The sequence below is a fragment of the Hibiscus syriacus genome, unplaced genomic scaffold (assembly GCF_006381635.1).
Source record: "Hibiscus syriacus cultivar Baekdansim isolate YM2019G1 unplaced genomic scaffold, ASM638163v2 tig00110319_pilon, whole genome shotgun sequence".
NCBI classification, from domain to species: Eukaryota; Viridiplantae; Streptophyta; class Magnoliopsida; order Malvales; family Malvaceae; genus Hibiscus; species Hibiscus syriacus.
This window is the reverse complement of record NW_024062678.1, coordinates 2,489,365-2,558,814: the sequence shown is the minus strand read 5'-3', so window position 1 is coordinate 2,558,814 and position 69,450 is coordinate 2,489,365. Positions and strand designations below refer to the sequence as shown.

General features: G+C 32.1%; 1 protein-coding gene and 2 pseudogenes across 2 annotated transcripts; 2 read left to right on the top strand and 1 right to left on the bottom strand.

Annotated features, from left to right (window-relative positions):
* Positions 1-27,974: 27,974 nt before the first annotated feature.
* Positions 27,975-31,392, top strand: LOC120117360 (annotated as a pseudogene).
* On the bottom strand, positions 30,058-33,869 carry LOC120117361 (reticulon-like protein B4). Of its 2 annotated transcripts, XR_005515618.1 has the most exons (6): positions 33,601-33,869; positions 32,926-33,106; positions 32,691-32,832; positions 32,428-32,497; positions 32,084-32,338; positions 30,058-30,068 (listed from the first exon to the last, which is right to left on the bottom strand). XR_005515618.1 is itself a non-coding variant. In XM_039137644.1 (5 exons), the coding sequence occupies exons 1-5, from the start codon at positions 33,785-33,787 to the stop codon at positions 32,169-32,171; spliced, it is 750 nt and encodes a 249-aa protein (XP_038993575.1). In that variant the 5' UTR covers positions 33,788-33,869; the 3' UTR covers positions 31,860-32,168. The 2 variants fall into 2 exon arrangements, 1 of the variants encoding a protein (XP_038993575.1); XM_039137644.1 differs by lacking the exon at positions 30,058-30,068 and having other exon boundaries at positions 31,860-32,338.
* Positions 33,870-41,055: 7,186 nt separating this feature from the next.
* On the top strand, positions 41,056-52,346 carry LOC120117213 (annotated as a pseudogene).
* Positions 52,347-69,450: the final 17,104 nt, after the last annotated feature.

Genomic DNA, 69,450 nt, shown 5'->3' with positions numbered 1-69,450 from the left:
GTGAACATTTAAAGTTATAATTTAGAGTTATATTTGAATAAATATTAAAAAAAAAAATTACTCTTAGAACATTTTATTGTTAAACTTTGAAAGGGAAAAAAAGTTTAATGGATAAGTTATGGTTAAATATATACATTAATAGGTTTAGTTTGGGTAGATCATTCAGTTACCTACATTTCGACTTGAGTTCATTTTAATTTTAGATTAAATATTTGAATTTATGATTTTCGTCAGAGTGGAGTTTTAGGTTTGAACCTTAAAAATATAAAGTAAATATAACAAAAGTTTGCGTAAACTACTTGAATGACCACTTAATTATGGGATTAGTGTCGATATGATCACCGTTTTTTTAATTTTATCAATATGATCACATAACTATTTAAAATGATTTCAACTAAATCCTAAACCCTAAAAATTATAATATTTTCAGTTACAACTACAAATATTATATTGTGATGGTTTTAAGATTTACAATCGAAAAAATCATACAATTTATAATAATTTTTATTACAACTATTACAAAAAATAATATCTTCGGTTTAACCTAAAATATTACTAAATATAACTTAAAAAATAATGCTTTTAATAATATTTTTTATTGCATGTGATTTATATCATTTTTTAATCCAACATTAACAAGTTATTTTTTACTCTTCCTTTCATCTCTGCTCCAAGTAAAAATAATTTTAATATACACCCAACAGGGTCATGAACTCACTCATTTCCAATTTAAAGGACAAGAAGATTCATGCCATTCCAAACGCATGCTGTACTTTTAAAGCTGTCTTTTTTTATCATCATATTAATATCTGTTGTCATTGCCAAAGTAGGTTAAATTATGTTCAGACAACAACCTGAAAGTGCGGTTGAGGACCGAAAAGGATATCTGCAAACATTGGTTAAGATTATATTTAATATATTGAACTTTAAATTAAGTCTTTTATTAAATATTTTTAAATTAATTATTTATATCCAACCTATTAATCAATTAATCCATATCATATTTTATAGAGATCCATTAGAGGGTGAACCTTCCAATCCAATTTACTTAATCCACAAACACCAATATTTAAACTCCTGACATCACTTAAAAAATTTAACATCTTATCCACAAGACCAACAATGTTGGTAAATTTTATTAGGTATTATTTTATATTTTCCCAACAAGCAAAGTACAATTAGATCTAATATGAATATATGTTCCAAGCAAAGTGCTTTGTTTCATGTGCACAGATAATGAAATAATGGATTCAGTCTGTACTTTCAATTTCGATTTCAGACAAAGCCTGAAACCCTGTCTAGTTATGAATCTAAAACCTTTTTAAGAACCAAAATTCATGCGTTGTTGCAAGCCATGTGGTAAAAGGAGATTAAGATTAAGGGTAAACTTCTTATTTAGTCATCCAATTATTTATGCAATTATGTTTTAATCATCTAACTATTTATTTTTAAAATTATGCTTAATATTATGTTTTAGTTTTATTTTAGTTATCATTCGTTTAAAAAATTAATAATGATGCTGACATGTTATTATAAGATGTTGTTATGTCATCATTGAAAATAAAAATACAACGTTAACGGTTCTATTAATTTTTAAACGACGTGTAATCAAAATAAAATCAAAACATAACATTAGATGTGATTTTGAAAAAAGAATAATTAAATGAAAAAAATAAAATTATTCGAATAATTAAGTGATTAAATATGTAATTATCTTAAGATAAATTAAACTAAGCTTTATGAACTATTAATTTCATGCACTAAAAATATGCAAATGGAAAGGCTTGAACAAAAAGATATTGCATTTATGGGAATTGGGAGAGGCTGACGATTCAACAATAGATTTGTACCTTTGATGGAGCATAGTATTGCCTTGTATAATCAGAAAACCCTAGCCATGATTGTAGGTTTCGAGGAACTTTTTAGGGATTCTATTGCAGTTTACTACCCATCTTTTCAAGTTTTGCCTTTAAAATATTAAATTGATGTCTCTATAGTGAATCTATAGTCTATATATCTGACCCTAAACCCAAACCTATGCTTTATGTCGAATGGAAACATCAAATTATGAACTAATGGATATGAATATGCACCCGAATAGACCTAATCGCAACTCATGCCTTTCTTTCGCTTTTGGTTTCAATCTGACAGAGCTGGCTTGCTTCTTACTTACGGGCGTGTTTTTTAGGACCGGATCGGTTAGTGAATCGATCATGTTATCGGTTCACTGGTTCAACGGTTGAATTGGTCTGACCAGTTGGAAGAACCGGACGACGTCATAATTATTTAAAAAATTAAATAAAAATACCAAAAATATTTAATAAAAAATAATTTTTTATATCACAAGTCATATTTAAAGCAAGTCATAACATATATAAGTTAAAAACCATAAAATCAAGTGAAACAAAATGATTCAAATTAACTACAACATAATATTTAAGGTAAAACATATTAAATAATAAATACAATTATATATCTATAATTAAAAAATAAATTTGGGGTTAAAAAAATCATAACAAAATGATATTGTTTGGTTTAATTTTTTTAAAAAACAATACTACATGGCTAAGAAACATAGAAGAGCATCCCAAAAGTCTAAAGAGTAAAAATATGAGAACAAAACAATCTCACATTACTAAGAAACATAGAAGCGCATCACAACTAACTTCTATAAATAATAGAGGTAATTTGGCATTCAAAATCATGGAGCCTTTTGGTGAGCATTGAGTGAAATATTCTTTCACTTCAATCAAGTCGAGCTTCTATTTTTTTTTGAGTTCAAGCCTTTTTGAGTTCAAGTTTCAATATTATATTTTGAGTTTTAGTTGAACTTGATAATTTTTAGCTTGTGAATTTGAGTTGAGTTGAGCTTACTTTTAAAGTTTTCAAGTTCGAGTCGAGCTCAGCAATACTCAAGTTCGACTTAGCTCGTTTAACAAACGACGTTGTTTGGTTTAATTTTTTTAAAAAAAAACAAAAATCCCGGTTTTTTCCGGTTTTCAGCCGGTCCGGTCCGAACGGTTCAGCGGTTCTGACCGGTTTACTAATAACGGTTCAACCGGTTTAAATTGAACCGAACTAAACAATAATTCCCGGTTGAACCGGCCGATCTAGTCCGATTTTCAAAACAGAACTTACTGGACGATCAATTTTCACCCCCACAAATTAAGATAATAATTATATTTTGAAGATATCTTTTAAAAATAATATTTTCATCCACGACTTATTTTAAGTATCATATTTTTTGTAATGATTATAATTTCACGATTAAGTTTCTAATAATTTCACTTGTTTTATGAGAGTCTATTTCAATAACTGTAACATTTTGTTCAAATCATCTTACAAATAATCATCTTCGTTGTAGGTCTCACGTCAATTATCCTATAACCGAGATATATATACTACAAGAAAAAACTGAAAGAGAGAGTTCTCTCCGCTCTCTCCTCTTTCTTCACCCATCTTTCCCTTCATATTTTCATCCCTAAACATAGAACATCAGTGGCCAACAATGTTAAAGCATCGATTATAATTAATTTTCTATTCAAATAAAAAAATAATCCGTCAGCAATTGATAAGACCAAATTATTTTCATCAATAATAATCTTTTTGTCATGTTTCACCTTCATGGATACATATGAAGTTAATAGCTTATAATTGATAAAAATCTGCAAGAAAATAGCAAAGACGAGTACAGCAAATCAAATTCCAATTAACATTATGAATTCAAAATAATATAGGGAAAAAAGTAGGGTTTATGGCATGCCAGGGCAGTGATGGGTTTTCACATATTCAAAATACAGCCTGGGAGAGGGTTCTACAAGTACAATAGGGTAGGGGTGTATTCGGTTCGGTTTTTTCGGTTTTTTACAAAAATTGAATCGAACCGAAATAAACGATTTTTCAAAATTTAAACCGAAATTGAATGGTTAAAAAATCGAAAAAACCGAAATCAGTTTTTTCGGTTCGATTTATCAGTTTTTCAATGAAAAAATCACTTGAAACTATAATTTTTTTTTTAAAAAAATTGTCTATTCGGTTTAATATGGAATAAATGGGTTTGATATGAAAAACCCGAACCAAATCGAATCAAAAGAATTGAGACTTTAAATTAAACCGTATAATATCAAACTAACCGTTTTATTCGATTCATATCGATTTTTCGATTTTTTCGATTTCATTGCTCAACCTACATAGGTATAAACAACAAAATGAAAAGGAAAATAATATATGTCTGCTCTATTTTTTTGTGGGTTCATAATAAAGCATAGTGTCTCCTCTTGTTTTGTTTATATCATCATCATTATTATTTAAATGAAATTATACTTTTTGATCGTGCAATTCACTTTCTTTTATAGCTTATATAAAGCAACAGCCCTCTCCTTGCAGATCCATAGATGCTTGAGCTTGCTAGTGTGATTAGCGATTGAGACGTAAAAGCAAACTCCAAAGGAAAAAAATGGAGGCTCTCCCTCGTTCGAGTTCAATCCTCTTTCCTCTTGAACAGTCGTTTTCACTATCGTTTATTCCCCTTTTGTTTCCCTAAACTGATCTTTCCTCTATTGCTTCTGATAATCTTTAGGACCTAGCTGACTTGTTTGGTTTATTTTTCTAGGGTTACATGGAGGCATCGACCATTTTAATTCATAAATCTGTGTGCAATTAAACTGGGTGTTATGGGTTTTGTTTGATGATGTAGTAGGTAAGAGAGCTTTCTTCAGTCCACTCATGGGTGGCGGTGGGATTTAATTATCTGCCGACTCATTCATCCAAATACTGAGTTAGAAGGGATTTGCAGAAAGATACTCAGTAAATGAGTGGATGATGCGGGAGACAAATTGAATCCTCAACTCCCTGTGCTTGGACTGAAGGGAGCTCCCTCTTCTCTTATTTTATCTATCTCAAGCTTTTTATCTACACTACACTGAATGTTATATCCATGGAAGTTCAAAGTGTTTCATCTGTCTCAAGTTTTAGGGATTATTGTGAGAAGCTGCAGGTACAGATTCTTGTGAAAAGCTCCATAAAAACGCAACGCATGGCTGGAGAAATTCTGCAAATCTCACGCTCTACGACAAAACCTTCTTGGGTCTTGCCCTACAACTGCAACAAGTTCCTAGACACTGTCCCCAGATTCATGTATAATTACCCATGTATCCCTTGAGTTGTTTTCAATTTGACCCTAGATTTGTACAACTGCTAAAAATTTCTACTCCGTTAATTTCACTTCACTTAGCTATTTTTTCGGTCATATGGAAAATGAAAACGGAGATATCTCCTTGTCCATGAAACCCTATTTTTAACACGAAAAAGACGAAGTGGGGTTTACTTCTTTTAACTTCTTTCCTCATGGTGAGGGCCAGTGACTGCAATTGCCGCACTGCTCTGCCATCGCTCTTGTCCTTTCCCTCACAGAAGAAACAACAATCCCACCGGAGATGGTTGATACAAAGTTTGGCTTAGCTCCGTCATCCCTAATTTTATTTCCGATAAATTACATATTTAGTCACTCAACTATTATTTTAATTTCGTTTTAATAGTTTATTTGTTTTACTATAATTTATGTTACATTTTAATTATTTTTTAATTGAAATATAAGATTAACTACACATTTAGTATTTAAATTACAATTTTTGTTTCATTTTGTTATCTAATTTTGTTTTATTCATAATCATACCTAATGTTTTGTTTAGATTTTCATTTTAGTATATATCATTAAAATTTAACACTTATATTGACATTTTATTATAAACTAATATCATGCCATCATTGAAAAATAAATACTATGTTAGTAATTTATTAAATTTTAATAGTAGTATCTTATGGTGATGTATTAATATTATTATTATTGTTTTAACTACATACGATTAAAATAAAATTTAAATATAATCTTTTGACAAATAATAATTAAATAATAAAAAATATAACTGCAATCATAATTAGATGATTAAATATATAATTTCTCTTTATTTTATTTTTGTCTATTGTTTACCTTTGGAAAGCTATACCAAATAGAGATGGGAGGTTTATCTCTGAGTGGATGTGTTATTGAAGGATTCCGCCAGCAGCCATGATTGAACATTGCACAATCTTTAACAAACATAAGTGCCGTAGTATTCTTGTCATTATTGTCTCATTGTTATAGTTTGATGGAATTAGAATCTTCCACGTGCCCCTCCCCTACTGGTTGATTTCTTGAGAACAAGAATAAAAATATTTTAGGAAGTACGTATTAATATAAGACTAAGAAACGGCGTGTCCGGAAATTTAATAAAATACAAAGTCGGTTAAGCGCTATAAAAATGTTGACCTAATAATAACATGAAATCTTAAAAAAATTGTAACTGAAAAACTTTGGTTATCGGTAGGTATTAATATATATATAAAAGTATCGATACATGAGTTCATGAGTAGACAAGAGGTTGGAACTTAAATAAATCGGTGAAAATTTAACATTTGAGGTATGTTGGACCGGGAAAAGATGTGAGATTGTATCGGTACTGATGTACAAGTATCAATATGTGTAGTAGCATATAAGAAACTTAAGAAAATCAATATTGCTCGACCGGAAATGTTGATTTACACATAATATATTATAGTTTGGTATTGATACTATTTTTTAACACATGTAGACAAGTATCCATACAAGTGTTGATTTACAAGTAAGAAGTATCGATACCATGCACACAAGTATCGATATATATAGTAAAATTTAAGAAAGTGAAGAAAACCGATTAAAATTAGACAATATCAGTTTATCGAGACCAGAAATGTTGACTTAAACTCTATATGTTATAGTTTGGTATCGATACATTTTTAAGTATATGTATAAAAGTATCGCTACTTTAGTAATTTAAAAGAATTGTAATAAAAATAGCTCGAAAGTATCAATATCTTACATACATATATCGATACATGACAATATAGCAGGTTGAAATTTGAAAAAACCGGTTGCAATTTGACAAAACGGTTACGAATTTGACAAACGGTTGAAATTTAACCAAACTGGTAGGAATTTGACAATATCGATTAAGCAGCTACGGAATTGTTGACGTTAACATAATATGTTATAGTTTGGTATCGATACTTTTGTAAGTATATGTATAAAAGTATCGATACTTTAGTAATTTAAAAGAATTGAAAAAAGAAAAAGAAAAACGGCTCGAAAGTATCGATACCTTGCACAAAAGTATTGATATTTGGGGAATAGTATCGATTAAATATAATTAATATAACTGGTTAAATATTTTGAAGGCATAACAGAGAATTTGAAGGGGCATGCGTTTATGCGAAATATAAGGCATTACATAAACACTCGTAGTTTTTGAAATCGAAGCGTTTTGGTTGTTGCGAAATAGAAGAGGCGTTTTTGAAATCATAGTTTTTTGTTATAGCGAAACGAAATCAGAATCAAATTGAAAGGTATGTTGTCAAATTGCAACCAGTTTTGTCAAATTTTAACTTGTATTCATCGGTATATTCCTTCAAAGTTACATAATTATTTATGATTTTCTCTTACTAATTGTGTTTCATTATTTTTTGTTAGTTCAAATGTTGTGATAAATGCGGAGATGTTGGTTGGAAGGAACTAGTTAATACATGTTGTGTTTGTAACATCAAATGCCATTTGTAAGATTCTTTTCTTATTAACTTCCACAATTTTCATGGTAACATTGATTAATTCTAACTTTCATTATTTCTTTCCTACATGAAACGTCAGATATAACATGTCCATCATAATTTTGAGGCATAAGCTGGAAGATTGGATATATGAAGAATGCCTTTTGGATACCATTTCATCCAGCTAATGTAGATATGATAACCGTAAACCGAAACCGTCTAAGAGACGCACAAGATTATGTAAATGTAATATACATTTGCAACAAGCAAGCAAACAATAAATGTATATGTTGAAAACATTTTGATATTTCGATATAACAAACTAAGTTAAATGAATTTTAAGATTTTCCAAAATGATTTTCTAAGTATATTCGATATAATTATTCGAATATCAAAACATTACTCAAAATATTTCAAAAATCATTTTAATCCTTACTTAAGTGTAAAATTAAGTTTTAATCTTAAAACAATTTCAAAATAATCTTTCAAAGTATTTCGAACCATTTCAAAACCAAAAATTCCAGATTGCTCAGAGGGAACCGATTCCCCCCAAGGGGGTACCGATTCCCCCCTGAATGGTTTGGCTCCGAGATTTCCAGAATGCTCGAGGGAACTGATTCCGCCATAGGGGATACCGATTCCCCCCTGTTCAACGGTCGAAATATTTGAATTTTACACTTAGGGAACCGATTCCCTATGATGAGGAACCGATTCCCCCCACGCTCCAAGCTGTTTTATTAATTGTTTTCACACTAAAACGGCTATATTTTCTTCATTAATTATCCCCAACGTTCAGAAGTGATTCAAGGTGTATTTAAACAAGTTCTGAAGCCCTTGATCAACAAGAAATCATAGAGAAACAAGAGAGAAAGCATCAAACACCAAGTTTGTGCAAATCAAGCCAATTTTCCTTTCAATATTCATTTTGCTTTCAAGAACACCATTTGTGCTCATTTGTAATTATCTTTGAGTGTTCTTTTCTTGTTCTAGAATTGTGCAAACATCTTACCTTGTGAGGTTTTCCTTGTAAGTTTGCAAATTTGTAATCTTCTCTTTGGGAAAAGAGTGTTCTCAAGAATTGGGGTATATTCTTGAGGGTGTTCTTTGGCCTCAAAAGAAAGAACAAATTAGTGAATTTGTTCGAAAATCCTTAGTGTGGATAGCTAAGGTAGTGGATGTAGACTTTGATTGAGAAAGTCGAACCACTCTAAATCGCTGTGCAAATCTTTTCAATTTTTACAAAAGCTTCCACCAAATTTTTAATTGCCAATTCACCCCCTCTTGGCTAATTTCGTCAATCGATTAACTCAACAATTGGCATCAGAGCCTAACTCATTTGAAGGTTTAATCGCCTCTTGAGTCGATTCGGGAAGAGTTATATCGATTATCAAAGTCATCAATGGCCTCCGCTTCAAACTTCGACTCCGGTCTCGATTCGATGCCCGTCAACAAGCCTCCTTTCTTTAATGGAGCTAACTATGCCTATTGGAAGAATATAATGATGTATTCATTCAAGCAAGTGACATGGAGCATGGAATGCTGTAGAAGAAGGATACATCAAACCTCTCACTCATCCAAGGTTATGGAGTGAATGAGAGACAAGAATGTTCCAGCTCAACTCCAAAGCCATCCATATCATTTTTTGTGCTCTTGGACCAGATGAATACGGAAGAGTTTCAACGTGTACAACCGCTAAAGAAATATGGGACAAACTTCAAGTCACTCATGAAGGTACCGATGAGGTAAAGAAATCTAAAATTAGTATTCTAACGCATAGCTATGAAAATTGCAGGATGAAACCAAATGAAGATATCAAAGCTATGACAGATAGATTTTTAACGATTGTCAATGGTCTCAAATCATATGGAGAGATCATTTCAAATGAAAAGCTTGTGAGGAAGTTAGTCTACTCCTTCCCAAAATCGTGGCAATCAAAGAAGACGGCAATCATCGAGTCTAAGGACTTAACGTCCTTAACTCTTGAAGAGCTAATTGGGTCACTCCTCACTCATGAAATGATGCTCGAAGATGAAGTGGACCTCGACAAAATTGACTAGACACCAAAGGAGAAGGAGAAGAAGAAAAACATTGGAGTTGCTCTCAAATCCACAAAAGATTAGAGTGATTCGAATAACGATGACGATTACGAGGAAATGGCATTGTTTGCCAAACGGTTCAGAAAAATGATGAGACCTTATCGAGGAAGAAAATTCAAACGAAATGAAGGCCTCAAAAATGAACCGAAAGAGAAGGACCCAATCATTTGCTACGAATACAAAAAAGCCAGGGCATGTTAAATATGATTGCCCACAATTGAAGAAAAAGGGTCAATCAAAGAATAAGCACAAGGCTCATGTGGCTACATGGAGTGATGAAGAAAGTTCCGATGAAGAGGAACAAGAAGTAGCTAACTTGTGCTTGATGGCATTTGGGGAAGATTCTAAGGTAACCTCTAACTCATCCGATTTTGATGATTTATCCAATGATGAGTTATTAGAGGAATATAATGGGTTGGCTTCGGATTATGAGAAATTATTTTTAAAATATAAAAATGATGTTTCAAAATTGAAAAATGAAAACAAACTCATATCCAAAACCAACAACGATCTTGAAAGTAAAATCAAAGACTTACAAATCAAACTAGAAGAGTTTGAAAAGAAAAATTTAGATTCGCGAAATTTACTTTCAAAGATCAATGATGATCGTCAAAAGAAAATTGATGATCTTAAAACTTCTTTTGATAAAGTTGGAACAAAACATTTTGAAAAAGGTGGAAATTCAAAATCCAACTTTGTTAGAAAAAGTTTTAGAAACTACAATCATAGAGGTCCCCAAATAACCTCTAATGGAAAAATCGTTAGAAGTATGTGGGTTCCTAAAGAACTCATTACTACTAAAGATAAAAATATCCTACACAAATGGATACCTAAGGGGACTAGGATTTTGGAAACTAATGAATATGGACCCAAAAGAATTTGGGTACCAAAAATAAAAAATTAATCTATGTTTGTAGGGAAAGGAGCATTGCTACAAGGCACGGGAAACAAATTCAAATTCATGGTACCTTGATAGTGGATGCTCAAGACATATGACCGGAGACAAAAGCCGGTTCATTGAGCTTAACGCCAAAAAGGAGGAGAAGTACTTTTGGAGATAATTCAAAAGGTCACATTGAAGGTATTGGTACAATAGGTAATACCTCTTCCATACAAATTAAGAATGTTTTATATGTGAATGGATTAAAGCATAATCTATTGAGTATTAGTCAATTATGCGATAAAGGATTCAATGTCTTATTTGAAATTAATGGTTGTAAAGTCATTGACATTGCATCTAATCGGATTATGCTTGTTGGTCATAGAATAGGGAACATTTACATGGTGCATTTAGATTCTTTTGATATGACTAATTTATGCCTAGTTGCTAAAGATGAACATGATAGTTGGTTATGGCATAGGAGACTAGGACATGCTAGTATGAGTGTTTTGCAATGGCTAATTCAAGGTGATTTAGTTCGAGGGTTGCCTAAGCTTAAATTTGATAATGATAAAATCTGTGATGCTTGTGCTAAAGGAAAACAAAAGCGTGTTTCTTTTAAATCCATTAATGACGTATCAACTAGTAGAGTATTACAATTAATCCATGTAGATCTTTTTGGGCCAACTAGGAATACTAGCTTGGGTGGAAAACAATATGCATTTGTCTTGGTAGATGACTATTAGATATACTTGGGTTCTATTTTTAAGTACTAAGATGAAGCATTAGAACAGTTCATCACATTTTCAAAAATAATCCAAAATGAAAAGGGTTACTCTATAACTAGTGTTAGAGTGATCATGGCACTGAATTTGAAAATCTTGGATTTATTGAATTTTGTAATTCTAATGGTATTAGTCATAATTTTTCAGCACCTAGAACCCCTCAACAAAATGGAGTTGTTGAGAGGAAAAATCAAACTTTAGAAGAAATGGTTAGAACCATGCTTTGTGAAAATAATTTGCCAAAATATATTTGGGCGGAAGCCACAAATACCGCTTGTTATGTTGTAAATCGAGTAATGATTAGGCTAATTTTAAAGAAAACTCCATATGAAATTTTTAAAAATAAAAAGCCTAACATTAGTTATTTTCATCCTTTTGGATGTAAATATTTTGTTTTAAACAACGGTAAAGAAAACCTTGGCAAATTTGATGCTAAAAGTGATGAAGGAATTTTTCTGGGTTATTCCTTAAATTCTAAAGCCTATCGTGTATTTAATAAAAGAACTTTAGTTATAGAAGAGTCTATACATGTTGTTTTCGATGATAATCCCCTTCCGAGGAAGGATTCTTGTGTGAATGATGATGTAGGTGTTATAAATACAAATGACGTTAGACATGAAGTTGGAGAACCATCATCAAAGGAAGAAACGAAAAATGAGGAAACTCATGATCCTCTTGAGAATCCAACCATTGAAGAAAGGGAAGTATCTTATCTAAGAGAGTACAATTATGTCAAGGATGATGAAATTATAGGTGATCCATCAAAAGGGGTAACAACTCAATCTTCTCTTAGAAATATTTGTAATTATGTTGCATTTATCTCATGCATAGAGCCTAAGAATATTAAAGAAGCATTAAATGATGAACATTGATTATGGCTATGCAAGAAGAGTTAAATCAATTTGAGAGAAGTAAAGTATGGACATTAGTTGAAAGGCCTAGTAATAAATCTACTGTAGGTACTAGATGGGTATTTAGGAATAAGCTTGATGAGAGTGGTAATATAGTGAGAAACAAGGCTAGACTTGTTGCTCAAGGGTATACTCAAGAAGCGGGCATAGACTATGATGAAACATACGCTCCCGTAGCTAGGATGGAAGCAATTAGAATGTTATTAGCATTTGCATGTTTTCATGAATTTAAATTATATCAAATGGATGTTAAAAGTGCATTTTTAAATGGTTTTATAAAATAAGAAGTGTATGTGGAACAACCTCCAGGTTTTGAAGATTCAAAATTTCCAGATCATGTTCTTAAATTGACAAAAGCTCTTTATGGTTTAAAATAAGCTCCTAGAGCTTGGTATGAAAGATTGTCAAATTTTTTAATTGAAAAAGATTTTTCAAAAGGAAAGGTTGACACTACATTGTTTTTAAAGCATAAAGGTAAAGATTTATTAGTAGTTCAAATTTATGTTGATGATATAATATTTGGTTCTACTAATGATGTTCTTTGCCAAGAATTTTCTAAGCTAATGCAAAGTGAGTTTGAGATGAGCATGATGGGGGAGCTCTCATTTTTCTTGGGACTCCAAATCAAGCAAAGAAAAGATGGCATCTTCATTAATCAAGCTAAGTACGTCAAAGATATGCTCAAGAAGTTTGGACTGGAAAATGGGAAACCTCATGACACTCCAATGAGCTCTTCAACAAAGCTTGACTTAGATGAAGGAGGTAAATGTGTAGATGTTAAATTATATAGGTCAATGATTGGCTCTTTGCTTTATCTAACTGCAAGTAGACCAGACATTATGTTTAGTGTTTGCTTATGTGCTAGATTTCAATCATGTCCTAAGGAATCACATTTACTAGCTGTTAAGAGAATCTTTAGATACCTTAAGGACACTCCTAGTTTAGGACTTTGGTATCCTAGAGACTCTAGCTTTAGCTTGCATGCCTTTTCTGATGCGGATTATTGAGGATGAAAATTAGATAGGAAAAGCATCTCCGGTACTTGTCAATTCCTTGGAAATATGCTGATTTCTTGGTTTTCAAAGAAGCAAAATTGTGTTGCATTATCTACCACTGAAGCGTAATACATTTCAGCCGGTAGTTATTGTGCACAAGTTTTAAGGATGAAACAACAACTTTTTGATTATGGAATTGAAGTAGGTACCATTCCTATCAAGTGTGACAATACTAGTGCTATTTGTCTCACTAAAAATCCCATCCAACACTCTAGAACTAAGCACATTGAAATAAGACATCACTTCATTAGAGACCATGTCACTAAGGAAGATGTAGTTCTAGAATATGTTGATACTTTGCATCAATTAGCGGATATCTTTACAAAACCCTTAGACAAGGAAAGATTTTGGACACTTAGGAGAGAATTAGGTTTGACCAACCTATCTTACTTAGTGTTTAGAAATATTTTTTAACACTTTTAATAAATACTGAAAATGCTCATAATAGTAATTTTTTTATTGCATTCATTGCTATTAGTTAGGGGGAGTTTATGATTCTTGATGAAAAATTAATTTTATGTTCAAATATCAATTAAAGATTAATTTAATTGTTTGAACATAATTATTTTTCAATATATGAGTTGCCAATACGACTAGAGAAAATTAATTTAGCATTTTGGGTGTTTAAAATCGGATTTTAGCATTTTGGTGCAGAGGGAATCGATCCCCCCATGAGGGAACCGATTCACCCTTTGAATGGGAACCATTCCCCCCCCACAGGGGAATCGATACCCCCTGGGGTTCTGTTAAAATTGGACAGAACCCTTCAAAACACGCAAAAACCCTCCATTTTCTTCCTTGCTGACCAAACTCTCTCCCTATCTCCTTTCTTACCTCAAATCAACGATATTAATCGGAATTCGCTTCAAATATCATCTTCTAAACCTGTTAGAGTCATTAAAATCGTGTAAACAACATCTAAATCCCCTCAATCTTCATCTTTCAAGGTAAATTTTTTCTAAACTCTCTATTTCATTGTTTTTGAACATAGGATTAGTTTTAATTAGTTCTAGGTTGAAATAGTGACCGGGCATTGATTGTTTAGTGATTAGAAACTAGATGTTACAACTAATTTCATCAAAAACACAAGAATTTTCCAATTTTTTTTTTTAAATTTTCGAAAAAAAAATGTTAATTTTCAAATTATTGTGTTTTGATTAAATTATGTTGTTGTTATGAAAACTATACATATATTGTTTCTCAAAACCATATTTTTCAAAAGTTTTTCAAAAACTTTGCCCATTAGGATTGATTTAGAGAACCTTGAAATATTGAGGACTCAATTGAGTTTTGGGATTAATTAAATTGCATACATTTGTTTTTAAAATGCAGGTTATCCAATCAATTCCGATTTCCTTCACCATGTCTAATCCTAAACGTGCTAGGTCTTCATCTAGTCGTTCTAGTCGTCAACCAAATCCACCTCCAAATCATCCTCCTATTCCTCAAAATCCTATTCCAAATCTTGATCCTAACTTGACTATCCAAAATTCTTGTTTCAATCAACCGGGTCCTAAAGATTATCGTTATTGGTTTTACCAATATTTTGACTCGTATAAGATTAGGGAAGAACGTATCCCATCTCTTCAAGCTATGGTTGCTATTAACTTTAAATATCTCCCTATCTTGCATGAATGGAAATTTGATAAACTTTTCGAACTTGAACCCGTTGTCTATCATCAACTTGTTCGTATCTTCTACTGTAATGCCGTTTGTATCAAAAATCGTGACAAGACCAAAACCATAGGAGTACGTTCCTACCTCCTAGGTCATATTTCCATCTTGATCCGGATTACATAGCCAATGCCTTAGGCTTGGATAATGAAGGTTTATCAAATGAAAAACAAGTTTTAGGCTCACGATATAAACGGAATGATAGTGCAAGTGTTCTAGATCTTCATGAGCATTTTTTTCATCTCATGATCACTTGGTGGTTTCAACCATCCGGGGGTCGTTATTCTACTCTTAGAGCTTTAGACCTATGGTGGTTGCATTGTTTTGAACACAACATAAAAATAAACCTTTCCGAGATTATCTTTGCTGAGATCGTTGAAACCGTTAACCTAGTGCCAAATAAAACTCTGTTCTTCACTAGTTTACGGTTGTATCCTTAGTAATCTCTTTTCTAAAGCTGAGCTTCGAGTTGGTCTAGATGCCGCTTTTCCTCTTAAGAAACAAATCAATCTTCTTTCTTTAACAAGAGCAGGATGGGTCAAAAATAAAGAAACCGGTGAATGGGTTCGATCTTCTGCAACTACTCCGGGAGCTAGTTCTTCACAAGCTCCACCCGAAGCTGACGAAGATCTCGAGCAATTAATGCGAGACATCGATGAAGCTGAAGATGAACCTGAGCAGCCCGAAGAGCAAGTACAACAATCGACTCAAATGCCTCCATATTTTCAATCTTTTATGCAGACATTTGATTACCGATATGCGACCATGATTCGCGCTTTAATTCTATAGAGTCCCATTTATCCACAATGGGAGCTCAACAATTAGAATTCTTAGGGAAATGCGTGCAAATAATGAAGCAACCAACGCACGTATTAATGACCTCACTAACGAAATGGCCGCTATGCGAGCTCGTTTTCCTCCTCCTGATCCGGATATGTGATTAAATGTTTTACTTTCCAAACTTATTGTTTTAACATTTTGAATATTTTGGAATGTTTGAATTTGTGGATTGTGAATTTGTTTGTATTTATGGATGGTGTGAACTTATATGTTTGGTGTGATTTATTCATTATTGCATCATTTACATCATTATTAGCAATATGACCAATTTTACCATATCACATTATTTGATATTGATTATGGAACTAATGGCTAACGGTTCTCTTGATTGTGATCTTAGCAGCTTATGCATACATATACCTAATCACTGACTACATATTTTCACGCTTATTTGAATCTTTTTGATTTAACAAAAAGGGGAGAAGTGTGTTTTAAGTGTGTTTTAAAATGATAAATGGGAGAAGTGTTAAAGTAAGGGGGAGTAATTTCAAAACTTGATTTCAAATCTTAAATTACTAAAATGTTTTGTTATATTCAAAAGGGGAGATTGTTGAAAACATTTGATATTTCGATATAACAACTAAGTTAAATGAATTTTAAGATTTTCCAAATGATTTTCTAAGTATATTCGATATAATTATTCGAATATCAAAACATTACTCAAAATATTTCAAAAATCATTTTTAATCCTTACTTAAGTGTAAAATTAAGTTTTAATCTTAAAACAATTTCAAAATAATCTTTCAAAGTATTTCGAACCATTTCAAAGCCAAAAATTCAGATTGCTCAGAGGGAACCGATTCCCCCCTGAATGGTTTGGCTCCGAGATTTCCAGAATGCTCGGAGGGAACCGATTCCGCCATAGGGGGTACCGATTCCCCCCTGTTCAACGGTCGAAATATTTGAATTTTACACTTAGGGAACCGATTCCCTATGATGAGGAACCGATTCCCCCCACGCTCCAAACTGTTTTATTAATTGTTTTCACACTAAAACGACTATATTATCTTCATTAATTATCCCCAACGTTCAGAAGTGATTCAAGGTGTATTTAAACAAGTTCTGAAGCCCTTGATCAACAAGAAATCATAGAGAAACAAGAGAGAAAGCATCAAACACCAAGTTTGTGCAAATCAAGCCAATTTTCCTTTCAATATTCATTTTGCTTTCAAGAACACCATTTGTGCTCATTTGTAATTATCTTTGAGTGTTCTTTTCTTGTTCTAGAATTGTGAAAATTGTGCAAACATCTTACCTTGTAAGGTTTTCCTTGTAAGTTTGCAAATTTGTAATCTTCTATTTGGGAAAAGAGTGTTCTCAAGAATTGGGGTATATTCTTGAGGGTGTTGTAAGGTTATCTCTTTGGCCTCAAAAGAAAGAACAAATTAGTGAATTTGTTGGAAAATCCTTAGTGTGGATAGCTAAGGTAGTGGACGCAGACTTTGATTGAGAAAGTCGAACCACTCTAAATCGCTGTGCAAATCTTTTCAATTTTCTGCAAAAGCTTCCACCGAATTTTTAATTGCCAATTCACCCCCCTCTTGGCTAATTCCGTCGATCGATTAACTCAACAGTATATCAAACATTTTAATATAAAAGTTCATGCTTATGTTGCATCCTTTCACTCTTTATAGTCAGTGGGCTCATCAGATGTTAAGTTTAGTTTATCAATTTGTTGTTCTTTCTCTTATTTTCTTCTATAAACAAACAAATCTAATGCTGCAAGTTCCGCTTCTATATTTCTATATGCATCTTCTACTAACCTTTGATTTGAACTGCAACTACCTATATCCACTTTAACATATTCAACAAATAATTCAATAGCACTTACCGAATTTGCTATGTATGTCTCAATCATTTTACGAATTGATGCATTATTGTGCAAATAACCCATTATTATTGAATCTTCTTCAATCGAACCCCTTGGGAACCTATAGCTCAGTGACGACAATTTCATATTTCCCCTACACCAACCTTGTTTGACACTTGATTAATCAAATTTAGCAGTTTAATTTCTTCTTCAAATGAAATTTGGAAAGATTTCGTCTCACAATACATAATTGTTGAGATTATTTCCATTTAGAACTTTTTTTGTGGCCTCACAATACAATTCGACTTTAATATTTCTCTCCATAATACAATATGTGACTTATATAGTAAAGATTGATTCCATTATAAAATGTGACTTTCCGACTTTTCTTTTATTCTCGTGACTCAGCAACTTTGAACTGTATTGCATGTAATTCTTTCACTGTTTTTTGGCTGTTAATACATGTTACTTGAACAATGGGAAATAATCATGCACCTCAACCTGCATACATATACATATTTAACAATTTGGAAATAAAGTATTGGTTCTATTCATGAAAGTATCAAAACATGTTTGACATTTTACTATGTCACAAAATTGCCAACACAAGTACGATACCCCTACTTTAAGTATTGATATTTTAAGTTTGAGGATTATTAAAATATTGATACTATTTATTAAAGTATCGATATGTTTACGACAGTTTCCTATGTTACAAAATTTTCCTGACATAGTATTGATACACATACTCCAAGTATCAATATTATTAATTTCGAAACAAAATTTGCATAGTTTCGATATTTATACTTATTCTAAAAGTATCGATACTTTTCGACGATATGTTTACGACAGTTTCCTATGTTACAAAATTTTCCTGACATAGTATTGATACACATACTCCAAGTATCAATATTATTAATTTCGAAACAAAATTTGCATAGTTTCGATATTTATACTTATTCTAAAAGTATCGATACTTTTCCGACAATAAGCAATGTCCAAATATTGCCCTGAAAAAGTATCCATAATTGTTGGGATTTTCGAAGCTCAAATTGATCAACTGAAAATGTACGAGGGGGTCAATTAGCAAAAATTGTTTAGGGAGTAAGGAGAAAGAAAATAATAGACAATTTATAATGGTTCGACTTCTTAACTAAGTCTACCTCCACTACTTTAGCTCATCGCTAAGGATTTTCTAACAAATCCATTAATTTGTTCTTTCTTTTTCAATGACAAAGAGATAACCTTTACAAAACTCCCTAGCTTTTCACTTGGCTAAACTAGAACCAATCCCTTTTACAAAACCTAAAAAGAAGTAACCAATAAAACCTCTTAAAGGTATGGTGTTTCAAAATAAATCTCACAAAAACACAATATTTACAAGAGAAAGTAAAATAAGAATGAAAAAAATCTTCTCTTGTTTGATTGCTTAGATAGGTGTTCTAACCCTTTTCAAGTGTCTTAAACTTGTATTTATATGTTGTAATGTATTTGTGGTTGTTTCTAGCTATTGGGGATGGTTTGGAGTCATTGGGGATATTTTCTCTACAAAATAAAACTGCGTACAGAGGGTATCGGTACTCCTATAGAGAGTATTGATACTACCTTTGTCATTTTTAAATAAAACTAGTCATTACTAGCCGTTGGGTCTGACGGTATCGATACAAAACCTATGGTATCGATACTACTATGTAAAGTAGTATCGATACCCCTTTAGGTATCGATACCATTTTTGCATTCTGGAATTTGAGCAATGCTGGTAGTATCGCTATTATCTAGTGAGTATCGATACTTCCCTTACCTTTGGTATCGGTACCATATGAACATTATCAATATTGTTCATGAGGTATCGATACTGTAAGAACAATATCGATACTTCTTGTCCAGAAAAACATTTTGTGCTCAATTCCAAGTTAAATGGACTTTGAATTATTTTTGAAAACTTTGAATAAATTCATTTCAAGTCTAAAAATATTTAGCCATAATTTTTTATATCAAAATATAGTTCAACAATCTCCCCCTTTTTGATATAACAAAACATTTGAAAAATTGTTTTTGGCGAAACTCCCCCTTAATAAAATATTTAATGAAAATATATTAATTGTTGGATAATTTTAAGCTCCCCTTTTTAATTGAGAAATTGAATTTTTCAAACCCATTCTTCTCTCCTTTTTGGTATATAAAAAATAATTCAATTTAAAGTTAAAAAATAACAATGGAGATTAAGTGGTAAATTTGACATATTTCTTTTTGAAAAATCAAAGGTTCCCCCTCAAAAAGTGCATTCCAAACAAAAATTTAACTTTAAAAGCTTGACACTTAAACAAAATTGAATTTCAACAAAGAATAACAAATATGTTAGTAGCACATGAAATTCAATATATCCAAGTCTAAAATAATTTATGCAATTCCAATTATTGAAATTAAGTGCATATGAATAAAGTTATCAAAAAATGTTATGTAATTGAAAAATTGATATCAATTGTTAGATAGATATCATTTGAAATAAGCCACATGCATAAACATTTAAATTTAGGTCAAAAATTAAAACTTGTAAAATCAAAGCATTTGAAAAATTAATATCAATTGTTAGAGAGATAACATTTGCATTTAAAACCAATTTTGACCAAAATTCATTATGATGAACTAATAATTAAGAAAAATCATTAAAACTTTAAAATGTTCATCATAACACACTTTTCAACATACATGAGATGAAAAAAAATGCATAATCATTTAAGATCAAAACTCATGCATGCCTAAAACTAAATGAGCAACCAAATAATCAAGACTACTTAATCATTTGAGTTAGAAGTTACCATTGAATCTTCTTGGATGGTCATGAGGCATAGGTTGACTACTTCATCTTCATCATTGGAGTTATTATCATCACTCCAACCACTACAAATGCCCTTTTCTTGCTTGATCCCTTCTTTTTTAAGAGGGGACAATCATACTTGACATGCTCTGTTCTTTGACAATTGAACCACACTGGGGGAATCTTCTTCTTACTCAATTCATGCTTCACTTCCTTAGAAGTCATGAATCTCTTGAATCTTTTGAAGAGCTTGGTTATCTCTTCATCATCATCATCGTCTTCATCCACCTCTTCATTTGAATCTTGATTGCTCTCATTGGTGGATTTGAGGGCAATGTCTACCTCATTCTTCTACTTGTTTTGCTTCTCTTCATCTTCTTCCTCTTCATTCACTATCAACTCATGAGTGAGAAGAGAACCAATTAGCTCATCGAGAGTGAGACTTTAGATTCTTAGCCTCAATGATTGTCGTCTTCTTAGATTGTCAAGACTTTAGAAGAGTAATCATCTTCCTTATAAGCTTCTCATTAGGGATTACTTATCCAAATCCCTTGATACCGTTGACAATCACGGAAAATCTATTTGTCATAGCTTTGATGGCTTCATTGGGTTTCATCTTAAAATTCTCGTAGCTATGGTTGAGAAGACTTATCTTGATTTCCCTCACTTCATCAGTTCCTTCATGAGTGACTTGGAGCTTGTCCCATATCTCCTTGGCATTGAAACAAGAAGAGACTCTTTCATATTCATATGAGTCTAATGTATAAAAAAGGATGTGCATAACCTTAGCATTAAGTTAGAACTTCTTCTTCTCTCCATCACTCCAATCATCCTCTTCTAGGATCGTCCCAAGGTAGTTAAACCTTCTAATAAGTCAAGCTCTGATACCAATTATTAGGATTTTCGAAGCTCAAACTGATCAACCAAAAATGTATGAGGGGGTGAATTAGCAAAAATTGTTTAGGGAGTACAAAAAATTGTGCACAATAATTTATAGTGGTTCGACTTCTCAACTAAGTCTACCTCCACTACCTTAGCTCATCACTAAGAATTTTTCAAAAATCCACTAATTTATTCTTTTTTTTAAGGACAAAGAGATAACATTTACAAAACTCCCTAGCTTTTCACTTGGCTAAACTAGAACCAATCCCCTTTACAAAAGGTAAAAAGAAGTAAACAATAAAACCTCTTAAAAGTAGGGTGTTTACAAAATAAAGCTCATAAAATCATAATATTTACAAGAGGAAGTAAAATAAGAATGAAAAAATTCTCTTGTGTTTGATTGCATGGATAGGTGTTCTAACCCTTTTTCAAGTGTCTTAAACTTGTATTTATATGTTGGAATGTGTTTGTGGTCGTTTCTAGCCGTTGGGGATGATTTGGAGTCGTTGGGGATATTTTCTCTGCAAAATAAAACTGCCCAATATAGAGGGTACCGGTACTCCTATAGAGAGTATTGGTACTATCTTTGTTATTTTTAAATAAAACTAGCCTTTACTAGTCATTGGGCCTGACGATATCGATACTAAGCCTATGGTATCAATATTACTATGTAAAGTAGTATTAATACCTCTTTGGGTATCATATTGCATTATGGAATTTGAGCAATGCTAGTAATATCAAACTACATAGTGAGTATCGATACTTTCTTTACCTTTGGTATCGGTACCATATGAACAATATATATGTTATTCATTAGTATCGATATTGTAAAAACAATATCGATACTTCTTATCCAGAAAAGCATTTTGTGCTAAAATTCCAAGTTAAATGTACTTTGAATTATGTTTAAAAACTTTAAATAAATTCAATTAAGTCTAAAAACATTTTTCCATAAATTGTTATATCAAAACATAGTTAAACAATAATTACTCTAAAAGTATCGATACATTCTTGCATGACAGTTAAAACAAAATAGGTGCTACCTATTACTCAAACAAGCTACCGGTTTGTTTAAAGGTATAATAATAATGTAACCGGTAAAATATGTTCAACTTAACTGGTTAAAATAAAATAGGTGCTACCTATTACGTTAAACTAGCTACCGGTTTGTTTAAAGGTATAATATTAATGTAAACAATAAAATATTTACAACTTACCCGTTTATGTTGAGTTAATCGATTGACGGAATCGGCCAAGAGGGGGGTGAATTGGCAATTAAAATTTTGTGGAAGCTTTTGCAGAAAATTAAAAGTAATTGCACAACGATTTAGAGTGGTTCGACTTTATCAATCAAAGTCTACGTCCACTACCTTAGCTATCCACACTAAGGATTTTCCAACAAATTCACTAATTTGTTCTTTCTTTTGAGGCCAAATAGATAACCTTACAACTAACTCAAGAATATACCTCAATTCTTGAGAACACTCTTTTCTCAAAGAGAAGATTACAAATTTGCAAACTCACAAGAAAAACCTCACAAGGCAAATATGTTTGCACAATTCTAGAACAAAGGAAGAACACTCAAGAATAAATACAATTGAGCACAATAAGTGTTCTTGAAAGCAAAATGAATATTGAATGAAAAATAGGTTTGAAATGCTCAAACTTGAGGTTTGATGCTTTCGCTTTTGATTCTCTCTTGATTCTAGTTGCTTGATGTTTCTTGTTATTGATCAATGGCTTCTAAGCTTGTTTAAATACACCTTGAATCACTTCTGAACGTTGGGGATGATTAGTGGAGTCAATAGAGCTGTTTAAGTGTGAAAACAATTAATTAAAGCAGTTGGGAGCGTCAGTGCATCGATGCATACCATGGTGCATCGGTGCATCAGTGTAAAATTCAAATATTTTGACCGTTGGACCCTTAGTGCATCGGTGCACTAAGAGTGCATCGATGCATCAAGTGCATTCGATGTTTCAAAATAGCCAGAGTGCATCGATGCATGACTGGTGCATCGATGCATCAATTGCATTCGATGTTTTTATAACATCCTCGGTGCATTGGTGCATGGTATGTGCATCGATGCATGAAATGCATTCGATGTTCAATTTAATTCATGGTGCATCGATGCATGAATTGGTGCATCGGTGCATCACTCTGAAAAATTGATTTTAGTTCAAAATACTTTGTGAAAATTGTTTCAAAAATATATTAAGTATAAAACACAATTTTACACATTTAGTAAGGTTTGAAATTGATCTTAAAAGACTTGGAGTAATAATTTGATATTCGAGTAAGTAAATCGAATATACTTTTAGAAAATCATTTGTAAAATCTTAAAATTCATTTAACTTAATTTGTTATATCGAAACATCAAAATGTTTTCAACAGTTTAAAATAAAATATGTGCTACATATTACGTTAAACTAGCTACTGGTTTATTTAAAGGTATAATAATAATGTAAGCGGTAAAATATTTACAACTTAATCGGTTAAAATAAAATAGGTGCTACATATTACGCTAAACTAGCTACCGATTTGTTTAAAGGTATAATAGCAATGTAACGGTAAAATATTTACAAATTAACCGGTTAAAATAAGATAAGCGTTATCTATTACGTTAAACTAGCTATTGGTTTGTTTAAAAGTATAATAATAATGTAAGCGGTAAAATATGTACAATTTAACAGGTTAAAATAAAATAAGCGTTACATATTACGTTAAACTAGTAACCGATTTGTTTAAAGGTATAATATTAATATAAACTGTAAAATATTTACAACTTAATATGTTAAAATAAAATATGTGCTACCTATTACGTTAAACTAGCTACCGATATGTTTAAAGGTATAATATTAATGTAAACGGTAAAATAAAAGAGGCGCAACCTATTACGTTAAACTAGTTACCTGTTTGTTTAAAGGTATAATAATAATGTAAACATTAAAATAACCATTTGAAATATTTTTTTTAAAATTCGAAAGTATCGATACTTGTAAGTTGATGTGGGGGTTTCATCAACTTTTTCAAAAATCTCGATACATAATATATCAATTATCGATATTTTAACATTCATAAACTTTTTCAAATGCTAAAATCTCGATAACAGTCATAAAAAATCTAAAATTCTAAAGTATCCATATCATGTATTAATAATTTTCCTGAATGTGTATCAATACATATACACTAAGTATCGATATTAATAATTTTCATACATCTACACTAAGTATCGATATGAATAATTTTTATACATCTATACTAAGAATCAATAATCTTACAAAGATATTTTAATGGAATTTTTTAAATAACTTTTGATCTTAACATTTCAATTTTTTTCAAATTAACAAGTTTCTAAAATGCTAAAATATCAAACATCATAGAAATAATATCGATATTTGTTAAAGTAAGATACGTAATATATTAAATCACTACATATTTCATTAAACATACTTTAATATTCCAGATTACACCTTACTTCTTTATTCACAATAACATATTGGGCGCAACCTAGTACGATAATATTTATTTATAACAAAATAAGTATTTAACATATTTTATTGTCGTGGGATTTCTAAGGCCCCATCAGCTTAAGCTTTGGCAACATATTAGGTTGCGCCTAATATGTTGATAATCTTTATAACAAAATAAGTAATTAACCTATTTTGTTATCGTCAGATTTCTACGGCATCATCAACTTAAACTTTAATAATATTTTAGGCACTATCTAATATGTTGATAATATTAATAACAATATAAGTAATTAACCTATTTTGTTATCGTCAGATTTCTAAGGCTCCATCAGCTTAAACTTTGGTAACATTTTAGACGCTCTATAATATGTTGATAATATTAATAACAAAATAAGTAATTTACTTATTTTCTAACATTTATAATATTTTAAGCACAACATATTATGTTATTACGGTTGATAATGTTTCTAGTAATTAACATAAATTATTAAAGTCAATATTTTTTGTCCCATTTTACATACAATGATAACATTTCCTTTTAGTATCGAGACATGTAATAGATTCGTAAGGTCTTTAATATTTGAACTGATCATGTATACAAGTTGATTTCAAGCAAATCAAATGGTCTATATCTTCTCTAGTTTTTTTAATTAAAAGATATCAACTTCTCTTTAAATTATTTTCATTAAAAAAATTCAAGCACGACGCTATTCGAATTCGAATCATTAATATCATTCGGGGGTTCTTTAAACTAAATTTTTAATAGTTAGATTTGTTGGAGATATGGTAATATAAAACACAAAAAATTTGTAAAGAGGAAGAGAATGAATTAATTTACTCTCCTCTATTGATTGCTTTGTTTAATCACTTTCAACCCTTTGTATAGGGCTTGTAAGTGATTATTGGAATAATTATATCTTTTCATATGAATAGTTATATCTATTCATATGAACAATTACATCCTTTAATTTAAAAATTATTTCTAACTACATGAACAATTACAACCATCCATATGAATAATTCCATATGAATAATTACACCATATTATATTTTTGAAATATAATATTCAACACTCCCCTTAATTTGAACATTTCTTCGTCACGTCAAGATTTTCACTCATTCTTCGGAAATCTTCAAACTTAAGAAATTTCGTAAAAATATCTGTAACTTGATCTTGAGTCTTTAAAAACTTAAGTTTCATTTCCTTCTTGGCGATAAAATGATATCTAGCATCAATATGTTTGTTATCAATGCAATTTTACTAGGTCCTTTTTGTGGTAAGTGAAGTTCTTTAACCAATCTTTGAAGCCAAATGACATTACAAGTACAAGAAGTTGTTGTCACATATGCAGTCTCACATGTGGAAAGATTCACAATAGGTCGTTTCTTTGAACTCTAAGAGATGCAATAAAAAACACAAATCTGGAGGTGCTTTTTATATCGTCAATATCTCTAGCAAAATCACTATCACAAAATCCCATGAGTTGAAAATCATAAAAAGATACGTAGAATAGCCCAAAATCAATAGAACATAACAAAAAACCTTTTCACACAATAAGATATTAACTCTTGTACAAGTCAAGTCAAACTTCACACAAGACTTTTAAAAAGAATTGGATCTTCCTTTGTTCCATCATCATACTTTGACGACTTTACTATGCACTCTATTGAGGTATCAACATGATTACAATAGAACGTTTTGAATTTCTTCAACACTTCTTTTGCATAACTCTTTTGCAAGATGAATATGCCTTCTTTGTTGTTTCACTTCTAAGCATGTTATAACGTTCCTTAAAGCTAGTGGGAGAGCTGGAGCGCTTTGACTTAAGCTTTTAAACTTCAATGGGGTGAAGTTCAAGTTTTAAAATAATTTGATTTAGAGTGGTCATCTACCATTAGCTTAGGTAGGTCGAATACCTAGAAATATTTTTTTAATGAATTTTTAAAAATCATTTAAAGGACAAAAATTAGTCTACATTTCACCAAAGATTCATTTTTAAAATTTGAGATTGATTACGCATAGGGAATGATGAGCACCCCCACAACATCCAAACTTTACACCTAAATGATTATATATTGTCTAAATATTGAAAATTGTAAACTCAAACGTATATTTAAATTATGATTCTTTTTTTTTCATTCGAATTTATTTTGGATTAAATGAAATTTATTAAAAGATGTTTTTACTAAAAAATCGATTCACTCATATTTATTTTAGAAAGTATGTTCTTTCAACTTGAAAGATTAACGAAGATTACTATCTCCTTAATTAGGAAACTAATAAAATGAAAGTGTATTAATAAATTTATTAAGAAACGTGAATGATATAAATAATATATATTATATTAAAATATTTACATGTATTAAAATATTTATTTATTTTTATTATTTTGAAGAAAAAAAATTATTTGAAAAGATTACCTTATTGTACAGATAATGCTCGAAAATACGCTTTGTAGTCGAGAGACTTTTTTCACGGGCTCCCACACTAAAGAGTATTACCTTGATTTTATTTGATATCTAAAATATATTAATTAATATCATATTATAAAATAAAAATCCTTCGGGTGAATTTTTTTACGTGATAACCCTCGAAAACACACTTTCATTGTAGTTGAGGGGTGTTTTCTTATATTTTTATCATAAAAAGTTATCTCCTTATATTAAAATAATATTACTATTTCTAGAAAAAAAACATATATTTGAATAATATATATAATACAAGGGTAACCATGCAAGGATCATACTGATAAAAAATTGAACGGTTAAACCGGACGTTATCATATTAATTGTGATATGATAAAATATAATAACAAAATCTTAAACAACTTTCATATTTCAGTCAATAAATTAATATAATTTTATAATTTTTAATAGTTGAATGACTAAATAAAGTAATACTCTATTGTGATGAACTATTTATAATTTTTAATAATAAATATATTCAATAAAGTAACATTATATTATCAAAAATTATTTTATAATTTTTAATAATAAATATATTTAACAAAATAACATACTATAATGGGTGATCATTTAAAAATTTTACCATTATGTAATCTACCCTGGTATTTCCCAGAACCATTATTGCCTTGTTACGAAACAAGCACTTAAAATCCTCTGGTTCAGGAAAAAAAATTGCCAAGGAAACGGGAAAGTAGCTTCCGCCACCCTAAACTCATAGAATCAAATTGACAAAATAGGGTTCGTAATTTACAGTTATGTCTTTTATTGCCGCAAGCTGTTGGAGTTGTTGAAATTAGGGCCTCATGTTGAGCTCCTGTTGCTCCCACTCTCTCTCTCACCACCCTATTCTTGCACCTTCTCTCTCCAAATTTCGGGTCCCGAACTGCCCCGGTACCTTTTCTTTAATCCGGATCGTTGAATACAGTCCCGAGCTCACGAAGAACGTAAGTACAAAAGCACACGCATTTTTTCTTCTTTTCATTTTTATGTTAACTTTTGCCTTTGAGAAGCGTTATGTTTGGTTGCCGAGAAAATGGAGGAAAAATTAAGTGAAACAAAATTGAAAGTTTGCCTTGGTTTGTTAAACTCTGACATATATGAAAATTCTGTTAATATTGGTTTTGATCCTGAGCTGAATTATAGTTTGGTTCTGCTTGGTCTGAGAAAATGGAAGAATAAAGTGTAAACTACGTATTTGGAAACTAACTTGATTAAGCTATTTAAACCCAGAAAGCCGCTTTTATGAACTTGTTGATTTGTATTTGGGTTCAATTTGGGTATATCCTTATTTCACTTATATTAATGAAATTGTACTATTGGTTTCTAGTCATTTTTGGTTAATCTTATTTTTTAAATTGCAGATATGGAAAATTTCATGCTTTAGGCATGAAGGGTTTCCCCCAGAAAATCCAAAACCTGAATACATTGAGCATTTTCTGCCTGAAGAATTAGTGCAGACTGTGGTAGACAAGTCAAGTGCTCAGAAAAGAGATTGGAAATCTACTCTTAGAGAGGTGATGTTTTCCTTTAAGCTGGTTCAATTCAGTGTAATGGCCTACTTTCCGTTTAATCTGTATGTGCTCTGTTGCTCTTTCGTTGATCACTGTCCCTATAGCAATCTGTCTCTTCTGTTGCTGGACGATGAATTTTTGGGAGAATTAAGGCGTTGCTCGTTTTTATCGGAAACTGATAAGAATAAGTTATGTGGGATATTTTACTAAATACCGACTGGTCTCCCTCAAAATACAATATAGGTAGTTTTAGATCAAGGAGGCAGAAATAGATTGAAGGGATATAAAATTTGAGCTTAGTGCAGAATTTGTCAATCGTGTCAACATGATTGTTAATCTCTTTACATTTTCATTATCCATTCTTTCTTTTTTTACTTTATAGGGAAAATGATGAAATTAGCTGGTTATGATGCACGCTGCAGATGCAGTCTTGAGGGCCATTGGTAGCAGGTGGACTGTACCATGGACAGCAGAGACCATTCTGCAGGTTAGCTTGTTTTACTTGGTATTGTGTAGAAATATATTTGGAATCGGCAACTGCCTTCTTAGCATTCATAGATGTTAAGCAAGTTTTGTCGATTAATCATACTGAAATAAGCAGCTAAGGTCCATGAATTCTATGAATGAGCATTATTTGTTGCACAGCTGCCAACTAGGAGTTGCACAAGATGGCATGTGGTGGACTCAAATCTCTTTTTTTAACCCTAAGAGTGTTTGGATGAGTGATTTCATTTATAGCGGGACTTATATTTTAAAACGGAATTACCTTGTTTGGAAAATGAAATTTGGAATTGTGAAAATACTTCAAATTGAGGATTTTGGAGGGTTCAGTTATCTTTTTCCATTTCACCTTTTGTGGTGGAATTTGTGAAATTCTTTGGTTTTATGGTAAGAAATCAACATTTACTATTTTTTTGTCAATTCTAATTTCAAAAGCTCATTATAAAATTTATTTGTTGTCATATCTAATAATGACTATACACTTTTATATATTTAATGATACCCTTATACATAATTTTTTCAATAATTTGCTCCATTTGTCTCTAATATCATTATTTCTGTATTATAATTTATAATTATTTTTATCTCATCAAATTCTAGTATACAAAATTTATTTCTGAAATTAATTATCCAAACAATGGAATAGCCAATGCGTTTATTTGGAATTGATGCATCTCAAGATTCTTCAAAATTTTCAAAATTTCTTCCAAAACACACCCTCAACGAATTTAGGACAGGAGAGAATTGAGACCTTTCACATCCTTCTTACTTTATCAGTGGTTGTAGTTTCAATATTTTCTGGTAGATGACATGAACAAATCTTTGTTTATTATTTTATATCTGATGTTTGACAATTTTTTGTCTAGGAGATAGGCATGGGAAATGAATTTTAGTAACTAAGTGGAACAATATATGATAATAGGTTGAAATGATCATATCTGAAGCTAAATGTTAATAAGTAATCATCCTTGTTAGCATTTTAAGACTAAGAACTATAACAATGGATGGAACTGAAGGAATGACATTTTTGTGTGTGACAATCTCATTGATCCTTGGATGAATTAAAAATGTGTTAATTAGTTGCATGATAATATATTCTGTGCTTATGCAGGTTATGCTTCTGTGGGAAGCTGCATTTTGGTTCGTTGGGTCTTGGATGGTTCCTTTTGCTGCTCACATGGCAGGGTTCAGCAAGAAATATCTAACATTCAGATGGCAAGCCTTGTTCAGCCTTGTGACTGACGTAACCGTAGGCCTTGATGTGATTGCAATACTCCACCGGTGCCTGTCTCAATTTCATCCCCTTCCGTCAGATTGGTTTAAATTTAGCTTGAGAGGGAAATGGCTATTTGATGTTGCTCTAGGATGCCTTTGTTTCCTCTCGTCAACCGGTTATCACAGTTCAACCTCAACTTGTTGCCCCTTATGCCTTCTACTCCTGTGACCCTTTCAAATGTTGAACAATCAATTTTAGCTAGAGATCCAGTAGTGATGGCACTACATGCAATAGTTGTTTCAATTTGTGCTCCTGTGTGGGAGGAGATAGTTTTCCGGGTTTCCTTCTGCCGTCCTTGACCAAATACATGCATGTATGGTGTGCAATACTGGTAAGCTCGGTTGCCTTTGCTCTGGCACATTTTAATGTACAGAGAATGCTACCACTTATTTTCCTAGGAATGGTGATGGGTGTTGTTTTTGCGCGGTCAAGGAATTTGTTGCCATCTATGCTTCTGCACAGCCTCTGGAACAGCTTTGTGTTCTTGGATTTAATGAGATAATCATCTTGTCTTCTAATGTTCAAGTGAAACATATGCTTCAGGCCAATTTTCTGGGGTATGATTTGAATGAATGCCTACAGAATCTAGCCACGGAGTAGAACGAATGCAGCATGCTGCTCGGCAATTCAGTTGATCCATGGCTCATGAGAATTGCACCGCCGTTTCTGGTTATCTATGGCTATACCAGGGACAGTAAAAGCAACCAAGGAATGAAGACTATACGTCCAGTTTGGCCAATGGAAACCTCCAATCTTCTAACCGTAAAACAGCATTTTAACTTTGGTGGATGAGAACTGTTTCTTTATGGTAAATAATAGTTCTTTCTTTTCCATTTGTTGCTGGGTGTTTTGAATTTCAATATGCTATGCATAAGCCGAGACTACTACTAAACCATCAATCAGATTAGATTTAAGGGTCTTGAATCTTTAGTTTTATATAATCCAAAAGAAAGGTATAATACTAAAATTATTCTCCACAAAATAATTGCTTTAACCCCTATTTTTTTAACCATCAATTATCTGCAAGGAGATTCCCTTTCAAATTCCTATACTTAATTGGAAGGCTACTTTTTCCCCGAACATGGTCTTTTTCAACACTTTTTCTCATTTTTCTAACACTTGTTAATTTCCTGGATTATGCTAGTTATGGTTGCAATCCTAATGCAAACCAAGTTTCTATTCCTCTTTCCAAGAAAATTCCACCTAAGCATCTTCTTCATTTAATATACAACATATGCCTGCTATTGTTTTCTCAATATAAACAAATGCAATAGCAGTTTAAACGATCATGAATCAATCAAGCCTCCAACATAAAGCAAAGTGAACCATTCAGAGAGATATCCATAACCAAGAACCTTCAACCCAATGTACAACACACTAATCCACAACATACAATATGATAACATATTGCCACATAACATATAGACCCATAGAAGGCTACCATGTGTGTAGTAAAGAAAGATCACATTTTCAACAAATCGTGACCATACTAGATAAATTTTAACACTACCTTCACAAACACAGATAGCAGATGTATGTCAAAAACCTAGCAACAGTAACATTTTCACCCGCAACCTAATTTTTCTTCTCCTTCTTCAATGGTCCCCTGGGAATCTTACTTAGAACTTTTGAATCTAACACTGCATACTGCTTCTTGATCTCATGCCATGCTTTCTCAGCAAACGGGTCCACCTTGTCTTCATATTTCTCATACAGCACAGGCACAGTGTGTAGTAGAACAAAGACTGTTTTGCAAAAACCATTAAAATAAAATCGGGAAAAAAATTTGATTTTGAGGAAATGAAATAAATGGTTTTGAAGGTAAGTCATATACCTATGTAGAACAGTGTCAAAAAGTTGCACCAATTTCCCACAATAGACAAGACCCACAAGCCAGCGATCACCTGAACAATCGCGGTGCCAATCCAATATGATAGTCAAATGCCTCGTAAAATACTTGAGAATCTTCAAATAGATGAAATGATCGGGAATGTAACGATAGCAGCACTATCTTAATTCCAAGTAGGATGAACAAATCCAAATGATCAACAAGAAAACTATTCAGCACAACAAAAATAAAAAAGTAACAAAACATACAGAGAGGAACTTCTTAAGATCTCTTCCTGATGCAATATCCCGCAGGACAGCAAGAGCCCGGTTAATCTCAAACCTAAGTGCCTCCGCAAACTCTAAAACTGGGTCCTTGGGGATTTGAACTTCAGGAATGCGTGGTGGAGACCTATTCAGAACAATTCACCATTATGTCCAGCCAGCCAAATGAAACCAGAATCTGAATGTAGCCCCAAAATTAGGGATAAATTCAACAGCTTACTTGAGAATGAAGGAAGTAGCATTTGACCACAAGAACAGAAGTGCAAGTGCAAGTATCAACAAGTGACAAACTAGTGTGAGAAGGTGGTATTCGAACAATTCAAACAAAACCCATATCACAGTTGCAATGCCTAGGGCTCCTGTCGAAACCTTTTTGTTCCTCCACAGGAAAATATCAGCCTCTATTACACATACACCCAATTATAAGCATCCATTATAAACAATTATTAACGGAAGGTAATAGTTACTGATGATAATCAATTAAAAGCTACAAAATTATTATCCGGGAAGATGATTGATATAATCAATTACTATGTTCCGAAACTACTGTTAAAAAAAGACAATACCAGACTCCGTTCACTCTAATAAAGCGAAAAAGTAAACTTCAGTAGAACTATTCGCATCATTCAATTGAAGATCTAGAACTTCCCTAACTTACTTTCGTGCTGAAACAGATATTCAGCTCAAACAACATCAGTCAATCAAACCCCAAAAGCTCGATCTAAATCATTGAGTAAGATCTATCTCTTTAATTATCACCGAATCTTTAAAAATGGAATTTAACTGATTCATAATGGAAATCCGGAACTTTTTGAAAAAAAACTCAGACTTTAAAAGAACTGAAAAAATAAGCGAACAAGTTTAAGGAGCGGAGAAAAGGGTTTTTGTAACATACGTTTACCTCCACCGAGAACATGGTGGACCGGCCTTTCTCTTCCAAAGAGACGGAAGACTTTGACCTTCATCGATGATTCCGATGGCTTATCGTCATCGGAATCCGAAGAAGAAGATGAATCACCTTTGATTTTCTCAGATATCTTCTCCAACAACGATTCCTCGTGCTTCTCTTCGTGCACGGCCATTTTTTCTCAACCGAATTTCTAGATGCCTAACTACTTCTTTCCTAGCTTTTGAAGATCCAAAAGAAAACTCCAGAAAAGAAATCTTTCGGTGTTCTACTGCTCCCTTCTATCTCTTTAAACCCTCTGCTTTATTTTATGGCTTGATAGAAAATCTGCACCTGAGATCTCATCTGAACCACTTAATGGTACACCTTTAATCTGAACCGTTTATAGGTTTGGAAATCCGAAGCTGTAGACTTGGAGGAAAACCGGAATCCGAAAGTGGAGCAGTCGGAAAAAGATAGTACGTACGTTTTATAGATTCGAGGAATATCGGCCGTTAGATATACCGGCACGTGGATGCACCAGGAATTTAAATTAGTTTCGATATTTGATGAAAAATTATAGAATGAATATTACAATTGATATTCACCGCTAATTTTATAAAATTTAAAATTATGTAGTAAAATAACTGGTTAGATAATTTGATCCGTTTATCATTTTTTATCATTTTATAAAATATTTTGTTCGATAAAGATAATACGTTTTTATGAAGTTATTAGATTCTTTTGATATTAGTTATTATTCTTAAGGAAATGTTTCGTTTTTTTGTTGTTGTAATTTTGTGTTTAATATTTTTTCTTTTCTATACAATTAAGATAAGTATTTTAGTGAATATAACAAGGTCTCAAATACCCTTTTACCAACAAAAATAAAAATTAACCTACCAGTCAATTTTTGTTAGATATAACTATACATAGTCAATGTGAATATAGACTTCGTGTGTTTGAAATTCTGTTGTCACCTCCAATAATTTTTTTATTTTTTCTAAGAAAACAAATTTGTCTCTATACAATAAAAATAAAATAAAACTCGCATTATAATTGATATGCACGGACATAATAAAATAGTTATACTACTAAATAAAATAAAGCTTAAATTTTAAATTCAATGATTCATTTAACAATAATATTTTTTTAATGTAAGGGAATAAAACTAAAAGTAGCCTAATCATTTAAAACTTCCTAAAGTGCATCAAGTTCATGTAGTTGGTGCAGCAATTCCTCTCTCTTCTGATGGTTGCTGGAATATAAGAACTCCAGCCGAGTAATTCCATGCTACTTTGGCCAAATTATCTCCTACCTTGTTTCCTTCTCGTGATGCATATTGGATATGTGTTTGAAGAGAATACGACTGAGGGACGGCTATTTCATAAAATTTTAGGGTAAAATACATTACTATCTCTAATTATAATTATAAGGTATTATTTTATTAAATTATTCAATATTTAAAAGTTATAAAATAATTTTTTGATTATATAACGTTAATCTGTCGTGTCTCTCGGCTATTAAAATTTATAAAATGATTAGTTGATTATTTATATATTTGAAACTCATCATTTTCTATTAAAAAATACTCGATCATATGAATTGTACGTTAATTTGTTGACTGAGATATGATAAAATCATATTTTTAATGATGTCTACTGTCATTGTCGTTTCTTTCAAGCTCTGACTTGACAGTATAATGTTTCAAGCACTAATTTGACGACATAATAAATAAAGATTCATGCATAAAATACAATTCAAATAATTCTAAGATTAGATTTTTATCATATCTTAATCAGTAAGCTAATATCTAGCTCTGGAGGCCACTAAATTTTTAACGAAAAATGACGAATTTGATACATATGAATAGTCGGGTGCACGAATCAAGCGACCTCAATAATTAAAGAATTGTTGTTATTCCTTGAGATCTCAGGTTCGAACACCATGTATGCAAGGCTATGAGCGTTCAATGTCAAATAGTTGAGTGTTTTTGAATATATATTACCTTATATTTACTCTAGATTAATTACAAAATAATAATTGAGTGATCATTTTGTAATTTTTAATAGCCAGAGATTTAATAAAACAATATTTTGTAATTAGAGATCATTTAATAACTTTTAATAGTTGAAGATTCAATAAAATAACACTTTATAATTAGAAGATCATTTGTATATTTTACTCTAAAATTTAATATTGGAAACTAGTTTCTGTCCTGATATAAAGCTTTACCCCCTCTATTTTATAGTTCAAAATCTGCAGGGCCACAACATTGAATTGAATCAGCGCTCAAACTTCTCCAAAACTAGCTTGAATTAACTTAGCTAGTTTTAGGAAACCTATTGACACAGTTTAAGCTTATCTTACCCACTACATCCATAATTTCGTTATTCATTTTTAAAACTTTTGAGTTTAATACGAACCAAGCTACCTTATAGTTAAAGGGATGGTTGTTAATTTAAAGGTTACAAGTTCAAGCAACAAAAATTACAAGGATATTTGAGTTTTTATCGTCAAATAATAATTGAGAATTTTTAAAATAAATAATATATTATAATCGCACTAGATTAATAAAAAAAATCATTCGCGTTTATTTCAAATATATATGTTGGAATTTGATGAAGCTCAATTGAACAACCGAATAATTGCAAAGGGGTGAATTGACTTTTTGAGTTTAAGGAGTAAGGAGTATAAAGATAAAAACAATTTGCACAAGAATTTATAGTGATTTGACTTCTCAACCAAGTCTACATCCAGTACCTAAACTCCTTACTTAGGATTTTATAACAAATTCACTAATTTGTTATTTATTTTTTCAGGACAAAGAGATAATATTTACAACTCCTAGCTTTTAAAAGGCTAAGCTAGAACCAATCCCCTTTTACAAGGTTGAAAGATCTAAACAAGAAAAAACTCTTAAAAGGAATGTGTTTACAAAAATTAAGCTCACTAAAAAAACAATTAAAAAATTTGCAATGAGCTCAAAATACTTATGAACAAGAGAAAAAGAAAAATAAGAGTGAAAGAGCTTTTCTCTTGATCTCAATTGCTTGGATATGTGTTGTAACCTTCTTCAAGTGTCCTCAACTTGTTTTTATATGTTGAAATGAGTTTGTGGCCGTTTCTAGCCGTTGGAGATTAATTTTCTACAAAATAAAACTGTCTAGAACATGGAGTATCAGTACTCATTTAATGAGTATTTGTACTACCTTTGTAAAATTTAAATAAACTAGCCGTTAAAGATCGTTGGGCTTTACCAGTATCGATACTATTCTTCATGGTATCGATACCACTATGTAAAGTAGTATCAGTACCCCTGAGTATCGATACCTATTTTACATTCTAGAATTTGAGCAATTTGGAAAACAACATGTAGTATCAGTACTACCTAGAGAGTATCGATACTTCTCTTACCTTTGGTATTGGTACCACATGAACAATATCAATACTGTTCATGTAGTATCAATACTGTAAGAACAGTATCGGTACTACGTACCCAGAAAAACTATTTTGTGCTCAAATTATAGTTTAATGGCTTTGAATTATTGTTGAAAACTTTGAACAAATTCAATCAAGTCCAAAAACATTTTGCCTTAATTTGTTATATCAAAATATTATAAAACATGGTTCAACAATCTCCCCTTTTTGATATAACAAAACGTTTGAAAAATTGTTTTGGCTCCCCCTTAATAAAACATTTAATGAAAAAGAGACATATTTTGGAAAATATTAAAACTTCCATTTTTCATTGAGAAATTTAATTTTTCAAACCTATACTTCTCCCCCTTTTTGTTATATTAAAAATAATTCAAACTTTTAAGGTACAAAACAATAATGGAGAGTAAGTAGTAATTTTAACATTAAAATCATTTGAAAAATCAAAGCTCCCCCTCAATAAATGCATTTCAAACAAAAAATTTGACTTTAAAAGCATGACACTTAAAAGACATTGAATTTCAACAAATAAGAACAAACAAGTTAATAACACAAGAAATTAATATATCCAAGTCTAATATACTTTATGAAATACCAATTTTGTATTTAAGTGCATGTGCAGAAAACTATCCAAAAATGTTATGCATTTGAAAAATTGATATAAATTGTTAAGAGATATCATTTGCAACAAATAATATGCATAAGCATTTAAATTAAGGTAAAAATTTAAATTTGTAAAAAAAAGCATTTAAACATATTTTGACTAAATTTCATTATGATGAACAAATATTTATAAAAATCAAAGAACTTTAGAAAATGTTCATCACAATTCTTTTTAACATACATGAGATAGAAAACGTAAATCATTTAAAATCAAAACTCATGCATGCATAAATTAAATGAGCAACCAATTATCCAAGATAATCAAAATAAGCTTACAGGTTATCCATTCCATAACAAGTGTGGCTAGAGCATTTTAGTATCTTCACTTTCATCACCATTGCTCCCACACACCTACAAGAGACATTTATATGGATTTTGATATCCAAATTGTTTTAGATCCTTGAACGTTAGTTTCAATGCCCTTTGTTCATTTTGGAACTCATACTTGTTTAATTTTAAAATGTTTTCATTTCTTTAAAGGACAAGTATGCTCCAAATGACCATGAAAATGACAATATGAGCATTTTGCCATTTTTAAACACAATGGGTTGTTTCTAGAAATTAATTTTTTTTCTTTTGTTAAGCTTTCAAGCTTAACTTTGAAATCAAAATTTTCTTATTCTAAATCATTGATTTTGATTTTTGAAAGCTCTAAATCATTTTTCAAAGTTTCATTTTGTTTTTCAAAATCAACTTTTGCTTTCAAAATCAAATCATTTTCAACTTTAAATTTTGAAATTGATTTCTTATATTTGAAATTCATGGTCTCAAATTCCAAATACAACTCATCATAGCCATCTTGTAACTCATTAAAAGAATAAAAATTTGATTCAATAGAGTTAGAAGGTACCTTGGGCTCTTCAAGAGCCATTAAGCACACCACTTTTATTGGTTATTCTTTCTTATTTCCATGAAGTTCCTTGAGCTTATTCCAAAGCTCCTTGGCATTTGAACAAGAACAAACGCCTTTATAGACATCGAGACCAAATGCACAAAACAACATGTTCACGGCCTTGGCATTTTGTTGAGCTTTCTTCCATTCTTAGGTACTCCACTCCTTCTTCTTCTTCTTTGGAGAAGAGTAGTTGTTCTCGATCATCTCCCATTCATCAAGATCATTGGATTGGATGAATAGGATTGGATGAATAACTTCATTAATTTCTTTCAATGACGATAGTTGACTTCATTGAAGTATGAGCTTGTCGATCAGTTGGGAGTCTTCCATGTGGAACGAGTCGATGCGGAATCTATCTTCTCAGTTGTATTGAAAATGGATAGAGCTTCTTCAAGAATCATCTCAATGTTGTTAAACCTTATAATGAGTCAAGCTCTGATACCAATTGTTGGATTCAATAAAGCTCAATTGAACAACCAAATAATTGCCAAGAGGGGTGAATTGGCTTTTTGAGTTTAGGGAGTAAGGAGTATAAAGATGAAAACAATTTGCACATGGATTTCTAGTGGTTCGACTTCTCAACCAAGTCTACATCCACTACCTAAGCTCCTCACTTATGATTTTCTAACAAATTCACTAATTTTTTCTTTCTTTTTCCAGGACAAATAGATAACATTTACAACTTCCTAGCTTTTTAAAAGCTAAGCTAGAATCAATCCCCTTTTACAAGGTTGAAAGATGTAAACAAGAAAAACCTCTCAAAAGGAAGGTGTTTACAAAAATTAAGCTCACTAAAAAAACAATTAAAAGATTTGCAATGAGCTCAAAAACACTTATGTACAAGAGAAAAAGAAAAATAAGAGTGAAAGAGTTTTTCTCTTGATCTCAAGTACTTGGATAGGTGTTGTAACATTCTTCAAGTGTCCTCAACTTATTTTTATATATAGGAATGAGTTTGTGGCCGTTTCTAGCTGTTAGAGATTACTTTTCTACAAAATAAAGCTGCCCATAACAGGGAGTATCATTACTCCTTTAATGAGTATCGGTACTACCTTTGTAAAATTTAAATCAATTAGCCGTTAAAGACTGTTGGGCTTGACCAATATCGATACTATGCTTCATGGTATTGATACCACTGTGTAAAGTAGTATTAATACCCCCTTGAGTATTAGTACTTATTTTGCATTCTAGAATTTGAGCAATTTGGAAAACAAGTAGTATATGTACTACCTAGAGAGTATTGATACTTATCTTACCTTTGGTATCGGTACCACATGAACATTATCGGTACCGTTCATGTAGTATCAATACTGTAAGAACAGTATCGGTACTACATACCTAGAAAACTAATTTTGTGCTCAAATTCTAGTTTAATGGACTTTGAATTATTTTTGAAAACTTTGAACAAATTCAATCAAGTCCAAAACATTTTGCCTTAATTTGTTATATCAAAATATTATAAAACATGGTTCAACAATATATATATATATATATATATATATTATAAAAACATATTTATATCTAGGGTAAACTACGTATTTAGTCATCAAATTATCATTTTGGTTTTGTCTTGGTCATTCTCCGTTTAAAAATTAATGGTGGTAGCCAGGAAGGAGCCATGGTACCAGTTCAAGGGGAACAAAGTATAGTTAACAGTAGAAAACTGGGAGGGGCAAAATTAAAATAAACTAAAATTTAAAGGTCTAAATGGATATTTATTCCTATATATTTTTAATAATAAAAAAATTAGGGGGGACAATGGCCCCTGGGACAAAACTATACTTCATCCCTAGTAGTAACGGTATGTCATCATAAGATAATATCACGTCATTATTGAAAAAAATAAAAAAATTATCACATTAACATTTCTATTTATTTTTTAATGGTGGATAATCAAAACGGAACTAAAACATAACGTAATGTTAGGTATGATTTAAAAAATAATAATTGAGTGACTATAACAAAACCAAGAATGATAGTAGGATAATTAATACGTAGTTTACCCTTATATCCAATACTTATCTTTGTTATCGTCATTGCTATTTCATGTAATCCAAGTGACCAACAATCAAAACCCTTGGGAGCAACGTCTCCGCCAAGCTCGCCTACCAACCACGACTGAAGTACTGAAAAAACTATGACTACCAGGTTTCCGATTTCGACATAACAATATTCGCATACAAAAACATGACAAATTGGGATCATCGCTCTCCTCTTTTGTCTTTTTATGTTTGACATCAACAGATTCAAAGCTGTGTATCATAATAAAAAATACAGTAAGTTTATCTTCAATTTCTCTCTTATGAACCTTGAACGAATGGAAGAATATTAACATTTGGGTAAAAGTTGTCTCCTTTGTAATTTTCACAAGGAAATAACTAAAGCTTAACTACCATATATATAGGTTAGTCTCTCTATAAATATACCTTTTCAGAAGCCTTTTAAAACACTTGTTACAGAACAAAAACATGTTTCTTTCCTGGAAATCTGTGTCAAGATCAATCCATGATGAACATCCAGAGTTATCCGAAATTCAAGGTGGAGATGTGTGCACATCGCCAACGGTGTGGAGAAAATCACTTATACTTACCTGTAAAGGATTTAATGTGATTGATTCAAATGGAGATCTGGTTTACCGAGTTGATAGTTATATGGGAGGACGACCCAAGAACTCATTCTTATGGACGGCACAGGGAAGCCCATCTTCACTATGCGACGTTGCAAGGTACAGTTTCATCTTATATAATTCTCTCAAGATTTTAATCCAGCAAATGATATATTATGTTGTTTTTGTGGACAAAATCTTAGGCTAGTAGACACTTGGCTTGTGTATGGAGGGGAAGCAGGTGAAATTTGTACATCAGAACAACCCATTTTCCATGTAAAGAAGAGCATGAAGATTTTACATGGGGAACCTAATGTGCTTGCATATGTTTATCGTGGGTCGAGGGATAAACGGTATGCATATATGATTGAAGGATCGTATTCGCAGAGATCGTGCATGGTGGTCGATGACAGGAAGAGCGTGGTTGCAGAGATCAGGCGAAAGGATGTGTTAAATGGATGCATTTCGTTGGGACTAGAGGTTTTTTTGTTGATTGTGCAGGCTGGGTTTGATCCTGTCTTTGCAATGGCACTTTGCTGGATCAAATGGTTTCATAGGTTTTGTCCCGCCCCCCAAATTAATCCTTTATAGATGGAAACTGTTAGTTTCATTTTAGAGTAAAAAACTCCTTTATAGATGAAAACTGTTAGTTAACATATAAATTTTTTTATTAATTTGGGATAAGTATAAGATAATATTTGTTCAAAGATAACTCTCAATCATTTGACATTGAACGCCCACACCTCTGACATCCATGATGCTCGAATTTGGGATCTCAATGAATAACAACAATTCTTTTACCACTAAGATTGCTTGGTTCGTACTATTTATCATGCGATTAGTGCTCCAAAATATAAGTCCTTTTAGTTCAAATGATATAAAAAGAATTAAGGATCAAAATGACTATTCTGTTAAAAGTTAGGAGTCTTTTTACACTAAAATAAAATGTTAGAGATCAAATTGTTAAAAAAATAAAGAACAAAATTATCATCTTGATTGGAGCTAGTTTTGACACTATGCCTTTTTTTTTTTTGTTATTGAGATAAACTGATTTTCTCATGTTTTCAAGCCAAAGCTGCCATAGTTTCAACAACCAAGTCCATTTTGCTTTAAGGATGGACTGAAGGGGAGGGATTGGGACGACCGTTTTATTAAAAGTTTTGAATTTTCATATTTTAGATATTTTTTATTAATAGTTTATTTAAATAAATTAAATACGTAATGTTAATTTTTAATGACGAATGATTAAAATAAAATTAAAACGTAACATTAATGATGATTTAAAAAAATAATTAGGTGACTAAAACGAAAATATAATGATAATTAGATGACTAAATATATAGTTTACCTAAAACATTATCATAAAACAATTGTTTTAACTTAATTTATTTTTTAAAATTTTAAACTTTACATTCTAAATATTATTTAAAAATTTGAAATTCCATTAAAACTTAACATTAATGATGATTTAAAAAAATAATTAGGTGACTAAAACGAAAATATAATGATAATTAGATGACTAAATATATAGTTTACCTAAAACATTATCATAAAACAATTGTTTTAACTTAATTTATTTTTTAAAATTTTAAACTTTACATTCTAAATATTATTTAAAAATTTGAAATTCCATCATACGAAACCAATCATAATCGATAATTAATTAATTATGACTTCATCGTTTGAATTTTGAAATAGCATAGCAACGTCTACTATAAGATGCCTTATTCGAAATGGAAGGTTAAATTCTGATTTTGGTCCTTCTATCTAAAATTTAATATTTGCTTTCTTTACTTTGATTTTAATTTTCGAATGTCAATAACTATCTAAATAACTTTAATTATTTGATTAAAATATTAAATTATTTTTACCTAAAAATATTTCGTCTAACTTACAATGCTTATTACAATTCATGTCAACAGATTTAACACCAGTTTTTTCTCTTAATTTTTATTAAAAAAACATCATTTTAACCACTAAATTCAATTTATTATAAGATTCTTTTTGCAATTAAATTTATTCCGTTTACAAATTAGAATTCGTATTTCAAATATGAGATATGATTTTATTATAAATGTAAAACTCTTTTAGTTTTATATAGATTTATGATCATTGGATGAGTGAAAATAGATGATTGAAATTAATAATGGGAAATGATAAAATATTTATTTAAAAAAATGAGGAATTAGTCTGAACCATCTATTTTCACTATCTAGTGATTTTGAATTTGTGTAAAGCTAAAAGAGTTTTATATTGTATAAGTAGATACTAACGTATAAAGAATTTAACATGGTCCATCAACTATTAAAATTTACAAAATGATCACCCACTATTTAAATGATGAAGTCATAATTACCAATTATTGAGGGTAAAGTAAAAAAATTGTCTCTCGACTATAGAGTGTTGCTTTATTGAGTACATTGACTATTAAAAGTTAAAAAATATTGTCGTCACCGTTTTTCGCCCGGGTGGCAAAAACTAGTAAGACTTAGAATTTTTCTTTGAAAAGATTTTAAATGTGAGGAGTCGCCACCAACCATTTTAAGGTAATATTTAAACACCATAAAAATCAGGTGATTTTAATAAAATATTTTATTTTACCAAAATATTGAGTTTTTGGGGTCTGCAAAAATCCATAAAATTAGACTCGGGAGCCGGTTACGAGTGGGGAAGGGTTAACACCCCACAACGCCCAAAAATTGGTACCTAGTTGATTACTTTGAAATTTGAAAATTTTGAGTTAGAAGTTTTATTTAATTTAATAATAATTATGGATGCAAAGTTAAAGATGGTGCTTGTTTATTAAACATTCACCCCTAGCATGAATGTGGGAGATCAATTATTGTGCCCAACAATCAAACATTGCCTCGAGATTTAAAAAATGAAGGGGTTTCTAAAAGGATGTTTACCAACTTCAAGAATCACCAGTGGTAACCCCCAGAGCATGATGGCGGGGACTATACTATTGATTCCTTGATAAGTCAACATTGTCTTGTGTTGAAAACATTTTGATGTTTCGATATAACAAATTAAGTATAAATGAATTTTAAGATTTTACAAATATTTTTTAAGTATATTCGATTCAATTATTCGAATATCAAAATATTACTCCAAGTCTTTCAAAGATCAATTTCAATCCTACTAAAGTGTAAAATTATGTTTTAAACTTAAAATATTTTTGAAACAATTTTCACAAAGTATTGCGAACAAAAAATAAGCCAAAAATAAATTCCATGAAGGGATGTACCGATGCACTCAATGATGCATCGATGCACACCCCATTTCGAATGCATTTTATGCATCGATGCACAGCCATGCATCGACGCACTCTGGATTTAATTTAAACATCGAATGCATTTTATGCACCGATGCACAGACCATGCATCGATGCACTCATAGCATGTTTGAAACATCGAATGTAATTAGTGTACCGATGCATCCTAGTGTACCGATGCACTAAGTCTTATAACGGTCGAAATATTTGAATTTTACACATAGTGTACCGATGCACCTTGGCTATGCATCGATGCACCTTGGCTATGCATCGATGCACCATACGCTCTCAACTGTTTTATTAATTATTTTTACACAATAACGACTCTATTGACTCCACTAATGATCTCCAACGTTCATAAGTAATCCAAAGAGTATTTAAACACGCTTAGAAGCCATTGATCAACAACAATTAAGAAGAATTGAGAGAGAATCAAAGAGAAAGCATCAAACCTCAAGTTTGAGTATTTCAAGCCTATTTTTCATTCAATATTCATTTTGCTTTCAAGAACACCATTTGTGCTCTATTCTATTTATCTTTGAGTTTTCTTTCTTTGTTTTAGAATTGTGCAAACAATATACCTTGTGAGGTTTTTCTTGTAAGTTTGTGAAATTTGTATTCTTATCTTTGGGAGAGAGTGTTCTCAAGAATTTGGAGTATAATTTTTGAAAGAGTTGTAAGGTTACTCTTTGTCCTCAAAAGAACAAATTAGTGAATTTGTTGGAAAATCCTTAGTATGGATAACTAAGGTAGTGGACGTAGACTTTGGTTGAGAAAGTCAAACCACTCTAAATCGTTGTGCAATTATTTTCTAGTTTATGCAAAAGCTTCCGCTAAATTTTTTATTACCAATTTACCCCCTCTTGGCTATTTCATCGATCGATTAACTCAACAATTTGTATCAGAGCTTCACTCATTTGAAGGTTTAATCGCCTCTTGAGTCGATTTAGGAAGAGTTATATCGATATTCAAGTCATCAATGGCCTCCACTTCAAACTCCGACTTCGGTCTTGATTCTATACCCGTCAACAAGCCTCATTTCTTCAATGGAGCTAATTATGCTTATTGAAAGAATAGAATGAGGTACTTCATTCAAGCAAGTGATATGGGAGCATGGAATATCATAGAAGATGGATACTTCATTCCTTCCACTCATTCAAGATTATGGAGTGAAGCAGAGACAAAAATGTTCTAGCTCAACTCAAAGGCTATCCATATTATTTTTTGTGCTCTTGGACCAGATGAATACGGAAGAGTCTCATCTTGTACAACCTCCAAGGAGATATGAGATAAACTTCAAGTCACTCATGAAGGCACATATGAGGTAAAAGAATCTAAAATTAGTCTTCTAACTCATAGTTATGAAAATTTTAGGATGAAACCGGATGAAGATATCAAAGCTATGATGGATAGATTTTCCACGATTATCAATGGTCTCAAATCATATAGAGAGATCATTCCAAACGAAAAGCTTGTGAGGAAGTTAGTTTACTCTCTTCCAAAATATTGGCAATCAAAGAAGACGACAATTATCGAGGCTAAAAACTTAAAGTCGTTAACTCTCGAAGAGTTAATTGGTTCTCTCATCGCTCATGAAATGATGCTTCAAGATGAGGTAGACCTCGAGAAGATTGACGAGACAAAGAAGGAGAAGGAGAAAAAGAAGAACGTGAGAGTTGCTCTCAAATCCACAAGAGATGAGAGTGATTCGGAAGAAGATGACGATGACGAGGAAATGGCATTATTTTCCAAACGGTTCAGAAAATTAATGAGGCCCAACTGAGGAAGAAAATTCAAACGAAATGAAGGCTTCAAAAATGAACCGAAGGAGAAAGACCCTATTATTTGCTATGAGTGTAAAAAGCCAGGTCATGTCAAATACGATTGCCCGTAATTGAAGAAAATAGTCAATTCAAGAAGAAGCACAAGGCTTATGTGGCTATATAGAGCGATGAAGAAGGTTCCGATGAAGAGGAATAAGAAGTAGCAAACTTGTGCTTAATGGCCATTGGGGAAAATTCTCAGATAACCTCTAACTCATTTGATTCAGATGATTTATCTTATGATGAGTTATTAGAGGATTATAATGGGTTGGCTTCGGATTATAAGACTTTATTTTCAAAATACAAGAATGATATTTCAAAATTGAAAAATGATATTTCAAAATTGAAAAATGAAAATAGTCTTATGACCAAAACCAACAATGATCTTGAAAGTAAGATTAAAGAATTGCAAATCAAAATTGAAGATTTTGAAAAGAAAAATAATGATTTGCATAACTTACTTTCAAAAGTTCATGACTATCATCAAAAGAAAATTGATGATCTTAAAGCTTCTTTTAATAAAGTTGAACCAAAACGTTTTGAAAATGGAGAAAGTTCAAAAATCAACTTTGTTAGAAAAAGTTTTAAAAACTACAATCATAAAGGTCCCCGAAGAACCTCAATGGAAAAATCATTAGAAGTATATGTGTTCCTAAAGAACTCATTACTACTAAAGATAAGAATATCCTACACAAATTGATACCCAAGGGACTAGGATTTTGGAGACTAATGAATATGGACCCAAAAGAAATTGGGTACCAAAAATCAAATTTTAATCTATGTTTGTAGGAAAATGAGCATTGCTACAAGGCACATAAAACAAATTCAAACTCATGATACCTTGATAGTGGATGCTCAAGACACATGACCGGAGACAAAAGTCGATTCATAGAGCTTAAAGACAAAAAATGGAGGAGAAATGACTTTTGGTGATAATTCAAAAGGTCGCATTGAAGGTATAGGTACAACAGGTAATACCTCTTCCATACAAATAGAAAATGTTTTATATGTGAATTGGTTAAAGCATAATGTATTGAGTACTAGTCAATTTTGTGATAAAGGATACAATGTCTTATTTGAATCTAATGGTTGTAAAGTAATCGACATTGCATCTAATCGGATTATGCTTGTTGGTCATAGAATAGGAAACATAATATGGTACATTTAGATACAATAAATATGACTAACTTGTTCCTAGTTGTTAAGGATGAGCATGATAGTTGGTTATGGCATAGGAGACTAAGACATACTAGCATGTGTGTTTTACAACGACTAATTCAATGAGATTTAGTAAGAAGGTTTCCAAAGCTAAAATTTGATAATGATAAAATCTGTGATGGTTGTGCTAAAGGAAAACAATATAAAGCTTCCTTTAAGTCCATTAATGATGTATCAACTAGTAGAGTATTACAATTAATCCATATAGATCTTTTTGGGCCAATTAAAACTATTAGCTTGAGTGAAAAATAATATTGTTTTGTATTAGTAGATGACTATTCTAGATATACTTGGGTTCTATTCTTAAGTACTAAAGATGAAGCATTAGAAAAATTCATCACGTTTTCAAAAGTAATCCAAAACGAAAAAGGTTACTCATAACTAGTGTTAGGAGTGATCATGGTACTGAATTTGAAAATCTTGGATTTACTGATTTTTGTAATTCTAATGGTATTGGCCATAATTTTTCAACACCTAGAACCTCTCAACAAAATGGAGTTGTTAAGAGGAAAAATCGAACTTTAGAAGAAATGGTTAGAACCATGCTTTGTGAAAACAATTTGCCAAAATATTTTTGGGCTAAAGCCACAAGTACCGCTTGTTATGTTATCAACCGAATAATAATTAGGCCAATTTTAAAGAAAACTCCATATGAACTTTTCAAAAATAAAAACCTAACATTAGTTATTTTCATCATTTTGGATGTAAATGTTTTGTTTTAAAAAACGATAAAGAAAATGTTGGCAAATTTGATGTTAAAAGTGATGAAGGAATTTTTCTAGGTTATTCCTTAAATTCTAAAGCTTATTGGGTATTTAATAAAAGAACTTTAGTGGTAGAAGATTCTATACATGTTGTTTTCGATTATAATTCCCTTCCGAGAAAGGATTCTTGTGAGAATGATGATGTAGGTATTGTAAACAAAAATGGCGTTAGACATGACATTGGAGAACCATCATCAAAGGAAGAAACGAAAGATGAGGAAACTCATGATGTTCTCAAGAATCCAACCATTGAAGAAAGGGAAATCTCTTACCCAAGAGAATACAACTATGTCAAAGATCGTGAGATAATAGGTGATCCATCCAAAGGGGTAACAACTAGATCTTCTCTTAGAAATATATGTAATTATGTTGTATTTATCTCGTGCATAGAGCCTAATAATATTAAAGACACATTAAATGATGAACATTGGATTATGGCTATGCAAGAAGAGTTAAATCAATTTGAGAGAAGTAAAGTATGGACATTAGTTAAAAGGCCTAGTAATAAATCTACTGTAGGTACTAGATGATTATTTTGGAATAAGCTTGATGAAAGTGGTAATATAGTGAGAAACAAGGTTATACTTGTTGCTCAAGGCTATACTCAAGAAGAAGCATAGACTATGATGAAACATACGCTCCCATAGCTAGGATGGAAGTAATTAGAATGTTATTAGCATTTGCATGTTTTCATGAATTTAAATTATATCAAATGGATGTTAAAAGTGCATTTTTAAATGGTTTTATAAAAGAAGAAGTGTATGTGGAACAACCTCCTGGTTTTGAAGATTCAAAATTTTTGGATCACGTTTTTAAATTGACAAAAACACTTTATGGTTTAAAGCAAGCTCCTAGAGCTTGGTATGAAAGATTGTCAAATTTTTTAATTGAAAAAGGTTTTTCAAAAGGGAAGGTTGACACTATATTATTTTTAAAGCATAAAGGTAAAGATTTATTAGTAGTTCAAATTTATGTTGATGATATAATATTTGGTTCTACTAATGATGTTTTGCCAAGAATTTTCTAAGCTAATGCAGAGTGAATTCGAGATGAGCATGATGGGGGAGCTCTCATATTTCTTGGGACTCCAAATCAAGCAAAGAAAAAATGGTATCTTTATCAATCAAGATAAGTACGTCAAGGATATACTCAAGAAGTTTGGACTGGAAAATGGGAAACCTCATATCACTCTAACGAGCTCTTCAATAAAGCTTGACAAAGATGAAGGAGGTAACTGTGTGGATGTTAAATTATATAGGTCAATGATTGGTTCTTTGCTTTATCTAGCCGCAAGTATATCAGACATTATGTTTAGTGTTTGCTTATGTGCTAGATTTCAATTATGCCATAAGGAATCACATTTACTAGCTGTTAAGAGAATCTTTAGATACATTAAGGACACTCGTAGTTTAGGACTTTGGTATCCTAGAGACTTTAGCTTTAGCTTGCATGCCTTCTCTGATGCGGATTATGGAGGATGCAAAATAGATAGGAAAAGCACCTCCGGTACTTGCCAATTTCTAGGAAATATGTTGATTTCTTGGTTTTCAAAGAAACAAAATTGTGTTGCATTATCTACTACTGAAGCGAAATACATTTCAGCCGGTAGTTGTTGTGCACACGTTTTATGGATGAAACAACAACTTTTAGATTATAGAATTGAAGTAGGTACCATACCTATCAAGTGTGGCAATACTAGTGCTATTTGTCTCACTAAAAATCCCATCCAACACTCTAGAACTAAGCACATTGAAATTAGACATCATTTCATTAGAGATCATGTCACTAAAGAAGATGTAGTTCTAGACTTTTTTGATACTTGCACTAACTAGCAGATATTTTTACAAAACCTTTAGATAAAGAAATATTTTGGACACTTAGGAGAGAATTAGGTTTAACTAACCTATCTTCACTTAGTGTTTAAAATAATTTTAGCACTTTTAATTAGTTTTTGGAAAATGCTTATAAAAATAATATTTTTAATTGCATTGTTTGCTAATAGTTAGGGGGAGTTTATGATTTTTAGTGAAAATTAATTATATGTTCAAATAATGTTTAAGGATAGATTTGATTGATTGAACATAGTTAATTTTCAATATATGAGTTGCCAATACCACTAGAGCTAATTAATTTAGCATTTTAAGTGTTTAAAATGAATTTTTGACATTTTTGTGCATAATGCATCGATACACTAGACAATGCATCGATACATCATGAAGATGCACCGATGCACTCCTTGAATGTGCATCGATACACCTGTCGGGATTTTGAGTTTAAATCCCTAAAATCTTCTTATTTTTCAAAACCCCTAAAACATAACACACTCACATCGTCGCCCTCCTCTCTCAGAAATTGCTCAAAACCAATGATTCAAGTCAGAATTTTCTTGATTATTAACTTTTAATCCTGCTACGATAATTAAAATCGTGAAAACTTCATTCAATCTCACTCAAATTCGAAAATCTTCAAGGTATTTTTCTAAAACTATTATTTTATCAAATTTTGAACTTAGGACTAGTTTTGAGGATGAAAATTACATCGGGCATTGGTTATATGATGATTCTAAACTAGATTTTACAACCAATTTCGTCAAAAACACACAATTTTTCAAATTTTTCCTTGAAATTTGAAATAAAAAAATTCAAAAATTATTGTTTTAATTGATGTTTTTGATTTAATTATAATGTTTTCATGAAAACAATACGTATTATGATTGTCAAACATTATTTTTCAAATAGTTTTTCAAAACTTTGCCCATTAGGATTCGGTTTAGAGAACCTTGACTATTGCAGACTCAATTAAGTTTTGAGATTGATTATATTGCATACATGTGTTTCAAACTTGCAGGTTGCCTATCCTATTCTGATTTCGTAAACCATGTCTAATCTTAAACGCCCTAGGTCGTCATCGAGTTGCTCGAGTCAAAACCGACCTCCCATTCCTCCTCCACCACAAAATCCAAATCAAAACGAACTTGAATTAACCATTCTTAATTCTTACTTCAACCAACCCGTTCGTCGTCAAGATGAATTATATGATAGGTTCGTTAGTTCATTCCAATTGTATAGAATCCGAGAAGAACGTATCCCCTTCATTCAAGCAATGGTGGATATGAACTTCCGATATCTTCCTATCCTTCATATTTGGATGTTTGATAAATTGTGTCAAATTAAGCTCATCGTCTATCACCAATTGGTCCACATTTTCTATTCCAATGCGGTCTGTGTCCAAAATAAGCGTAGAACCGAAACCATAGGAATTCGATCCTATCTTTTAGGTGAAGTTATTGTATCAACTCGGACACAATCGCTGATGCTTTTGGTTTAGACAATAATGGTATAGATAATGAAAGAGACATTGTGGCTATACCCTATAAGTCTAAGGATAATATTAGTACCTTAGGAACTCATCACGAGTGATTCCTTCATTTGATGATCTCTTGGTGGTTTAGACCATCCGGAGATAGGTAATCCACTCTTAGAGTCATAGATTTATGGTGGATACATTGTATCCAACATAACAAGAAAATAAATCTGCCACAGATTATTTTTGGTGAGCTCGTAGATATCGTAAATGTTGTCCTTTCAAAAAATGTAGAAACTTTAGTTTACGGTTGTCTTCTTTCTAATCTGTTTATTAAACTAGGGCTTAAGGTTTCGGTTGATATTCACATCCCTCTCCAAAACCAAATTAATCTCACTTCTTTAAAGAAATCGGGATAAAAAAGAATGAGGAAACTGGGCAATGGGTTCGATCCACTGAACAAACACTGGGAGCTAGTTATTCACGAGCTCCACCTCCACTGGCACCGGATGATGATCCAGAGCTTGAAGCTCTTATGCGCGACATTGACGAACATGTACCCGAGGACGAGCCAGCACCAGCACCGCAAGAGGATCAAGTGCCTCCATACTTTCGATCATTCTTGGATATATTTGATATAAGGCTTGCATCCATTGAGTCCTATCTCACTGCTATGGGGGCTCAACAACGGGAGATGAATGAACGTTTAAAAGCGCTCACACTCGAGATGCGAGCACGATATCCTCATCCTCGTGATCCTCCTATGGATTAGACTTTGCCCTGCTCTGTTTTGTTTTGCTTGGATTGAACATTTTTTTATGTTTTTGGATTGTTTGAATTTGTTATGGATGTTGGATGTTTTAACTTGAATGCTTTGGATGATTGAACTTAATATATTTGGTTTGGTTTGAATTTTCAATTTGAGCTTAATGTTTATTAGTTTTGCATCATTTATCATTTAGAATATGACCAATTTAGCATTGCACATTTGATTATGAATATTGATTTATGAAACTAATGGCTAACCTTTCTCTTGCTTGTGATCTTAGTAGCTTAAGCTTTAAATTTAAATCAATTGGCTAAATTTTCAAAAACTTGTTTCACTTATAGAGTCTTTTTGATTTAACAAAAAGGAGGAAAATATAGTAAGGGGGAGTAATTTTCCAAAATCAAAATTGATTTTAAAAATTATTTTCAAAGAAAATCTCAAAATTACTCAAGTGTTTTGTTATATCAAAAAAGGGGAGATTGTTGAAAACATTTTGATGTTTCAATATAACAAATTAAGTATAAATGAATTTTAAGATTTTACAAATATTTTTTAAGTATATTCGATTCATTTATTCGAATATCAAAATATTACTCCAAGTCTTTCAAAGATCAATTTCAATCCTTACTAAAGTGTAAAATTATGTTTTAAACTTAAAATATTTTTGAAACAATTTTCACAAAGTATTTCGAACAAAAAACGAGCCAAAAATCAATTTCATGAAGGGATGTACCGATGCACTCAATGATGCATCGATGCATACCCCATTTCGAATATATTTTATGCACCGATGCACAGACCATGCATCGATGCACTCCTGGCTTGTTTGAAACATCGAATTTAATTAGTGTACCGATGCACTAAGTCTTATAACGGTTGAAATATTTAAATTTTACACATAGTGTACCGATGCACCATGGCTATGCATCGATGCACCATACACTCCCAACTGTTTTATTAATTGTTTTCACACAATAACGACTCTATTGACTCCACTAATGATCTCCAACGTTCAGAAGTAATCTAAGGAGTATTTAAACAAGCTTAGAAGCCATTGATCAACAATAATTAAGAAGATTTGAGAGAGAATCAAAGAGAAAGCATCACACCTCAAGTTTGAGTATTTCAAGCCTATTTTTTATTCAATATTCATTTTGCTTTCAAGAACACCATTTGTGCTCTATTGTATTTATATTTGAGTGTTCTTTCTTTGTTTTAGAATTGTGCAAACAATCTACCTTGTGAGGTTTTTCTTGTAAGTTTGCGAAATTTGTATTCTTCTCTTTGGGAGAGAGTGTTATCAAGAATTTGGGGTATAATTCTTGAGGGAGTTGTAAGGTTACTCTTTGTCCTAAAAAAAGAACAAATTAGTGAATTTATTGGAAAATCCTTAGTGTGGATAGCTAAGGTAGTGGACGTAGACTTTGGTTGAGAAAGTCGAACCACTCTAAATTGCTGTGCAATTATTTTCTATTTTCTGTAAAAGGTTCCACCAAAATTTTTATTGCCAATTCACCCCCTCTTGGCTATTACGTCGACCGATTAACTCAACACCTTGTGTTTGTAAAAGAAATGCAATCAATCAACTTGTTTAAGAACCTAATTATACTAAATGAGTTTATTAAAGGATTACCTAATCTAAAGTGTCAAATTATGAAATTCAAGAACCTAATGGACTAATGAAGTCTCTAATATTAACCCAATTATTTTGTTAACTAATTATGGATCGGATAATTGATTTAAGCAATCAGGCATTTTCACGCGAAAGTCCAAATCGAATCACCCCTAACTAAAGGACTAGAATGAAATTAACATAGTGTCAAGGCTCTAATTGATCCTAATTTATTATGTCAATTGGGAAACCTAATTAATACTTTAGGGAAAAGAATTTGAAAAACTAAAGTCACAGCACTAAATCTAAACTAAAGCTCTAATTAATAATCAAATTAATTATTTAATCAGAAAGTCAATTTGAATCCTTGAGCAGGAAGACATGACCAGATTAAAAATTCCCCTATTTTAAAGGACTAAAATATGAAGAATCTAAACATAAAGGATTGAACTTGAAACCTAGTTATTAACATGCTAATATTAGAATTAAAAAATAAATTAAATTAAATTTAAATTAATCAAGAAAATGCACCTTAACGAACATACTTGAAAAGAAATAGAAAAGAAATTTAGAATATTTACTAAAACAATTTAATTAAAATAAATAATTTAAAAAAAGACTAGCTAAATTAAAAAAGATAAATAAAGGATTGAATGAATATAAAAAATTAAAAGCTTAAATTAAATAAATACATTTGAGTAACCTAAAAAAATAAAATGAGAAGTTATAAAAATAAATTAGAGTAAGGACTAGATTAAAATAAAATGAAATATAATGCCATAATTAAAATAAAATAAAACAACGAAAATGAGGAAGCAATTCATAAATTAACATAATTAACATACTTAAAACGAAATAAATGAAAAGAATAAAAAATAGTGACTAAATTGAAATATATGCAAAATTAAACGTGCAATTAAAGAATTAAAAAATGGCCAATATGTAAAAATGTGTGAAATATAGGACCTAAAAATAAACCAAAAAATTAATACTTAGAAATAAAAATGTAAAATAGCAAGATAAGGACATTAAATTTAAAATAAAAATGAAAAATAGCATGATAATGACCAAAATGTAAACTAGAAGAACTTGGGAGGACTGCAGAAGAGATTAGACCCTTCAGGTCTAAAACGCATATATGGGGACCAAAACGACATCGTTTGGTTCTGGCTATATAAGCCCTTTTTCTTGCTTTTTCCCCTCAGTTTTTCATTTCAACTCTTTCTCTTCTCCCAAATATACTATGCCTTCTCTATTCATTCTCCAAAAGCTGACGATGAGCGTTGTCAACCGCTGCGTCGACCGTTGTCTTCGGTGACCGTTCGGGGCCAAAACACATCAGGATGCTCGTCTTGATGCCATAAATATAGATCGAACCTTGATTTCTCATGATTCGACACATATCTCCAATAAACGGTCGATAATATTTCCTCTCCCAACAATTCGATCTCCTCTGTAAGCCATTAGATCTGACTGATTTTGATGTATGTTGCGATGGGGGACTCGATGAAGCTTCCCACCATTCATATTCACCAACGGAAGCTCCCAACGCTAGCGAGGCTTAGGCCGAGAGGTAAAATTGCCCTCATTATCTCTTTTTTTCCCTTTATTTTTTGTTTGGTTATTTTTGTAATTTTGAATGGGTATTGCTTTTATGTGCATTAATTTGTTGTTTTTTATTTTCGAAAAGAAAGAAAAAATGCTTGCTTGGTGATTGATTTGTGTTATTTCTCTGTCGTAACCGTTTTTCGCCCGGGCGGGGAAAGACCGATATCGACTGAGGTTTTCTCTTTGAAAATTGTTTTGAAAGGTAAGGAGTCGCCACCAATCATTTAAGGTGAGATTGAAACACCATAAAAACTGGATGATTTTAATAAAACATTTTTGTTTTTTATCAAAATATCGAGTTTTGAGGTCTGCAAAAATCCAGAAATCAGGTTCGGAAGTCAGTTATGCATGGGGAAGGATTAGCACCCCCATAAGCGCCCAAAAATTGGTACCTAGTTGATTACTCTATATTTAAAATAAAAAATTTGGAGTTTGATCTTTATTTAATTTAAAAATCATTAAGGATGCAAAGTTGAAAAGGGTATTCGTTTATCGAGACCGATAGCATTCTCTCTCGAGCATAAATGCGAGAGATCAGCTATTGTGCCTAATAACCGAATATTACCTCATTTTAGAAAACATGATGTGATTTTGAAAAGGATGTCGACTTATTCAAGGAATTACCAGTAGTAACCCCCTGAGCACGATCGCAGGAGATATACTATTAATTACTTAATAAGTGAACAGTGCCTTAGATTTGTAAAAAACAATGCAATTAAACAATATTTTATTTGTCCTAATTAAACTAAAAGTAAATTAAGGCTTATTCTAACTTAAAGTGTCAAATTATGAAAATTAAGGAACTTAGGGTTCAAATATGAAATGTCAGTTCTAGTATTAAAGTTTAATGCTATACATTAAAATGGATTAAATATTCACGTATTAGAAAATTTATTTCGATAATTTTAAAATGATCGAATATCACCCTTAGTCAATTTATTTCGATTAGAGTCAAGGGATGCCTATGAGGCTATCATGTAAAATTAATTAAGATGTCATGCAAAACATATGTACACATAAATGTATTTAAATGAAAAAAAAAAATCAAAATATTTAATTAAAGATAAATAAAAATAAGACACATGCATCAAAACATAATAAGGAATCATCATGTGAACATAAAAAAAACAAATGAAAGAAACGTGACCCTTAAATTAAAATAAATTATGGACAATAAATTATAATAAAGAAAATATTATGATAAGAAAGTATATTAAATCAAACAAATCAAAGCTTAAATTAGGAAAACTAGTGGGAAACAAATAGTATAATGATTACATATATATTATTAAGAAATTAAACATCATACGTAGCTTACATTAGTAGAGTGAAGAAACAAACATTACAATGATTCCATATATTATTATAATCAATAAACAACTAAACCACTATAGCTTAAATTAAGGAAATAAGCGGGGGAAATATTATAATAATTATATATATATATATATATATATATATATAATAAAAAAAACAAACTACTATATCTTAAACAAACAAAAGTGGTGATTTTGTACCAATACTAAATTATCAACCAACTAAAATATATATATTCATAGATTGATGTTTAATAAAATAATATGCATAATTATATATATATATATATATATATATATATATATATATTATGTAATTAATAAATAATATATATACATATAAGTGTTACGCATGTTATATATGCTATATTATATATATTAGATAATAGGGATAATAAAATAAATATACATTCTACATACTATAATATATATATATATATATATATATAATACACTTAAATAATATAATATATATATATATATATCCTTACAAAAATATGTTATATACCGTATATGTTTACAAACTACAAAGTAAATGGCATAAAATATATTATGAGAATTACCAACTTTTAATATATAATATAAAGGTAAAGTAATCATACATAAAATATATATAAGACACCACCAACGTGGGTTAATAAACAAACATATCACATAATTAAAAGAATATTACTTTAATCATAGGGAACAATGATCAATACTACCTAAAAAGCAATTCTATCATTAAAGTTAAAGGGATCCGATGCTGAATATTAAAGATACAATTTTACCAATTATTTATCTAAGCCAATATTAATGAAATAAGAATAAAAATTACACAATCAGGACAACAATTTCGAAACTGAAATATAAAAAATGCAAAATAGATGACCAAAGTGCAAATACGAGGTGAATGTAGGGGATTAAACTATGATTAAATCAAAAATTATAAAACGTAGAGAAAAATGAAAAAATAATGAAATTGGTCCCTACTAGTGACTATTTTGTAAAACACGCTAAAATTAGAGTATTTAAGATGCAATTATACCATTAAATTAGCCTATATATACCACCATTTTATCTTTTTTTGTTTCATTTTCACTTAGTTTTATAAAAAAAATGAGAGAAGTTCTCTCAATCTTCGGCCGGACACTCCCCTACCAACCCAACTTGTCGTTCGGCCGTCATTCCGACCACCTTGTGTGGTGGCTGGAGCTCTAAAATTCACCCAAAAAAGATCCCAACGCCTAAATCTACTACCCTAGGCACCAAACTAAACCTAGAAAACTCCCTAAACAAACCCAAACAACCATAAATCTAACCCCGACTGTTCGATTTCCTTAAAGTCCTACCACCGTGAAGGCTCCCTCCGACTCAAGTAAGTTACTGATCGACCCTCTTTTAGACTCGCATATATATATATATATATATTGTATGCAAAGAGTTTATTTCTATGTTTTTGAAACTAAAATATACCTTGAAAATAACTCTATTATTTTTATTCTTTTTCGAATCTGGGAGTCCCATATCTTTACATTTTTTCGTTCCGGTTATATAACCGATTCTACAATAGGTTTTTACTTTCTCTTTTCTTGTTTTTTCTGAAACATCATGAGTGAAGTAAAAAATAGATTGAAATCACGGGTTTATCTTGGTCTTGATGTTTGTGAATCCAGTTGTCAGTTGGTGGAGAAGATTGTGATGGTGCCAAATTCGGTGGCCTGGGCTCGATCTGGACTGTTGGATGGGTCCAGATCGGACGGCTCTTGCAAGGCGACGACAACATCCAAGGGGGAAATCTTAACTGAGGGTTGATCTAGACCGTCCATCTCCAACTTGATTGTGCGGCTGAGATAAAGTGGCGGCTGAAGCTACATGATAAAACCCTAGTTGGTATTGGGTTTTCATCCTTAGGTTTGCTGGACTGTAATTTGGGTTTGGGGTATTTGGGCCAAATCTGTAAATAAAAACATTATGTTAGTAATCTTAAATAATAATAATAATAATAATAATAATAATAATAATAATAACTTAATAATAACGGGACGAAAATATCGAGTGTCGACAGCTGCCCCTCTTTGCTCATTCTTGTGTCAACATGAATAGGGCAAAAACAAAGAGACAATGCGTTTTTCGTCCGGTCAACTAAATAAGATAAATGATCAGTTCCACTGTCACTCAAGGGATATCAAATTTGGGGATGAGAGGGATCTATTCCGCTTCTTCTAAAGGGAATATCAGATATGAGGGAGTTGATACATTGAATTGGGGTAGACTTGTTCCGCTGTCACTCAGAGAATATCAAATCTTGGAATAGGGTGATATGTTCCACTTCTTCTAAGGAATATCAGATTTGGAGGAGTTGATCCATTGAATCGGGGTAGACTTGTTCCGCTGTCACTCAGGGAATATCAAATCTTGGAATATAGTGATATGTTCCACTTCTTCAAAGGGAATATCAGATATGGAGGAATTAATCCATTGAATCGGGGTAGACTTGTTCCGCTGTTACTCAGGGAATATCAAATCTTGGAATATGGTGATATGTTCCACTTCTTCTAAGGGAATATTAGATCTAGAGGAGTTGATCCATTCCGCTGTCACTCAGGAAAGATTGGATCGGATTCGATTTGTTTTTCTCGTCTTTAAGAAAATCAAACCTGAAAATTAAACATTAACCTTGTTTTGTATGTATTTGAGGATTCAAAAACATCATACCTGAAAGTTTCGGGAAAATATTCTTTGGAAGCGATTTCTCTTGCGGGAGTTCGTCTTGCCACCACTACACATGGAAATCTGAACTCGTTATTTTTATGTTGGGTCCTTACATCTCTATCTTTTCCTTTTAGAGAACCTGCAAGTACTCAATTTGCATTTACCATTATTATGCATTTCATGTCATGACCTTATTTATGCCTAAAATGTGTGCAATGATGCAATTATTTTGAGGGTATTTTCTTTTCAAACAAGAAATTTCTTTTGTTGATGACCTTTGTACTTCAGTCTGATTTGGGTACGAAAAAATCAACAATAATTCCCCGATTGACAGCTCTGGTTTGACACTCTTTGGTTGAACCTAACTCTGATTCTCTTTACTCTTTGAACCCATGTGCTTTTCATGACAAGCTATTTGATTAATGACAAGATTTCTTGGATTATCCCACATTGTGAGCCTTTGTGTGTATCATAAGACCTTAATTTCTTGTGGCCCACCATTGTGTAAACCTCATACTAGGACCATTTTCAGCTTCGAAATACCTGTATTTTTTCAAAACTTTTTGTACAATAATGCATGATGACCTCATGTTTCCCGAGCTAATCTACATGTTTTCATTTTTAATTAGAATGCTTGCAATGTGGGAAAAGACCTTTTTTATTTAAAAATAAAGATTTTTTTGGGTAAATACATGGCAAACTTTTAACTAGAATAATCAAAATAAAAAACAGTAGGCGTCATCAGATATCAATAGTACGAATGCTTTTGAACTGGCACGCCGTAGGAAGACCCGAGTGTAGCTTCTGTCGAGGGGATCTTGAGGATTGTGGTAATGCTTAAGGGTGTGAAGTTCCCCTGTACTGCCAAATTCCCGACATTTGGATGTCGTAAGCCAGTGTTTGAATCTCGTTTACTTTCTTATTACCCGAGCTTTACGATTTCTAACCCTGACTTTGACTACCATTTCAATTATTCAAAACTAATTCAGAAATTCTTCCATGCACGAATTCTGAATTTACACAATTCTTAAGCCGCCCTTTACGGGTTTTCAACCTGAGACCTTTTCTGGTTTGAAGACGCCCTTTACAGGTTTTCATCTTGAACCCTCCTTTTATTTTATTTTTCTTTTTTCCTCATTTTTCTTTCCTTTTTTCTTTCTTTTTCATTTTTAATCTTTTTCATTTTTTTCAGACAAAATACTTCTTTACTGAGTCAACATTCATAGGGTTAGGTAATTCTGGTCCATCCATCTCGGTGAGGATCAAAGCTCCTCCAGAAAATGTCTGCTTTACCACATAAGGTCATTCCCAATTTGGCATCCATTTACCTCGAAAGTCTTTCTGAATTGACAAAATCTTTCTTAGCACCAGGTCTCCTTCTTGAAACTCTCATGGGCGAACTTTTTTGTTATGTGCCCTTTGTAATACCCTAATTTTGTCCAGGCCATTTGAATTCATTTGAAGATGATCGAAATTTATTTGGAGATTTTGTGCTCAATAACGAACTAATTCAAGTGGTAAATCGTGGAAGCTTGCATTTGGAAATTTTAGGTGCTTAATTGGATCGTAACCATATTAGTTTCACTTTGGAATTCAAGATATAAATTAAAGACCAAATTCAAATTCAAATCCAGATTAAATGCCTAAAGCCCAATTACAAACCAATTTAATTACAAGCCCAACCCGGTTACAACCCGGATCTAGATTACAAGACCCGACCCGGTTCAGCATACCCGGCGCCCATGATGTTCTACTCCCCAAGCTTCTTCCATGCCTCCACCAACAGCCCACGTGAAGACACCTCTTTTGTTACCCGTGCTTCACCATTCCCAACCGAGCAGCAACTCATGCTTCACCGTTCCCACGAGCAACAGCTCATGCACCCTGCTCCACTACAATAGACCACGCCCGTGAAGACCGAGACATGGCTCTGCCACCCATGCTCTGAAGCATAAAAAACAACAACCACACAATTTAAGACGAAGCAATTAACGAGGAGCACAACCAGTAAAAACATAAAAAGAAATCAGTTTTAAAAGGCCATGGGGAAAGGGGGAGATCAACGAGGGGATGAAAAAAAAAGAGAAAAAGAAAAAAAATAGAGAGCAGCAAGAACGTTTTTTCGAGCAGAGGAGGAACATGCTATTATCAAAAAACAAAAAAAAACACACACGCAGGGGAGGTTCATCCGCAACTATTTTTGAACAGGGGATCCATTGTAATGAGGGGGAAATCGGTGAGCTAAAAAAATGAGAGATTTGTAAAACATTTTCGGTTCTTCTCGAGAAGCAATACCAATCAGATATACATTTTAAGGTTTTCGATTTACTTTCCTATTTCATTTTATTTTCTATTATTGCTCTTTGTTTTGAAACGATTTCAGCATGAATACTGTATTATTTCATTCCATCTTTTTCTGTTTTTTTTAAAAATGATAATAATAACGAAAAACCCATAGAACTCAGCTAAAAATATGAACGAAAGGAAATAGAAGAGTGTGAAGCATTTACCTTTGGTTGAGGAGTCTCGTCGGCCGTAGAACTTAGGGGTCGTAGCTCGTAGGTCAGGGCCTTTGGTCGTGTTAAGCATCAGTTTGGGGCTTCTAGGGACTCGGTTGTTAAGGTTGAATGGAAAAAGGTTGAGAGTTTAGAGAGTTGAGGAGCGGCGCCTTGATGAGAGTGAGACAAGAGGAAGGGATGAGATAGGGAGAGAGGAGCATTGCGGCTGTGAGGAAGAAGAAAATATGAAGAATGAGGGTTAGGTTTAGTTTAAAGTAGGTTTTATATTAGATATTTAGGGATAATTTCTTTAAGGTCACTACACCTCTGCCGTTGATTTCCATTTTGGTCCGAATCGAGTCTTGTTTGTTTTGTAATTTGGACTTCATCTTCTATGCACATTTGATATTAGTCCTGAATGCGAGTGTATGTATTTTCTTTCGTTTGCACATTTGGTTTTCAACCTTTTGCATGTTATATTTTAGTCCTTGATTAAATCTTTTCTTTTTTTAATTCAGTTCTCAATTGTTGCGTGCATTTAATTTTGTCACTAAATCAGGGTTTCCAATTTTATAATTTGATCTTCGCATTTGTCATTGTTTCCTTTTCAGTCATCAGTTTATGTTATTTTCTTTTTTGTTGGTGGTTTACGTATTTAGCATTTAATTGTGGTTAATTGGTGTTTTGTCCTTTAAAGCTAATCTATTGTATTTTAATTCGGTCTTTGTATTTCATGTTTATTTAATTTTAGTCATAAATGTTGATTATTTTGTTTTTGTCATTTAGACATTTGAGCTCCAAGTTTTTGTATGTTATGTTTTGGTCCTGTATATATTGGGTTTATTCTAGTTTTAATCCATAAGATAATAGTAATTTATTTCAGTTGTTAGTATTCAATATGGTAATATGTGCATGTACACTTTAATTCTTATTATGTTGGTATTTAAGGTAGTGAAGTTTGGTTTAATATAATTTAATCTTTATTTTAACAAGAATGGTTATTTTCTAAAACATGTATTTTTTTTACTTGTTATGTTTTTGCATGTTAGTCATACTGGTGCATTACATATTAATATATATGTTGGGTATAATGTATGTAATGTGTGGTAATATAATACGTGTGTAATTGTTTGTATTAAAATAATATTGCATTATATTTTAATCATATGTTTAATTAATTTTTACATGACATCTTTTCTTGCATAATTTGCACGATATCCTCATTTGCACCACTCGACATTATTCATAATTGGATTAAGGGTAATATCCTTTTAATTTAAAATTATTTTAAGTGGGTTGTCTTAACTGATTAGGTATCCGTTTTTGACGATTTTAAATTAAAAGGGTATCTCATTATTGACATTTAAAAAAAATTGATTTATCACTTTAAAATTTGGGAGCGGAAGAAAAAGAAATATTCAGCTATTTAAATTTATCGAGAAAAGATAGTTAGAACTTATCTAAGATATGGTCTCGATATTTGTAAATAATCGAATATTCTTTATCTTTCTAAAGGCTTGGTAGTTGTAATCAATTTTAGTGCTTTGAAATAATGTAAAATTCCTGTGTTGTTGTTTTGTCGGGATCATAAACCAAATTAAACTCGAATTTGTAAATTTCCTGGCAAAGACATTAATTAATCGACGAGGTACCGATTTAGGGCGCTGTGGGGGTGCTAATCCTTCCCCACACGTAACCGACTCCCAACTCATTTTCTGGTAATGCATACTTTAAATTGTTGTTTTAATTAAAATTAACTTTTATTTAAAATGAGAAAACATTTTTTGATGTTCAATCACACCCTAATCAAGGATTGGTGGCGACTCTTCGAACCTGTGTTTTTATCGTGAATGAATTCCCAAATTATTGAAACGAGAGGTTTTCTAAAATCAAATTGTTTTTAATTTAAACTCAAACATAAAGAGAATAATTAAAAATAACGTGGTTTTCCAAATCTCGCCTTTAAAAATCGTTTCGACATCTTGGCGACTCCGTGGGGACCTTTTTTTGAGAGTCAGGCCTATAGTTGATTAATTAATTGTCTTTGCAAGTGAAAGTCATAAATTCGTTTTAATTTGGTTTTTGATCCCTTGTTTGGGTTTTAATGTTGTTGTTCATAATTTGCTTAACCACTAAATAGTTGTACTGATCTATTTGCTAATGTTTTCAGATTAAATAACTGTTCAGGGTCTTGAGTTTTCTGTTCAGTGTTGTTTACTTTGTTTTCGCTTTTTCTCACACACTGCACAACTGCATTCTCATAACATGAACTACAACCCCGCTCCGTCCTATTTAAGTAGGAGTAAGTAACTACTCCCTCGTGTGGTTTTCACCTCCGTGCGGGATAGTGAAACGCTCTTTGGGCTCACGCCTCATGATCCTCATGAGGTTTTCACCTCCGCAATGACATAAGGAAGTGTGTCCCCTCGAATTGAACTCGATCCGAAAGCTTGTGATGGGTCAGGATTGAGGGTTTGGTAGCCCAAGGGGGCACCAACAAAGGATAATTTGAGGACCTCTTACTTTAGAACCGGACCACGGCATGTAGTAAACTTAGAACCCAATACGGCCTTACCCAGACCATATGATCCTGTGAGGAGAGTACACAAGGAGAAGCTTATTTGAGCATTCTTTAGTTTAATTTTGCTTTTTGAATAAATGCAAACTAGAGATCATATGGTTATGTTTATTTTCTTTAACAAGCATGCGAATTAGATATCATGCGGTTAGGATTTTCGTGAATGACAAAAGCTTGGGGGTAAATATCATGTTGGGTAGAATTTACTAAGCATGATCGGGTAGCCAGCATGTGAGGGTAGGTTTTATTTATTATGATACTCATCATTTCGTTGTTTATATTTTGTGTACTAACCTATTTTGGTTTTATGTCTATTTTATTTTGAATTTATCGCATTTGCATCTTCATCCAAATGTGTTAATTCACAAGTGATTGACTAATAAGAAGGCTGTTCATAATGAGACAAGAAATTCTTGACCATGTAGTCAAAATAGGGAGATCCAAAGATGTTCAAACAACTCATCCGATGAATGAAGAAGTTTCAAGTTGATTGAAGAAGTTTCAAGTTTATTGAAGACTACCTTCAAAGGAGCAGAAACCAAAGATGTCCCCTCAGGAGATAGATGCAATCATACCAAGGACGAGAAGACCTTCCACAAAGACATAAAGGCCACTTTGCATTGAATTAAAATAGAGATCTCAAGATTCAACATTCGACATTATTAAGTGTGATAAAGTACACTGACAACTTAGAAGTACGGCTCGAAGAAATGAAGAAATGAAGAATCATAATTGTATTTTGACTGTAGGGTGTAATGAATTCTTGTTGTCTAAATGAAGGTTGTTCTATAGTGGTCACTTTTGGAATTAACACCTTATGCATTTGCATATGCATTCTTATTTTACATTAGCTTATTAGTTTATTTATTCTACCTTGCTATTGTTATTTTTGTCATTTTGATATCTCATTTGTACTAACTTGTTTGTTATATTGTTTTTCTCTTTGTCTGCATTGCATGATCATGATATAATCAAAAGGTGTTGATTTGTGAGTGTTCATCATAGTAAAAGGTTTTCATGACGGACAAAGGGTTTCGTGATCAAGCAAGCTATAACACGGTCAAGAAGTGGCATCATGAGAAAGCTTCGAGAATAGTGGAGAGATCTGCGCCCAAAGATCGCATGGCTGACGAGGGAAAAAGGAGATAAGAGAATTGAAAGAGAAGATGTCGAAGATGATGGATAGAATAGATGCTTTGGCCAAAGGAAGTGGGACTTCTACAACAGAAAAGAAAGAGCTAGATCTTGAGATGTCAAATGTGCAGGAGACTGCTTTAGAGCCTGCTGATTCTAGTCAGTATGAGAAGCCACGCACAATCATTGTTCGTATCAACAAGCTGTTTGGAAACGCCAAAGAAATAGTAGCAACTGTAGAAGTTCAGAAGATTGAAAAGAAGCCATGCAATCAGAACTTATTGGTGTTTGATAGTCTACTCCCCACATCAGGTGAGATAAAACTTGAAACTCCAGCTCAATCCAAGTCGAGAGGTGGCCCTCGTTTTGATTCTATCCTAATATCATATAAGGAGTTGTATGATGCACTATTAGAAGCCCGAGAAGTGGCCCTACATTATGTGAAACCTTTGCAGCCTCCATATCCACGTTGGTATGACGTCAATGTTCGTTGTGATTATCATGCTGGAGTTCAAAAACATTCTATCGAGAATTTCTCTACCTTCAAACATCGAGTCCAGCATCTTTTAGATCATGGAGTATTGGAGTTCAAATTGAAAGATCAATATAGTTTGATAACAAATTGTCCTGTTGAGTTTGAGCCAAAAGAGACCAAAGGTAAGGGTATCAGTGAGGACATCCAGGAGAAAGATTATTTGGCAGGGTACAAAGCTCAGATTCACCATTTAAAGAGTGAAAATGATAAATTGAATAGAGAGATGGAAGCCATGCGGGATGCTGTTCAAAGGATCAGTCAAGCTTTTAAATTTGCTAGTATGGGGAATGTCCCAGAGGAATGGATAGCAGGGGTCGTTAAACTGAAGAATGACGCTGAACAGTGGAGAAAGAACTGCAAGGTGCACGAAGTTCGAGCAGAGAAGTTTTCTCATGATTTACAGATCGCAGAAAGGAGACGCAATACATCTATCAGTGATTTGGGTAGATATCAAGCTGAAATCCAGACGTTAAATAGGTCTATAGCCAACATGGAAATTTCATATCAACGCCATAAGAGGGAGAATAAAGCCGAGCTAGAAGCCACTAGAGCTAAGACAAGAAGTTGATGAAGATGGTGGATGACTATAGTGATCTTATGAAAGAGTTTCATAACCAAAATGACTTTCTTACAAGGAAAAATCAACATCAGTGTCTGCAGCTCCAAGAATTGGCACTCAAGATAGAGAAAAGGGACAAAGTCATGAAAGAAGCTATGACCCAAGCAAGCAATGTGGCTCACAAATGGGTTGATTTATCTGGCTTTGCAAGAGAATTGAAGCAGATTGGCAACTCAACCCCCGAGCATGAGTGAAAGTTACTTTGGCTTTTGAATGAGATAGAAAAGCTAGGAGTGAAAGCTGTCCATTATCTGTAAAGTTTGTTTGATGTACCGAGACCTTTGTGTTCAATGAAAGTTGTTTTAAGATGACCACTCTGGAATGACATCTTTTGTATTTGCATTTAGCATTTGCATTTGCATTGCATATTTTTTTAAGCCTGTTATATGCATTAATTATGGAAACATGGAAATAACTTATGGAAAGATTATGTGACAGTAATAACAAGATCATTCATTCATACTACTTCCTCATCATCATGGACAAACAAATGAAAGCATTGGAACAATCTAATAAGGAACCACAAGATCAGTTGCAAGAGCAGTCGGCCGAGTTACAACAAGGTACGAGGAATCAAGTATCGGAGTCTCTGCAAGGCGCATCGAATCAATTGATCCAGGTGCTGGCACCACGAGCTATTGGTAAAGAAAAAGGAAATCAATGTCATCATGTTAATGCATCGAGAGCGATAGTTTGCCCCGGAGCATCTGACTCAAGCCAAGGGAAGAGCCTCGTCAATTATGTGCAATTTTAAAACGAATTCAAGTGGTTGAATGAAGCCGTTAAAAATATGAAAGTTGTTAATGCCACTCACAAGGAGTTAGAAGCCAGAGAACTCAGTTTGGTCCCTGATTTGGTCATCCCACATGAATTTAGGGTGCCTAATTTTGAGAAATATGATGGCACCAGTTGCCCCCTAATTCATCTGAAAATGTTTTGCAGAAAGATGGAAGGGTACTTAGATGATGATAATCTGTTGATTCATTACTTCCATGATAGTCTTGTTGGGCCAGCTGTGGTATGGTACAATCATCTAAACAAAGAGCAGATCAAGACATGGGCCAACCTAGCTGATGCTTTTCTAGGGCAATATCAATATGTTACAGGCTTGGCCCCTAAACGTCATCGCCTTCAAAAGATAAGGATGAAAGCTACCGAGAGCTTCAAAGAATATGCCCTAAGATGGAGAGGAATGGCAGCACAAGTTCAGCCTCCTTTGTTAGAAGAAGAAATATCATATATGTTTCACGATTCTCTTCCAGCTCCTTTCTTTGAGTTAATGATGGTAAATTCGACGAATGACTTCAAGAATTTTATAATGGCTGGTGAGTCAATTGAAGATGCAATCAGCAAGGGAAACTTGAAAGTCACTTCCAAAAGCCCAAGAAACCAAGAGCGGAGAGCTAATGAGGTGAATGAATGTCACGTCCGGAGCTCTCAAAGCCGTAAAAGAAAAGGGGCAGCAATATACTCGAGTCGTCCAAAGAAAGTCCCAAGATCGAAAAATACTTTGAAAATATTTCAAATGTCTATCTCGGATCTATATCCCCATTTAGTTAAAGGTCAATACATCACACCGAGACCATTAAAAGTGCAACCAAACCCTTCTGCCCACAGTTACAATCAAGATAGTGTTTGTGATTTCCATATGGGGGCATTGGGGCATTCTACGGGGAATTGAAGGCCGATGTTAAATGAGATAGAAATGCTTGTGGAAAATGGGACATTGGCACAAGAATTGGTGAAACAATGGATGACGGGCTCGAGTGGGGTACCAGAGCACAATGTGTAGCACCCGATCGAATCAAACGCCACTACATCAGAAGAATAATGGGGCATCCTAATTATGCAGAAATCATTTCATTCGTCATCATGAAACCTTTTTTTCATTTGCAACATCTTGTTTGAACATGTTTTTTGGGACTTTCTCATCAGTTTTTTATAACGATATTTAAATGAATTCATGTTACTTTAAGGATGGTGAGCATTGAATCAAATTCATGACTTGAAATTCTTTGAATATCAATTGAATTAAAAGCTCTTTAATGATTAGAGTTATAAATCTTTGACAAAATGGCAAGGTTGAAACCTGATAAAACAAGGACCTTGACCTAATCCCCAGAAGATACAATCGAACACCATATTTTTTATTGCAGGGACTGATATAACCTTCTTCTATCATAATGAAATGAACCATAGGCTTGGTATTCAGGTATGCATAAGAGTGGACAACATGGGGAATCTTTTGTGTACGACGTTACAAAACTGTCTAGAACATACTTTTGTTGATGAAAGTTCAATGATGATTATGATCTTTACGGATGGAATAGTCGAGTAGGTGAATCTAGTTTAGGTCAGTTGCTTGGAAATTGAGCTCTAACGATGATATTTTCTGACTTTTAACAACACCTAGACTATAACAGGTTCTCCTCGGCAAGCTTAAGAAACGGAATCCGTATACCCAAATATATATATATATATATATAATATTATATATATATATATATATTATA

What these genes read in the sequence shown, in the direction of transcription:
- LOC120117361 (XM_039137644.1), bottom strand. Translation starts at nt 33,787, where the DNA reads ATGGCCGTGCACGAAGAGAAGCACGAGGAATCGTTGTTGGAGAAGATA. An exon ending in GCTACTTCCTTCATTCTCAA is followed by an intron (nt 32,833 to 32,925) that starts GTAAGCTGTTGA and finishes TGTTCTGAATAG; the next exon opens with GTCTCCACCACGCATTCCTG. An exon ending in ATCTTAAGAAGTTCCTCTCT is followed by an intron (nt 32,498 to 32,690) that starts GTATGTTTTGTT and finishes GCGATTGTTCAG; the next exon opens with GTGATCGCTGGCTTGTGGGT.